This window comes from Melospiza georgiana, chromosome 5, assembly GCF_028018845.1.
Source record: "Melospiza georgiana isolate bMelGeo1 chromosome 5, bMelGeo1.pri, whole genome shotgun sequence".
NCBI lineage: Eukaryota > Metazoa > Chordata > Aves > Passeriformes > Passerellidae > Melospiza > Melospiza georgiana.
In genome coordinates this window covers 20,905,507-20,956,277 of record NC_080434.1, presented here as the reverse complement: position 1 = coordinate 20,956,277, position 50,771 = coordinate 20,905,507, and the positions used below count along the sequence as shown (strand labels likewise).

Here is a 50,771-nt window from a genome sequence, read left to right as displayed (position 1 = left end):
AAAGTCTAGGCTTTTCCTGAAGCTGTTCCACAACATCTGGCAGCATTTATGTTGGTCAGCTCTGCCAATTGGGAAACCTCTTTGTTACAATGGCTTGATAGCACCTTGTGCCCTTGTAGCTCCTTTCATCTTGGTGTCTCTCCTAGTGCCTTGTTCATCCAGATTTCAAACAAGCATAACTGTTGGAATATGCCTGTCATCACCAGGGAAGAAGGAAGAAGAGGTAAGAAGAAAGGCAGGAAGTGCTGTTGTATGGACACCTTTAGCAAGAGACAGCAGCTCTCAGGAGGATGAGAGCTCATAATTGGCGATAGTGGCAGAGGGGAGAAAACTACAGACTTGCATGTCTTGACATTCCTTCAGATAGAGGGAAGCCAGGAGTGCAACACAGTTTCATCTCCATTCTCATTGCTAAGACTTCTCACAGACTAGCAACCACCACTTTGACTCCAAAAGAATTTCATCTTCTCCAACAGAGCTACAAATTACTTGTTTCAAGTAAGGCAGCACCACTGTAATTTATACTTCTTACATCAATTTTCATTTCAATTCCAAAACATGATCTATGTTTTACATCATGCAGTGACAGCAGAGGATTAAGTGGAAGATGGCATTTCCCCTTTCCCTGGGAGCCAGAATACCTCCCTAGAGAATATGCTCTGAGCTGCCTCCTTCTCCAAGATCTGCTACCACGTCACTGACCTGCGGCCATACTTGGTAAAATCTTTCTTGGGCTTGCACAGATACAAGGTTCTTGCAGACGGTCGAGCTGTCATAGCACCAGGTGTGAGGCTCCATATCGTCTCTTGGTTTCCCCATACAAGCCTAGCATGAACAGCAAAGTTGTCAACTTTTAGTCACAGGCACAAGTGTGAAATGTGTTTGCTGGGGCTATCCTTCCCTGCCTAGGATGGAACAGACACACACACCCCTCCACCCTATGGCTCCCCACACCTGCAAAGTGCCACTAGCACCCCCTGAGCATTCTCTTTCTGTGGCTCTGAATTTCCCAACACTGTCCTGATGGTTGTTGTCAACTAAAAGGAAAAGATTCTTAAAGTGATAGGTTTTAGTTACCAGTGGATATGCAGAAAGGGTCCTTTCATTACATCTCTGAAACCCCTGGAGGAGTTTCATCACTGAATTTCTTTTGCCTCACCATTACCACCCAACTATACCACAGGTATGACAGTGAAAATAGTAACAACTTTACAGTCAGGGTGTGCCATGGAAAGAGGGTGAGGTTTTACAGAGGGTTAGTGGTTACTCTCCTGTGCCCAGGGCAAATTTGGAGTTGCTCATCCCTCACTGAGAGGCCATGATGGGAGAGGGTACAGGGTAGTTGGGACAGGGAACAGCAGGGCAATGGGTTTGTGGAGCCTTTATCCAAGACCCATACAGATAATGGAGAAGAGATGTTATCAAGAGACTGTTGCCCTGGCTTGTCAAGCTGTAGTTTGATCACATCACATCACATCACACAGACAGCAACTCTGTTCCTAAAGCTGGGCTGTATCCTCCAGGACAGAGCATCCTGGCTCCCATGCTCTGGTCACCTTGCACCACACACCATCCTACCCCACAACATCTCAGCTGGGCAGCTCAGATCAGATGGGGCAACAAAGGCAAGGCTCGGGTTTTGACTGAGAACTTGAAAGAGCAAACTGAAGGCAGCCCAGGGTTTTGACTGAGAACTTGAAAGAGCAAACTGAAGGCAGCCCTTTAAGTATGGAACATCTCAGTCTGCTTTACTAGGGGCAGAGGGGAAAGGAGTAGCAAGACAATGGCCAAGGGTCTGCTCTGGCTGAGTCCCATCAGTCCCCAGCCCCTGAGCAAGTCGGTTTGAACATCTACTTACGTGGGACTGCTGGCTTGGCAGAAGACTGGCTTGGGGTCTGCAAGTACCTCTATCCTGCCAAAGTTACAGAAAAGGACAAACATGCCATTAACCATACAGTTAAACCAACAAAGCAAAAAAGGAGCTACTGCTGTACTCAAAGCCATACAAACCCTCTCAAAGCCCTGTGCTTTTGCCTCCATTTCCTTGAGAGAGTGTGTTTAAGGACCTCTCTCTTCAAGTACTTTCCACCCATTTAATCTGGCAAACTCACCAGCCCATGAATTGTTGTGTTTCTCTTGGACTGCAGAGACACAAATTTGCAATTCTGCCTCCACTGATGGCTGGAGAGTGGGAAGGAACTTTTCTGGTCAATAACATACCCTAAAACAGGTACAAGAAGGATGATCTCCCAGCCTATGGGAGCCCAGATGAACAAACACCTGTTATCACCATGTCATGGTTTACTAAAAGGCACCATGGAGATAGCACTATGTTTCCACATGGCGTTAGGAGCACATTTTATTTCAGTCCATTTAGCACAGAGGTCCTAGATGCTGTATAGACACAGGAACGTACATAGTCTCTGCCCTAGGAACAGCTCTGGAAATGTTTTTACTGAATATACAACAGACCAAAACCTTTCATGAAGATCAGGTATCACTTCTGAGGCTCGAAGTCCCAGTACTTTATGAGCATTGGTACAGAGAGGAGAACAAGATAATCCAGTGCCACAAGTGTGTTACACAACTCCTTGATGTCACAGACCAAGCCCATACCCACCCACTGGGGCTACAGATGCCTACCCACAGCCAGCTGGTGAACAACCACACTGTGCAGGCAGCTGTGGAAGTGCTCCACCATGGAAAAAACACAGAAGGTGGAAGCCTGAGGCATTGCTTCCCTGCCCCATACCACCTCGCAATGCAACAGCGTGGCCCTAGAGAAGAGCAAGGACACCAGCAGAGAGAGATACTTGCCAACAGAAAACAATCTGTGCTGTGGGGACACACCTGTGGTTTCTCTGATGGGGCTTATACTGCTAGTAAGATGCCAAGCCCTGGCAAATGCTTGTGAGAGAGCTCAGCAGCAGAGATCCCTGAAATGGCAGGCTGCTCTTACAGCATCGTCACTGCATGAGATGCCTGTCACGCCTAACTTGGGCCACAGAGCTGCAAACACAGCTCCTGCTGAGATCCCACAGAGGCAGCTGCCTGTAGGACTTTGGCTCCCTGCCACCAGTTCAAGACAGGACACGATCAGGAAGGCAGACGTCATTTCAGGAGCCAAAACCCAGTTTAAGCTCTTTAGTCCCAAGTGGGTCCCCAGAGGGTTTTCCTTGCAAGGGGGTGAAGGATTAGCACACAGAGGTTCCCCCCAGCCTAGCTGTGTTGCAGAGCTGGCACTACCTCTGCAAGCAGGCTCATTGGGTTCCTCAGCTGCTGGCACAGATCCAGCACACAGCCACAGCCAAATCTAGCACAACATAGTGCACATGGCCCTAGTGCCCCACAGTGCTGTGCAAAGCTTGCATCATGATCCAGCCAAGGAATGAGGCACACATACCTTCAGATCAGGTCTCTCAACTCACTTGGCAATCTTTTTTTGTTCTTTTTCCAATTACAAAAAGAAAGATTACATTTATTGTGGCAAAAGCTCTAGATAGACAGGCGTCCTCACTCAGGATGTACCTTCAGCAGCTCTGCAACTTGAAGGGGTTAAACCACCTCACTGACAAGACAGCCCTGGTGGAGCCTTTGTTGTTTGGGCCTGCTCCTGCTTCCCAGCAAGGCCTTGCTTCAGCCAGACACAGAAACACCTCCCCTGCATTGTCTGAGTATTCACACACTCATTGCTTAAGGGAGATCAACTCCTTTTGAGATCAATTCCTTGTAAAGCAAAGAGTCACAGCTTCCATTTTAAAGGGGCAGGATGGTTGGATGTTTTTCAGAAGCTGAGGCAAGGGCAAAACTGGACATAATTTCCCCTCAAGTGTTTATCACAGTGTCATCCTCTACACTGACTCACTGCTTGGTGTAAATCCCCCACTGAGCCCTCTCAAGAGACACAGGGCACTGGCCTGAACACCCAGCCAGGAGGGGACGGCTTCTTACCTGCTGCGCGGGTACACCCACATGCAAGGTGTGTAATCTGACACTGCAAAGACAAGAACAGGTGAGTTTAAAAGCCTGATAACACCTAGAGCCTGGGCTGCCTGCCCTTTAGCATGCAATAATCATATGGCAGATGAAGGTTGTGCATCTCCTCAGGACAGCTGCTCAGCAGATGTTCGTACTGCTTTTCCCTGGTACCTTCCTCTCCAGTGGCTGCTCCTCACGGGGGGATGCTGGCAGCCCCCAAGGCTGCAGGACAGAGCACCCCAAGCACCAGTGGTCACCAACCCGCAGGCTCCCACCTGACTCTACAGCCACCCCTTATGACTGCCTCCAGCAGCTTCCCGGGGAGGTTTCCAGAGCCTCGGGGAAATAGCAGCTGCATTAAACTGGGACCAGGCGCCAGTATAAAACAACCAGGGGGTGTGGGATAGGGGATGACAGGAAAACCAGCCATGTGCCCTGACGGCAGCGATGGCCATGAACGGGGGCCGGCACCCCGCAGTCCCGCCGCTGTGGCCGAGGCCTGCCGGCGCCAGCCAGCCCACCGCGACCGGGAGCCCTCCCTGCCCGAGCCCACCGGGGCCGCCCCCGCCCGCGGGTCCCGGGCCGCTGGGGCCCCACGCACCGTGCACGCCGCACGGACCGCCCAGGCACCCGGTCGCCCCCATGGCCGCCTCCAGGCTGCTGGGGGCCCACCGATCGTGCAGGCACTGGGCCGCCTCCATGGCCGACCCCGGGCTGCCCGGGCCCCAAGCACCGTGCAGGCACCCGGCCTCCTCCATGGCCGCCCCGCCCCGCCCAACGGCTCCGCCCGCCCCGCCCGGCCCGGCCCGGGCACGGCCTGTGCCCACAAGGGGTGACAAGGGCCCTGTCATGCTGGCCGGCCCAGGGTGCCTCCCGCACCCGAACATCTTGTTCCCCAGCTGGAAGAGAGCAGCCCGGAGCCGTGTTTAGGGTGGAATTTTCTGCTTTATGCATCTGTTACAAAGGACAAAACCGTAAAAGCCTCGTACAATAGATGCGTGTGCAAAACAGGTCCTTTACAGGACTGCTCCTGGGTCATGTCCTTTGAGTATAACACTGGGAAAGTGACACTCCTGAGCAGCTTGTCACCTCCCTCACCTGCTGTGCTAACAGAAACCAAGAAACAACAGGGTTTTCACAAATAAGACTACTTGCTTGAGGACATCTTGGACTAAGCTTAAATAAGCTGCTCAACCTGATGGACAAGTCTCCCACCTTTGCTGCCAATTTAACTTAAAAGCATCCAGTCACTACCTCAAATTACACCATTTTGGTTTTTTGCCTGTAGGCAAAGAAACAATATATTACTGCTTTAATTTTCTTGTTCTTACCCACTAAAGAAGGAGTAACCAACTCAATTTCCAGAGATTACCAATTTGCTACTCCCATAACAACTGGGACGAACACAACAAGAACTGTCACTGTCAAAAACACTAGTTGCAGCACTTTAAATTTCTGACACTGTCAAGAAGTGAGGTCTCACTTTTAACAGAACACCACTGTTAAAAGTGTTCTGTAAAACCTGTGAAGTAAACATATTTCACTTTAACCTGAGACATCAAGCCATGTTAAATTCACTGGATGCAACTTTCTTCCACGGAAATCAGTGCTTGATTCCCAACTGACGTGAAGTTATCTAGCCCATCTAAGCTATATTTTCCCTTAAATCTGCTGCCTAAGAGACAGACTATTTTTCTCCTACAAAAATGCTAAAAATAGACTACTTCTCAAACGTATTTTCAAACCACTATAAATTAAGATTTTCTTACCAACTAGATACCACTTTCAGAGGAATTCCACACCCACCAGGAAAGCATATCTGCTAATTTCAGCTGCCACACTGCAAACTGACCATATACTAACATGTGCTCTCCCTCAGCAGCAAACACCTGTTTATTTTAAGAAAAGAGCCGTCACTGTGCTTCCAAAACCAGCTGCCCTATCAGCTCCTTGGCATCCTGCATGCTGGAGGAGATCTCAGAGCCATCTTCTGCCACATGGGTACCAATCAAGAACATCTTCCTCTCGTCCCCAATATCAGACAGAGCCAGAGCATCGTGAATATCAGTGATGCAATATGCACCTTCGAGGTCCTGTTACACAAAAATAAAACAACCTTGTTAGTTGCAAGAAGTAGTGGCACATTCCTACTTTGACCCTTTGCTTTTGTCCAGGAGGGAAAGAGTCTCAAAGGCTCTGGGGCACCATTCTTTTGTACCTTTTATGAGGTCACTTCCCATGTCCTAAAATGCCTTTGGGAAAAGAGTTAATTTCTAACCTAACTTCTTCCTGAATATGGGTACTGTTGTTTCTATTTCTACACCAATTCCACTGTTTCTGATACCTATGTAAGACCACCTGCACAAGGCAGACAAAAGCACTGGTGGCCCAAGACCCCAGGTGCCCAGCAAAGAGTTACAAGAATAGGGCAAATATACAACAGTCATGCCCTGCCTGCCTCCTCAGCCATCAGTGTTTCTGATGCACTTGAGGCTGATGAAGCCCAAGCCTGCACTTGTGTTCAAGAGTAACAGAGATGACGACTAGTAATGGGCCTCAGTTACGAGAAATTTAGGAGATAACAACGTAGAGCATACTGAGCATGCAACCTTCATAAAAGAGAATCTGTGATTAAAACCCTTGGGCTCTTCTGTCATCTGATTGTACCCAGAGGTCCAATTCTTTTCCAGGTACACCACCACTTACTTCCACAAAGATCTTAGGAGGAAGCACTGTCTTGTGAGGAAAGCTGCTCTTTCTCTCAGATTTCAGAAGCAGCCTTAGGAGCAACCAACCAGACAGTCTGAAGGCAAACAACAGTGCTTCACTCTTTAGCTGCTCCTAGGTGAAGTGGTACTTCTAGGCAGATACTCAGAACAGAAACCTAACTTCACATCTAACTGTGGTCTTCCCTGAAGCTCCCAAACCCTGCAACTGTACAGCAGTTTCCACCCACAGCTCTGATTGCATCTTCACCAAGCACAGGACCTGCATCTTGCAGATCCAAAACAACCTCAGATTATTTTGTTTTGTGGTCAACAGGTGTGTCAGAAAGACTCCCAGCCGTGTGCTCTCCTTAAAGGCATGAAGCCTCTTTTGAAAGGCTTTGTTGCTGTTTCCAAAATTGCTGCCAGCCCAAGCTGTGGCAGCAGCAGGGAACTCTTACCTGCTTGTTGGCCAGAACTACCACAGGCAGGGTGGAGTTGTTCTGGATTAGCTGATGAAGCAGCTGTTTCGCCACAGGCAGTCGGGCATGATCGGCCGAGTCCACGACATAGACCAGCAACAGCACTTTGGGCAAGTACATGTTCCAGTATGAGCGCAGAGATTCACTGCCCCCGACTGGAAGAGAAGACAGCAGCACAGGATTCACCAAGTAATTCAACAGCACTGCTCTCAGAGGTGCAGACAGCAGGCCCTGGGCTGAAAACCCAAGGTATTTAGATTACCAAAACCTCAAAGTATTTGAGCTACTGTACATGAGACTGAAAACAGCTTTATTTTCCCCAGTCAGGTCCCATGAAGGCATATGTGTATGCTCTGGGGGAAAAAAAAATCTTCCCATTTTAAGCTCTTATTTTGAGAGGATTCTGGGTTCAGCTTCTTTACAGTTGTTTTCTGCCTTGTTGGTTCTTGATCTCAAGCAAGTAAGAGAGTAGAAAACAGTTCAGTGTCCACAAACACCAAATGTCCCCATACAGGCTATCTCCCAATGCCCATCTCGTTTTAAGACAAAGCAGGTGTACAATTTCCAAAGGAGAAATTTAGCTCTGAGGTGTGGAGGGCTCTCATTGTATTTGTATGACACTTAAGAACTAGCTCAAAACTCCCACAGTTTTGTCAATAACCAAAGGTGCTTAAGGAAGAGACAAAAATCTAGTCCCAGCAGACTCTTCAGGCAACCGTCTGAAGTATCTTCACACAACATCCATTTCTCCATGAGCTCTTCTCTGCTGGATACAGAGGAAAGCAGTTCACCTTCAAAACTAGGTCTTAAAATAATTATCTGGTGAAACTGTAGGCAGCAAGGTGTTTGAGATTGTTGCTCCCATCTGGGGACAAAGAATTCAGTAGGTTGTTGAGTTTAATAGAAGGAATTACTATCAGTATATTAAGTATTTCAGATTTGTTTTCAGGTCTCTAGGTGGTCTTCAGGCACATTGCAGGACCACTCACTCAAAGAGTACTGAGGTGCTCAAAGGCATGTGTGAGTCTTTCAAAAGCAGCAAGTTTACAAAGCAATAATATCTGGGGTTCCCTATCACAGGAGCTCTTTTTAAAACTGTCAGACTATACAGCCATCTTTTATTGCCCTCTTTGACTGTTCTGTGTCAAAACAATTTTGCTTTCACTTAAGTCAAAAGGGCTCAGTAGTTTCAAGAATATGGAAAGGGAAGTAACATTTCCCACTAGAGCATGCCTGCCTCTTCAAGTGGCCCAATGTACCTGGAAGCAGAACTGCAAGTCTGCCACTGTGGAAAGGAGCCAGAGGGCTGTGACTGACATGTAATGTTTGGGACAGAAGCCTGATTCTGTACTGTGATACTGCAGGGGCTCAGCACTGCTCCCTTTTTTAAGTGTATTCATGCACAGCATAACCCAGGGGTCAGCAACCTCACAGAGAACATTTTTTCTCCCAAACTTGTAGGAACTCAGGAGAAGGCAGGAGCTCCTACCACCTGCAGAGGACAAGATACCATCCAGTTATCTGCATGTTGGTACAAAGAAAAAGAACAGTTTTCCACCTTTCTAAGCCAGCAAAATAAAACCCCTGCTGTTTGCTGATCACCTCGTGCCGTGTGATCACAGCACAGGCTGCTAACCCCTGGACTAGGCAATGGTACAGACTGGATAAGTAACCAGATTAGAGAGCCATGCATGGATTTACCTGGCTGAAACTGGCCTGAGACATTGCATTTCCCATGGGTCAGATCGCAGCCATCACATCTCAGGCACTACCAACCTGGACCAGAGAGGGAAGGACGACTCAGAAACAACAGGTTCTGCTGTGGTGTGTGTAGTGCTGGGCCCAGACCATCCCCAGGCAGGAGAAGAGACACTGTGTGTTTCTCTGGGCTCAGACAGGCAAAGCACACCCCTGTAGGAGACACCCTCTTACATACCAGCTGAGGGGCACAGATGGCAAGCATCCCTCTAAAGACCATTTCCCCAAACCACTGCAGAGACTCCTGTGGTAGTAAGATTGGGAATGAAACTTTGTCTAAGCAGCCTCATCCCCACACCCCAAAAACTTACCTGGGAACAGTACAACTCCTTCAGACCTGCTAAAGGTACAGAGGCATCTATGGACTAGCTGCCAACTGAGCCAGTTGAGCACTGGTACAGCACAGTGCAGCAACAGCAGGAATCAATGAGCAGCTCCTGCCTCCACAGAAGGCAAGCACTGATGAGGCTGGATGTCAGCTTCTCTGTACCAGGGAGTGACCTCACCCCAGTGCCTCCACCTTTCCCATCAGCCAGCTGCACCTCAAAACAGCTGTGATGCACCAAAGGCATCACAGGAGATGCCCTCTGCAGGCACAGACAATGACCAAAAATCAGAGCTAACAACAGTACAGAAATTTTAACAAAATGCTACAGACATTCAGAAGACTGTTTAAAGACTAGAAAATACCACTTCTGAGGCTTTTGAACAGAAAGGGCACAAAGTTTTTCTCTTCCCCCTCTCTTCTTTCACTTATTATTTATTCCTCTGTAACTCTTCCCCTTTGCCAGGCAGGAGCACCAAGGAGAAGCAGTACAAGAGCTATGGACCATAACACAGGGCTTACTGGGGAAACCTCTTCTGGTTTCACCCAATCAGGCTTATTACCCATCTCTCTCTGGGAGTAGAATTCCCAGGATGTCAGGGTTGAATGAAAACTGATCTCTAACACCATTGTGTCTTCTCCTTCAAAGAGGCTGAGTAGGAAAGCAGAATCTCCAAGGGGAAAATAATCACAGCTTCACATTATCGAAGCAGGCATCTGGGGACGTTGAGCTAATAAAATAGGTGCCTGAGCCCTACGACACAAAACAGGAACTTATAATCAATACTGAAACAGGTTCACTCACTCTCCAGAAACTCCATCTGGGACTCTTCGGTGTTGATGCAGATGGCATTGAAGCCCTCGGTGGGAGCCATGCTGCGCTTGACGTGGTTAGTTGCCAGGGAGTGGAGAATGCTCGTCTTCCCAGCCCCATCCAGGCCCAGCACCAGGATCTGCTTACCGTGTCCTTTACCCTGCAAAGCGAGGGTAACACACTTACCCGGGCAGCCGGGGCAAGAGCAAAGCTTAGCAGGCAGGGCTGGGGGAAAGAAGGGGACTGAACAAGGGGCCTGGAGGGCACGGCAAAAGCCCCCTCGCGGTGAGGAAGCTGAAGATGCCCGCGGGGCCCCGGCGGCACAAGTGCCCGGCCGCAGCGATGGGGGATCCCTGGGACACCGGCCGGCCCCGGGGGCAGGGAAGCGGGGCAGGAAAGCGGGGAGAGCGGCCCCGGCCCGGCCACCGCCCCGCCGCGGCTCCGGGCGCCGCCGGGGCCGAGGTCGCGGTGGCCCGAGACGGGCGGAGCGGCGCAGCCACGCCGGGAGGCCCCGGGCGGCCCAGCGGGCGTTCCCCGAGCCCGCGGCCTCGCCCGCCGCCCCGACGCGTCCCCGGTACCTGATCGGCGGCGGCAGCGGCGGCTGCAGAGCGTGCGGACAGCGAGACCGCGCTCCGCCGGCGGGCCCAGGCCCGGAACACCGCGACCGTGCCGCCCGCCACCGCCAGCGCCGTCCCGCAGAGCGCAGCGGCCCGCAGGCGGGGGTCCATCGCCGCTCCGGCCGCGGGCACCGCTCCGGCCGCGGGCACCGGACACCGCGCACCCGCACCGCGCACGGAGAGCGCCCCCGCAGCCCCGCCGCCAGCCGGGCTCCCAGCGCCGGCCTGGGAACCCGCGAATGGCGGTGAGACAGAGAACGAGCCCTGCCGCGGGCGGTTCTCGCTGGTACGGGAAGGCCACGGGTTCCGCACACCTGCTGCTGCACCCCCCGCTCCCACCCCCGCCGGATTTGCTCCCAGCTTGTTCTGCTTGCGCGCCCAGCTCCGGCGCAGCAGTCAGGACACTGGCCAGGTAGCCGGGACAGGGCTCCGGCAATGTCACGAGTCAGCCTTTCCATCAGGCCAGAGCTTGTGCTAGGTTTCACCAGAGAAGACACCTGAAGAACAGAGTTGCGTTCTCCTCCGGTATCTCCCCTCCAAACACGGGACTGCTGCAGGACAGTGGTCTCTCTACTGTAGCCACATCAGCTGCTATCTAAGTGGGGGCACATCACCCAGCGAAGTAATTTAAAACAACATTCTTTGTTCAGCACTCAGTTGGCAGCAAGTGCCTGCCAGCCATTCATCTCAGCCCCCTTCTCAGATACTCCCACTGTACAGGCAAGGTAAAAAAAAATGGATTCTACATAGTTGATTTTTACTGCCAGGAGACTCAGGAGTTGTTTTTTTCTTAAGCTGCAGTAACATGTCCCTTACTCCCTACCTTTTAAGGCCTTTGCTTTAAATTCTTTCTGAGACAGAAGCTTTTGCCTTTTGGGCTGACATCTAACAACCCTCTCCAAGGCACATTTCTACCCACTGACAGTCGTCTCTGGAAAAATGTTTTGGCTACATTCAGATCAAACCAGAATTTTCAAGACCTGTGTTGAGAGATAGTAGTTTAGCCTGAGTAAGTTTTCAGCAGCATGAGATACATAGTTATAATTCTGTATGATTTAGTATGCTGTTTGCTTAGCTTTACTTGCTCAGGATGAGTAGCTGGATTTGCTGAAGCCTCAGGCTGCAAACCATGAATTTATACCTCCATAGCTGAAATTAGTTTTCCTAGTAATTTTCCCTAGTAGCTGGCATATTGTTTTGTCTTTAGTACAAGAAAAATATTGATAGCACACTGTTGTTTTTGTTGTTGATAAATGTGTTTATCCTAACTCCTGGGCTTTTTTTGGTTCCCCTGCTCTGCTAGCGAGCAGGTGCATCAGAAGATAAGGAGACAACTGTCAGCAAAGCTGCAACTTCACAAGAACCATCAACAGCCTTCCTGCACCGACACAGAGAAACACCTGAGTAAGGAGTTAAAGATCCAGATCAAAAATAACCATTGGGCCAAGAGGCATGCAAGTTGCATGCAGGATGGGCACTTAGTCTCAAAGGTATCATTTCTTGAGTTCTTTTGTTCTGGGTCCCTCTCCAGAGTCACTGAGCTTAAGCTGACCTGCTGCTGTACCACTCCATTTTCATAAACCCAGCACCTAAGACTTGTAGGAATGTAGGGTCAAGGCCAAAGGAGAAGGAAGCACACTTCAGACAACCACACACTCTGCTCACCTTTGTTTTGCCAAGCCCTTTAGAATAAGGCAGCTGGCTTGCAGAAAGTGGGACGCTGAATCTGCTGCCGTACACTTCACCATGCTATCTCCTAACAGTCTAGCTATCCCCCTTCAGCCTATCTTATCCTGTATTATAAAGCCCAGATGTCTTCTAAGATGCTTTGTGCCTTTGCTCTTTGGTGGTCAATGACTGACTGACATAAAAGACAGTGCTTGCATCACGCACAGATAAATCTGCTAAAGGCCTAAACTGACATATGCAAGAGGAGCATGAAACTACATTTTAAGAAATTCTTCATTATCTCACATCTGTTAAATGTGTGGCAACACAGAAACATTTATTCTTAGGGGCTTTGTTTGACTTTGATGGCAACAACCAAAGTCACAGTGAGGGCAAATGTGAGGAAGAGAACATGGTGAGCAGACAGATCATGGCATCTATACCAGCCCATCTCCCCACAGACCACTGACAGGCAGGACAGAGATCCAGATTCCAAGAGTCTTTCGCCAGCACTTGCTTTTGACCTTTATTCTGCAACCAGCATCACGTATTGAAGGAGGGACTTTACCCATCCTGCTTTTTACCACCCTCCTTTAGCCCCTTTCTTCTTTTTCTGCTGCTGCTTCTTCTTGGTGGCTGGAGCACCCGCGGGTTTTTGGTGCCTGGGAGGGATGACGTTACTCGCAGCCGATACAGCTGCCCCGCTGCCGGGCCGAGGGGAGGTAGGTGGGCTGCTGGCAGTTCTACTGGCGTCCCTGCAGGAAGGCAAGAGAAAAAGACACCATGTGGGTTCACAACCACCTGCAAGACATGGTACTAGTGCAGGGAGCTGACAGTGGAAACCAGCAGCTGCCCCATTAGGTAGCAAGCATTATGTATGAGAGGGCACTCATGCAAGGAGAGGCTTCAACATACAGAAGGAGCTGGTGGAGGATGGGAACATGTCTCAAAGGGCAGCAATCACCTTCTAACTGATGTTCACTAGATGGTGTAAGTCACTGACAATGAAAGCAAGGCTAACTTTTTAATAGATGTGTGACAGCACATGCAACATGCAAGAAGCCTTTCAGGTCCCACTCCTAGGCAGTGCAAATCCAGCATCCTTCCTCTCAGATGCTAGTTAAGACACCATCTTGCTGTCAGGCTTCATACATAATGGTAATTCTTGATTCCAGTTCAAATAATCAGTGTCAGCTTAGAAGGAAGTACAGTGTTTTCTCAAATCATGGCTAATGGTTCTACAGCTGCCAAAAGACTTGAAAGCAAATTGCTCAAGAGAAAGCATGCAAAATTAATCTCATTGCCAAAGGAGAAGTGCATTAAAAGACTATGAGAATTTTATTTGCACCTTGGCTCCTTCAAGCATGCCTATCCTATCACACTGGTTTTCAGGAACCTATAGAGATCTCCAGGGAGAGCAGCTGGTAGCAGGTTCAAGTGGCAAAGGACGATGTCACTTGTGCTACCCGCAGTTGATATGGTGACACAGCTGCAGCAGAGCAGCACAAACACAGCCCTCCCAGTTGCCCAGGAGTGAATCCCCCCATTGATCCTTGCAAAATGGGTACTTACAGTTCAGAGCCAGTTGTGGTTGAACCCTGAGTCCCCTTGCCAACTTGATCCTTCTTCTTGCCCTTCTTCCGTCCACGGTAGTAGGACCGCTCTCGCATTGGAAGCCACCGCTCAGGGTCGGGAGTCACCTTGGGGTCGTAGTTCTTGGGCAGCTTTCCTGCAGAACATCCAGTACCAGGAAATGAGACTGAGGTCAGCACAGCAGAGGCATCGCCAAGGGACACGCTTGGGATGTCAGTAGCAATGGCATGGCAGCACAAAGAGACCAGCAACTACATCACCCTATCAGGGTGTTGCTCTCACTCCTGAGGAAAAATGCCCCAACCAAACAGGCTATCATAAAGATCCATGTTTCCAGAGACACAGTCCTAGCAAGGGCTCTAGCTCCTAGGGACCTGTAGGCTAGCTATTTGGAGAAAGAATCTGGAGAACTCTCTGGAGCTGTGCTGTTTAAACAGCTAGGAAATACAACTTACCCTTCTTTTTTTTCTTCTTTTTCTTCACTTCCCCTTGTCTGAAAGGAAAACAAGACATTGTGACATAGCAGAGACAGAGCAGACAAATCAACTAAAAACTAGCTCTGGAAGAAGCTAAACCATTCCCTTGGTCTGCTGCTACATAAAGCTCCTTGCAGTCAAATAACAGGCTCCCTTTCCACCAGCTTGCCTTCTACAGCAATACCTTTACCACACCAGGTATGGCTCCTGAACTACCCCAAAGAAGGATGCACCAGAGCTACAGCAATAAAATTAAATAAAAAAATATAGCAGCCTGCTTTACCCTTGCTCCTTCTGCTGGTTCTCTCCAGTGAGCTTGGCAGCTTTCTTCCGAACGTAGGTTGCTCCATGGGAGTTCTCCAGCGCATCAACATCTACTTTCAGTGACATGGTGTCTGAGGAAGGCAAGTGTTTGCTAAGACTGCAGGGAAGAGTTCAGGGATGCAAACCAGCGAGCATAAAAACCCATGTTCTTCCAGAAAGCAAGAGGCAATCTCAGCTTAAATAAATTCTGTCAGTTAACAATACAGACAGCAGACAAGCCTATGGGGCTATTTCCATCTCTCTCACTAGCTTCTTACACAAGTTGGGATGAGCTGCTTAATCGCCAGCTGCCTCATTTTTCCCCTCTTTAATACAGGGAACAGCTTCCTGTGAAAGCAGCTCAGGTGACAAAAGCAGTATGTGAATGAGACAGTAGGTAAGCAAGAGCTTTGCCATATTGTATCAGTCCTGCATTACTACCGCAGGTTAAAGATCCCGACAGAAAAGATGCAGGTGCTCTTGTTTTTGGTTCCACCTTGTCTTATTAACTCTCAAAGCGGAGGAGGCCAAAGATTAAAGGGTCCTGAGATATCACAGTAACGAAGCCAATTAGAGAAATAATGTAGCTCAGACAACTTGACCTGGATATGTAGCTGTTCCAGAGAGGTTCCTTGCCTTTTTTTGGGTGAGAGTGGGTCTGAAGTCCCACACAGCTGAAAAACCAAGGAAGGAATACCCAAACACCTCTTTCACCACCATTAAAAGGATACACTTTAGCTTTTTCAGGGTCAACCAGGGAATAGGCAGAGATGAGCTGTGCCAGAGTATGCACATCTTTTGGGTTTTGCCTTTTGAGAGGAAAAAAAGAAAACAAAACAAAAGGACCAAGTTACCAATGTTACTCATCTCAAAGACCAGTAACACCACACAGTGCTTGCTGCTGCAGCACTGTTGCTATCTGTGGGGACAGGCATGTTAGTATGTGGTCTCCTCCAGAGCACACCACCAAACGTCACTGGTGTGGATTAAGGGAGGTACAGACAATTTCACAGTATCATGAAGCAGGCAATAGAAGAGGAAAAAACCAGTAGCAAAGGCAAGTTAACACTCCCCCCAGTAAAAGATCCCAGTAAGTGCACAACTGAAACTAAAACCTAGACATCCATGTTTATGTAGCACTAGAAAAAACTCCATTCCAGTCCCCAAAGAAATGTTCACTGCACACAGAGGCTTCTGGGTAAGTCTACCAGGGAGCACCAACTATAGATCAAATTAATTATCTCCCCTTCCTTCAAAATACAGCCTTGCATTGAAGCCCCAGTGCAAAGGCAACTCTACAGGACAGCTACTAGTCAGTCAAAATTGTCAGACATTGCCCACCACCAGACCGCTTGCAGACGACTCTGGGCAGAGACCTGCTGCTCAGCAACCACCCAACTCACTTCCAGAGCTCCTCCAAGTCGCTGATTGCTTCCTTCTTCCTGCCATGCTTCAGTTTGAAGTTGGCAGCTTCCCTTATCAGTGACAAATGGACAGGAGACTTTGGCTGAAAGACACAGCAGCCATGATTAGTTCCTTCCTATCACAGTGTGGAGCCCAGCTGTAGCTGGCTTTAATGCACCTGAGGCTTGGCCAAGGAGAACTGAGTTAACATCCTGTCATGCAGAAAGCAGACCACCTTTGCACTCTGGGAAGTGAAGCAGAACTGATGAGACAAGGCAGCTTGCTGCTCCACCATATTTTCCTACCAGGGAGAAGTCCTGATTGCTACATTTAGGCATCCATTGATGCCACCTTCCTAATCTGACAGGAGCTGCTGCTCCCTCTTCATAACACATATAAAATAATATGTTATTGATAAATGCTCACAAAACAGGAGCTCATATGTCTCCAGATCCCCAACTGGATAACTGTTGGGGCTATGCATCAACAGGAAAAGCTGAATTGGACTTGCTAGAAAGTGCAGGACAGGTTCTTGCACATAACTCCTCTGATCTGACTTGCCTGGTGCTGCTGATACCACTGGATAGCCTGTGTGAAGACTTCAATTGCACTGTCAATATCCTCTTCGTGACTGTACATTGTCACCAACGCAGACACCTGCAAATATTCAAGAGCAGTAAATAGCAGATCTTCATGCAAATTATCTACAGCCAGAGTCTCAGCAGTTAAACAATGGGATTTCCCAAAAGCAGAGTCAATGTGAGCTTTCTGCTCTGTCCCTAAAAACCAGCTGGGGTAACAGGCAGGATACCCAGGGCACATCTTCCTACCCAAGTCACTCCCAAAGGAACATCCCAGCATCTTCTTCCTATGGTACAAGCCTAAGATTGCATTCATAGAAGGAACCATCGTGTCTTGGCACTTTATATGCTTATCACAGAACTCAGTTTCATTAGAAAACCTTTTTCATCCCCCATTCTCTACCTCAAGAGCTATGAAAAAAGAAATCAGCACTGAAGAGATTATAAGGATACTGTCCATTTGCTGACATCCCAGTTACAAGTAGAGGTGACCCAGGGCAAGGAGCTGTCATTGTTAACTGCCCCTATAAATTATTTTGATCATTCACACTTACAATTGGAACAGATCCAACTCTCAGCTCCTGTTCAAGATGCTTATGCTGAACATGTGAGCACTTACAAGGCCATCAGGCTTTTCTGAATAGCAGGTGTGGATAAGCATGCAGATCAGGGTGATGCTGCAGGGAGGGAACACAGCACTTTCCCCCTAAGGCCTGCTGTCCTAAAGCTGCTTCTAAAACATCCTAACAGTACCTACCAGCAACCAGCAGTTGCTCCAGTCATGTTATGCAAGTAAATCCAGGCAACATGCAGGACTGAGAGATTACCAGGGAGTCAGAACATAGGCAGAGAGCATCCCTCTGACAGGCAGAGTACTTCTGTGACTATGTTCAGGCTACCTGAAGCAAGTTATAATACCACCTTTGTCCAAGACCAGGAAAATGGCCTCAGAATCCTTGCAGACACTCAAGTCAAGTGGCAGCCACAGGGAAGAGGCAAAAAGGAGCAAGCAGTGGAAAGCTCTCCTGCAAGGGAAAAACCTTACACAGCTCAGATGGAGTTTTGCTTACCATACCAGGCTTGTGCTGCAGTTCTTCTATGCTCCTTAGGATCATGCAGGCTTTGGTGACACTGCCTAGAAAAGAGACAAGGAAGAACACACTCTGAATGGCATCACAACACCTGATCCCACCAGTGAACTTCAAGCCAAAGGTAAACAATGGGGACAGAACAATTCCCCTTCTCACATCTCCCCCATTGCAGGAGTTAAGGACAGAACTCCACACAATGGACCCTTCTCTTGTCACATCATGCAAGGGTTCAGGAGCAAGCTTTGGCTACCAGGGAGTTCTCTTCAAGCTCAAGTCTGTGCTGCCTGACTGCATAGAGGAATGGTACCATTATGGAGCCTCACACTGCTCCCAAAATTATCCAGCCCCAGAGGAGATTCAGCATTTCACAGAGACTGTGGGCACTTCTGTCAGCAATATGAGGAGCCTATGTATCCAGACATTAGCTATCAACATTATCCTGCCATAGCTAAATATATGTATTACCTGACTGAAAGTACCTCTACTCTGCACCCCTGTCATAACAGTGACTGCAGCACAGCTTGCCCTGAAGTCTGGTTTTCTTACCCCTTGTACCCTTGTCAAGTGCAGACACTTCCCAACAAAGGAGGACACTAGATACCTTGAGCAATTTTTAGCTGGGCCATCGTCAGCTTGATCTCAGCTGCATTGGCAGGGTGCTGGTCTGCAAAGTCCTGAGAGTCAGAAGAAACAACAATTCAACTTGTGTGTGGGCACCAGGCTGCTGCTTTGGTGAATCATATGTCATGCTCAGTCACAGCAAGCTGGCAAGAGCCAAAGAAAGCTTTCCAGCACAAGCAGGTTTCAGCACACAGCAGAGAAGGACCACCAAGTGTGCCCTTTCAGATTTCTGGCCCAGGCCACTCAATCCAAAGAAGGGTGTTGCAAACTGCTTGTAAGCAGAGCTGCAAAGCCTACTGCTTACCCTAGAAGTCTACTACAGCTTCATAAGCATAAAAATCAGAGGTGTAAGGGAACTATTTCCCTTTAAAAGCAGAATTGTTCAATTGGGTGTGAAGGCTTTCCAGCAGCATTAAACCAAATCAAAATAAGGAGTCAAGATAACCCTGGAAATTTAAACCAAACAAAACAAACTAAGGGAAAACAGCACAGGAAAACACAACACACAGGTTTAGATGGTGCTTGGCCAACTTTCTCTTAACCTACCTGCAGAAGCCCTACGGCCTTTGCATGCTGCTTCTCACGGCACAGCTGGGCTGCCTGGATGAGCACAGGGAGCAGGTGCTCGGGGCTCTGGGACTGCAGGCTTGCTGACAGCTTGCGGCACTGGTCTGCCTGCAGGGGAAAGAGGAAAGAGAGAGCTCACTTTTCTCACCTCTGCGAGCACCTTACACAGGGCCAAGAAACCAACAGAATCTAAGAAGAGATACTAGTGGTGATGCCCCTGAAATGAGTACACAGAACCAAGAGGTCCTTTTAGTGCCCCTTCAGACACATTTAAGAATCCCCACATCACTTTTATCTTCTGGGTATCTCCACACCATCCTCACTACAGCAATACCTAAGACAGTTGTGCTTATAGGGATGATTTTATTTTTCTACTCACTTATGTGCCTAAACCTAGAGGTCCTATTTTCTGAAACAGAACAGCTGCATCTTTGTTTTTTCCCAGTCAAACTCATGTGGATTTAATCCATAGCTACTTACTGCAGATCAGTTTCCCCTACCTGGTTTGTGTACATTGCAAGCAAAGCCTTGTTGAATTCAATTGCCTGGAGCTGCTTCTTGGAGAGTTTATGCTCAACTCCTTCTGCATTGGTCAGCTTCACCTTTTTCTTTGAATCAAAGACATTTTGGTCCTGTGGAAATCACACATCATGAGAAGATTTCACTACATTCCTTGAAGAAGAAAAGGTCCCTGGGTCTGCAATTTAACTACAGTTTAAGAAAACATCTTTACTGATTATCTTCCTTCTCTCCACAGAAGCAGAGAAGCAAGCTGACTAACCACAATGAAAGTGGCAAGGTAATTCTATACCTTGTTAATTGTGATGATATTATTTGCAATGACAGCAAGGAGTCCTACATCTGTTGGCCTGCAGATAAGAAAAGTAGAAAGCATTCTGTTACTGAACAGCAGTCTCTCACAGATGGAAGGCTGAGCATTTGTTTTTTTAAAAAAACCCCTTACTTCAACTTGATTATTTGATTGTAGAGCTGTAGAGCATCCTCTGTACGTCCCTGCAGTTGCATGATATAAGCCATCTGACCATGAATAATAGCCAGTTCAGCCTCAATGTCTTCTTCTGTCACATCCTGAATGAAAATCAAAGCAAAAAGTTAAAAGCTGTTATCTCACCTCTCTTCCAGCTTCAGCATTCTGCTGGCAAACATCTGTGAGCATTCCTGGGCAGTATTAGCAGCAAAATATCCCAGCAACTACAGATGAAAGTTGTACCCACAGCACAAAGAGAAGCATATTTGAATTAAACTAGGAGAAAAGAAAGCTTCACCTACTCTAGCTAGAATCTGAAGATTACCTTAACTTGTACATTCAATCTGCCATTCTGCAACGATTGGTTACAAATTCCCTGTTTGTCACCACCCACTCAGCACGTTCATCCCTAGCAGGGGTAGGTCACAGGGAGGTTTCAGACAACCTGCACTAGAACTCTGCAAGGAGCACAGCAGCAAACAGCCTGTGGTGTCAGCTGCCCGCCTGCAACAGCCATGATGGCTGCCCCAGCCTCACAAGCTGGTACCAGCAGAGCAGCCCTGGCTCTGCTCTGGCTCTCTGCACTTTGGGACTGCACCCTCGCTGCCCCTGCTGCAAAGCAAACACTCTCCAGAACCACATCAGGAACTCACCGAGTCCTCTGACAGTGACTGGCGGCACAGCTCTACAAGGAAAAACATTGAAAAACACAATTTAGAAGGCTTTAGGGTGAAAAAAACCAGGCAAGAAGCATGAGGCAACATAGAACCTTTCCATGTATCCCTGCAACTCCTGCAGCACTACAAGGGCACAGCAGATTACCAGGTTGATGATGGATGGGACTAAGCATGAGAGAGCAGACTATGTGAAGCAGAAGAACAATCAAAGGCACAGAAGATACTGTCCCTCCCAGACACTAATTTTCTCTCCTGACCAAAATTACTTAGACCTAGCTCCTGATTTTTCCCATAAGGATCAGCTGCAACTGCTCACCAGTTACGCAGTGCAAGCCTGCAATATTCAGCTTACAACACCCTTTATGGGGCAGCAGTTCTGTAAGTTTTTCAGTACCCACACTAGTCACTTCTTCACTTTTTCACACTTCACCACAGTATCACTTGTTTGTCCTCCACAGGATTACTATCAAAGGACATAGGCTCAAATTACACATGCTTATCAGTTGTATGGGACACTTTCAAAACTGGGACAGAACTGACCTATTTATCTGTAAGAGCAATTAGATCAGACAGAACTAGTCCTTCCTAGTTCTCTCCCCAGATTTTTTAAACATGCAAAATCCCCCTTTAACTCCATTGAAAAAAAAATCCTCTTTGCTAAAAAGCTCATTTACTGGCTTATACTAATTCATACCATGAAGTACCTTGAACTTTTATAGCATGTACTTAAATACATACTCATACCAACAAAATTTCATCTCATGTTTATGAGATTACATTCACATCTACTTCCTGCTTCAAAAAAATGCACAAAGTTATTGAATACAAATCAGGGGGCTGTAGGAGAGCCAGGACATGCTGCATGGCAGAGGAACACGTGTCCAAAAACACCAGCTTCACAACAAATCCCGCTGCTGATCAGTTTCTAAATTCTCAAAACCTCTTTTCCTCTGATTTGTGCATCAGAGTGCAAATAACTGCTTCTACTACACAAAGCTTCCCTCTCACCTCACCAGGCTTTTACCTTCTGCTTTCTGTAGTTTTTTCATTGCTTCATTCAGCTTTCCTTGCCCAATCAATGCACATGCACTGTTATAACACAGCTCGTAGGTAGCTTCTCGAAGGCCTAAATCCTCCTAGCATGAAAAATAAATATAACATTGCATAAACACCAACAGATTTAACAGGCAACACACACAAACCAGAGTTTTCCTGTACATTCAAACTAACCCTTGAAATACATTTAAGAAGCAAATTTGACAGGGCAAGTAAGTTGCAGCACAAAGGATCTTTCCTCACACTGCACAAAGTCAGAGGCTGACAAGGCAGCAGGGAAACTCCAGCCTGAACCTGGGGACTACTTAGGCTTGTGCAAAAGGGCAACCAAGAACTGCTGCTCTAGAAAATTAGAAAGTGAATCCACAGCACTGAACAGGAAGCTGAGCATGCTGTGTGCACCTCCAAGGACAAGGATTTCTAAACAAATGTGAACATTACAGTCTTCATTGTTCATTAACAAAAATATTCCCAAGCATGGCTGGGTGATCATAAGAACTAGCTTTAACCCTGAGCAAAAGGGTAATGAGAAAAGTGCTAGTCACCACGGGTGTTCTGCTAATACAGGTTCAGAAAGATCTACTTCCTGCTCTGCTGTGACATCTAAAGTACAGGCTCTCTAAAGATCAAAGGTGAAGTGTAATTCATAAATAATAACAGCATTTATTCCTCCATACAGGAAAAACCACTACATGATCTTCAACATACTCAGAAATCTTTACGAGACAGGAACACCTTTCTGTCCTGTTCAGTATCCACAATTCCAGTACAATTTGTATCTCTATTCCTTGGCTCTCACTCTAACACCCAAAGACATACATACTCACTTACTGGCACCACCTTCTCCCATGTGCTTTGTGCTGCCACAACAGCAGAGAGGTTGGTTTTTCTCTCCTCCTCATACTCATCCTGGGAGTTGCGGATGAGATCCCTGTACGCAGCCAGACAATCATCGTAACGCTCCAGCCTGTACAACTGAGAAAGGAGAGGGATTAGCCCTCAGAACAGGATTTTCCTGTGCATGCCGGTAACTACAGCCTCCTTCCTCCCTCCCCATGGACTGGGGGCAGTAGAGCATCATATGTTTTAAGCTGAACATTACTAACATTTGCATCTACCTTTAAGGGCAAGCTATATAGACTACACTTGCAAGGACTCAAGCAATGACACCAGATACCTGCACAAAAATGACACAGCTCCTACTCCTAAAACAGCTTCTTTAAAAGCAGCAGTTTACTCAGTTTTGTCCTCAAACAGCCTTCTTCCAAATTAGATCGCCTCTCTAAGAAAGAAATTAAATGAATGGTCTTTCATGCAGCTGAGAGAAGACAGCCAATTCTTCACAAAACTGTTCTGATCAACCAGGAAAAAAAGAAGAGGAAAAAGCATAACTTCTTTTTCGCATCACTTTTAATGACTGAGACATCAGGTCCCACAAACCATTCCTGAACAGGTATCTAATGCAAACGGATGGCTGAACCACAAACAAATCCCATCAGATCTCTTCCTTCCTCAACTAGGTGGCTAATACCAGGCCAGACCCAGGAAGGGAGCAGAAGTCACAAATGTATTGCTTTGGTTCTGTGGGAATAAGATGACAACACTGCCTCCAGGACGAGGCAACTGAAGCTTCACAGAAGTCTGAGCAGTTGGAACCATACCTGTCCTTACCTTCAAGCCAGAGAAGGAAATTCTGTCCCCATACCTGTCCCCCATTAGAGGAGGGACAAGGCATCCAGCATATGAAACTCCCACCAGGAAGAAAAGCTTGTAATTACCACTTGTCCATAAAGCTCCTTCAGTTTGTCTGTCTGCTGACTGGCACTCTGAATGGTCTTGAGAGCACTTTCAATACGGTTCAACCTGTATTCACAGTAGGCCTTCTCAAAGGCAATAACATCACTGCAAGGACAAGACAAAGGCTGACAGCCAGCACTAGAGTTTCCATTCAACAGCATTCATTCACATATAACCAGCCCTAATTAGGGACAGATTGCTACATAACCAAAAATCCAAACACACGATCCCAGATTACTGGATTATGTGTCTGTTCAGCACTGAAAGTATCTCCTATCTTCTTGGTGTTCAACAGAGAAAGCATATCAAAACTTCATCCAAAAACAAAAGGTTCCTTTTTAATGGCAGTTCCACACACATGGTATTCCAAATCCTCTCTGCTCCAGGCCGCCTACTAATTATGCTAATCAAATGCTAAAAGGTAAAACAATAGCAAACTTCATTCCCTGACATTTTCTTAAGGGAAAGGCATTACATTGCAACGAAACATTGTTGCTGCAAACTTCTAAAGACAATTGACTCACAAAGAGAAAGGAAAAATATAAAACACAGTCCACTTACAGGCTGATACCAAGACAAAGGTAACATTAACATATTTTGAAATATGATTGCAGCAGAACTGCAGCAAAAGGGTTTGCTTTTGCAAACATAAATTGGCTTCAAAGCAAGCTCACACCAGGAGGGAAGCACTCTCAAAGAATCTGAGCCTTGAAAGCTATGTTCCACCTAACCCCTGAGTTACCATTTAAGACAAAGGAAAATAATCAGCAAGTCCTTTAGTTCATGCATGGGGCCACTTATTATTAGCTTTACTCTGCCTATTTCAAATGATCTCAATTCAACTGATTATTAAGGAAGTTTGAAAATTAATGGCATTTAGAATTAAATCAAAGCAGCCTCAGTGCAGGACAGGAAAACTTCAAGACTGACCAAGAACCACCATTCTCCTTGCTCTGCAGGACACAGACATACAGTAGAATGAGCTGAAAGAAGTTATAGGAAGAACTCTGAAACCAGTTGAATATAAAAAAAAAATGCTTCTCCCTACCATATAATAAAATAATAGGCTAAAATATTTGAATTAAGCCCCTTTTGTCCCAGGAAAGAAGAAACTGGTGAAGAGGGTAATTACATGTTATTCAGATGCAAACAAAAAACAAAGGTATGTTTCATGACATTGATTATTTCAACACGCCTTTCTCGGAACTTCCTTAAAAAGCACAGCATCTGAAACACAAGTTTTGCTGCCAGCCACTTCTTGGGTAGCACTTTTCATCCTTGTCATTGCACAAAGAGCATCCTTATGAGGAACAAAATTAGAATCTTAAGGACACAAATGAGAAGCTTGATTTGTTCTCAAACACAATTTGTCTCCAGGGTCCTGGTTTTGAGAGGATGCACAAAGGGCTTGCACCACCCCAAAAGCTGAGGCAGCTCCTTCAGGCTGGCAAAGCAAAGGACACCAAGGAGCTGTATGATGACACAGCCAAGCAAAGCCAACAGCTTGCTGCCACCAACAAAGGCTTCTCCCTTCTCACTTCCCTCCCAGAGAGATCTGTCCCCTTCCCTTGTACCAGCCACGCTACCCAGCCACATCTACAAGCAGAACCAGCATGTGAAGGTGGCTGAAAACTCATGGAGAATCCCTTCAACAGTAACAGCAAGGTGTTAGACTGCCTCAAACTCGACCAGACCCTGTCTCAACTCCTCCCATAAATAAGTATGTCACCAACCCCAATGTCTCTGAGCATATCCTGCTCTTTATTTTGCTGCCTTATTAGTCCTCTCCACTGAAGCTGCAGCAGCTTCTCAAGGACTCAGGAGTTTTGTAAAGCACAGCATGACACAACTCACCTGGTTAACACTTTAGTGTGGGTATTGATTACACCAAGGGCTTCCTTGAAGTTCCCATTCTGGATAAGACACACTACTTTACACTGAAGTGCTGTCACGTCGTCTTTGTTGATCTGCAGTACTGGAGGACAAACCAGTTTCAACACAGTGATCCAACTCAAACACAGCCAGGCTTTGTAAGAGACTCACATTATTAGAGCTGCAAAAACCCATCCTAGAGAGTGGCCACATCAACTTAAAGCATCCTGGAGCGGCCTGCTTTGGCTGGGATCATGAAACAAACCCCAGCAGGATAAAAGAATCCAATACAGACTCTGAACTTACCAGAAGCATGCACTGTGCTAACATGTCTGGAAGAGAGCTGCACCAAAGAGGCTACACAGGCCTGGGCAGACCTTTCCTTGACATTTCACTTCAGGCAAAGACCACAGTGCCAAGGCCCCAGTGCCACGTAAAGCACACTCAGGAAGGAAAACATGTGGTACAGAAGAACGGTGTGGCTCTTGACAGGGAGTCACTTTACATGCTAAAACTTTCTGCCAGTGGATGACAGTGAATGAGAACTAGAAGAGAGGCATGAATTTTCCTATTTGATTTTTTTCAGGGATGCCAGCTTTTCCAGGACAGGAGATGAATCCCTACTGCCTACCAGCAGCAAAGACAGAACTTACAGCAACAACGCGCCTGCTACTGCAATCCCGTTTTGGATGCCTAGCCACCAAAACAACACATCTCAACGCGAACCCTCCGTTTCGAGCAAGTTGTAGTTAGTCCATATGCACACCACCCCTCTTCCAGTTCCCGGGGGAAAAGCCCTCCTTCCTCCAATGACCAAAACGGAAGGAAAACCCACGAGTAACTCCGAGGGCTTAACCCACAGCAAGGGATGCGTGCTGCAACACAAGGACCCGACGGTCACGGCACAGCAGCGGAGCCTGGGCCCCGGCCGCCCCTCTTCCCCCTAGCCCAACACAGTAAGATCCTCGCAGCCTTTGCCCGCGGCCCCGCTCCCGGCACGAACCCTACGGACGGACAGCACCGCTCCCCGCCGCACCGCACCGACCCGACCCTCCGCAAGGCCAGCGCGCCCGGGCAGAGACCCCAGACCCGCGGCGCGGGGAACGGCGCTGCCGCCGCACTCACTCTTATTGACGGACTTGAGTGCGCGGGCGAAGTCGCCGTTCTGGCCGCAGCGATTCACCTCGCTCCACAGCCCCGCCGCTGCCGCCGCCCCCGCGGCCGCCGCCATCTTGGCACCGGGAGCAGACACACGTCGCGGGGGCGGCGCCGCGCCGGAAGCGGAAGAGCCGAGCGGGGCCCCGCCCCCAGCAGGCGCTTGTGCCCTTCCGGCAGCTCCGCCCTGCCCGGTACCGGCGCTGGGCCGGTGCGCTGTGAGCCCCTCAGGGCCCGCCCTGCCCGGTACCGGCGCTGGGCCGGTGCGCTGTGAGCCCCTCAGGGCCCGCCCTGCCCGGTATCGGCGCGGTGCGCTGTGAGCCCCTCAGGGCCCGCCCTGCCCGGTACCCGCGCTGGGCCGTTGCGCTGTGAGCCCCTCAGGGCCCGCCCTGCCCGGTACCGGCGCGGTGCGCTGTGAGCGCCTCAGGGCCCGCCCTGCCCGGTACCGGTGCGCTGTGAGCCCCTCAGGGCCCGCCCTGCCCTGCCCGGCACCGGCGCTGGGCCGGTGCGCTGTGAGCGCCTCAGGGCCCGCCCTGCCCGGTACCGGCGCTGGGGCGGTGCGCTGTGAGCCCCTCAGGGCCCGCCCTGCCCGGTACCGGTGCGCTGTGAGCCCCTCAGGGCCCGCCCTGCCCGGCACCGGCGCTGGGCCGGTGCGCTGTGAGCGCCTCAGGGCCCGCCCTGCCCGGTACCGGCGCTGGGCCGGTGCGCTGTGAGCGCCTCAGGGCCCGCAGGTTCCCGGTGCTGCCGGCAGGGGGGTAACGGGGCCAGCCGGGCTCCGCACCCGGGCAGCCCTGGCGGTGTGCACAGGCTGGAACGAGAGGCTGGAGCAGCGCTGCAGGAAGGGAGCTGGGGGTGCTGGTCCAGGGCATTGAATGTGGGGCACTGAGCCCTGGCAGCCAGGAGGGCCAGCCCTGTCCTGGGGGGCAGCAGGCACAGCCAGGCAAGGGAGGGGATTGTCCTGCTCTGCTCTGAGCTGGGGCAGCCTCACCTCCAGGGCTGGGGGCAGCTCTGGGTGCCACATCAGACAGGCCCTGAGCTGTTGGAGAGTGTCCGGAGAACAGTGACGGGCCCTGAGAGGAAGCTGTATGAAGAGCGATGAAGGCCACTTGGTGTGTTCAGCCTGGAGGAGAGAGGGAGACCTCACTGTGGTCTTGAACATCCTCAAGAGAGGAAGAGGAGGGGCAAGTACCGACGTCTTCACTCTGGTGACAAGTGACAGGACTCAAGGAAACGGAATGGAGCTCAGCCAGGGAAGGTCCAGGCTAAATTTCAGGAACAGGTTCTTCATCCAGATGGTGGTCAGGCACTGGAACAGCTCCCCAGGGAAGGGGTCACAGCACCAAGCCTGACAGAGCTCAGGAAGCCTTTGGACAATGCACTCAGGCACAGGGTGTGACTTTGGGGATTGTCCTGCACAGGGACTGGTGCTGGACTCAGTCATCCTGATGGGTCTCTTCCAGCCCAGCACTTTCAGTGATTCTACTGATTTAATTTGCTTTCATGAAAAAGCTCTGTAGATGTAGCACCTTAGTTATTGCCAAATAACTCCACTCCCCTTTTCATGTTTTGACCAAAGCGAGTGTGTGTGTGGAGAAAGGGCGACTGATCATCCTAAAAGGATTTTCCAACTCCCGTTACTTTCTTCTGCTAGAAGACTGGCATCAGTCATCAGCTTTCAAATTTCAGAAATGTCATGATCACAAATATCACAAAGGCTGTGTAGTTTTTAAAATAAAAATTGCAGAGTTATAAATACATCTGAGGGTTAAGGTGGCCATCACTTTGTATAACACCACCCACATTACAGGATTTGGCTTTCAAACAGAAACTGAAGGAAACACTGCAATGTGACACAACAAAGTCAACTCAGTGCAACTTGGACACTGGACCCTCTCTTTATAAATCAGTCCCGGGTAAAAACCACAAATACTCGCTCTGAAGGACTAGTGAGCAGTCTGGTGTCATCTCTTCCACAGGAGTAACAACCACATTAAATAAAGGAAAAAGAACAATTAATACTTTAAACAAAATACTCTTTTTATTAGAGTATTTTTGATTAAACATACAGAACTCAAGACTGCTATTTAAAATTCGTATCGCTCAAAGTTTTTCCCTCTAAAGGATGGTAACACAATCTCAGTGCATATTATATGGAAGGATCATACCTCTCAAGTGTCCTGCTCATGAATCAGAGCAATACTGCATGTACTTGGTGTGCAAGCAAGGAGGGGGTGCTGTAATGCAATTAACAGACAAAAAATGCACCACCAATACAGAGTCAGCTCCATGACCAGTGATCCAGAGAGTAGAATCATGTGGCTTCAGGAATGAAGAACACAGTTCCTGACCATGAAAAAGGAATAGGTAACAGATCATATGTGTACAAGTCCTAGGCACTCCTCCTCCATAAGGACTGCAGGGAACTGCAATTTTAGCTGCTGGTTTGGAAGATTTTTTTGAAGCATCCATTCTCTTGGGGTGTGGGTGCAGAAATCTTGCTGAAAAAGGGAAAGAAACGTGATCCTCCAGCCCTTATGCAGCTCCAAACGCCACCATCAGGCAGCCTGGTGAAGCACTTGGTCACACTTGAAATACGTCTGCTCTGGAGCCTTGGCACCTGCTTGTTCCTCTGCTCCACACACAGGACATGAACAAAGCAGAGTGTGGAGGGAGCCACAGCCCAGCTGCCCCCACCTGCCAGTATCAGCTCCTGGAGCACACCCCATGACTATCAGACTTTGTATACTCATATACATTTATGAACACACACACACATATATATACATATATATATATATGTATGCAGACTTCCTACTTGGTTTCCATCTGTGCACAAACACTACAGCCAAGACCTGCAGTTCTCTGTCTTTTCATACTGTTGAGCAAAACCTAAGCTTTCAATTACACATAGTTAAGTTTCATAGACTTATTTTTAAAGAATTGAAAAATACAGTTTAGAAGTAAGTTTGGTCAAGGTCATCACTGCACACGTACAGGCAAACCTGGTTAAGTGGTACTCATCAACTGTGCTGTGATGGAATGTGCAATGGCAGATTTCCTCAAATGAAAAATCTGGACATTTGAGAGGTATGCAGAAAACTTGTCTTAAATACTTGAAGCTACATGTGCAATCTTACAGAACACAAGCTACAGTTACAGACATAACAGTAAATCTTATTAACCAACAGTGCATAAGAACTTAAAAACAGTCAGTGAAATCAGTTCAGCCAGTGACTTCCAAAAAAGTCGTGCCTCAGCTGCATTGAGGGGGAAAAAAAAAGGGGGGGGGCAGGAAAACTCAGGCAAGTTTAACATAGTTTTAATCTACATTTTAAAAGCTGGTTTATTATATATTTATATATATATATATGCTATGTATAAAATAAATTAAAAAGGGAGAGGAGCAAATAGCTTTGTATATGCTTCAAATTAACACAGACCAGTAGTTCCATAAATGAACATTTTACCATTTTTGTGGTAAAAAGTTGACATAAAAGTTCAAAACCATACAATGCTTATAAATAGAAAGAGTTCAAAAGATACCTTTTTTTAAAAAAATGGAATTTAAACATCATTTTCTCTTCCCCTACAATACACTTCAGTTTTCTATATCAGCATCAATACATTTACAGAGTATTTGAATGTCACATCCACAGAACTGATAACAAAGCAGGTAAAAGAGCCAGTGGTGTTAAAATTTAGGACTTCTCTCCCAAATAACTCTACCTGCTCCTCAGCCTTCTCCTGAAATGAAGGCTATCAACATTCATCACCCAGTCTGAGGTATGGGCAGAAGAAAATCTGCAACTGGTACTCTCCAACCCACCTTGCCTCTGCTAAAATATAGCAACAATCTATTGATCTGGTAATTGGCAATGGTGGTGGACAATCTCTTACTTCCATTCAGCTTGTATATAATTTAATCCTGGCATTTGAAAAAGAAATGAAACATTGTATTAATTCATAACTTAAAAAACAAACAAAAAAACCCCACCAACAAAGAAAAACCCCACAAAAACCCCCAACTTTAAATCTCTGAAACTATGTTTAAATGTTGTTCCTGGTTTAAAGCTTCACATAAAACATTGGACAGAAGGATGACAATTTTAAACCAAGAGAGCACCTAAAAACATACCATAGGTAAAAATGAAATCAATCATCTCTCCACTTCATAAAAACGTAGAAACCCTGTCAGCAACAGTAGTACACTCAGAACGAACAACGTCAAAAGGAGCATCTAGAATACTCAAGAGGCTTGCTATGCTACTTCTCTTTATTGCCCATTCTCTCATTTGTATGGATGGCCACCGCATGACAAGATGCCTGTGGATAGTTCTCTGGTCTTCCTTTCACCACTGCTGCCAGCTGAAGTCGTCATTGCTGCCAAAGACCAAGAAGAATCCTAGGATGGTGGCAAAGATGACTGTATTCCCCGTGAGAACGAGGGCACACGCGCCCCAGTAAATCTGTGAACAGGGGAATTCAGTTAGACACGTCTGGAGCTGAGCACTAACAAGACAAAAGGCAACATCTTACTATCCCATTCTCAACAAAGTTCAGTAACACATCCATGATGCAAGACACAACACCTCATTATTTGTGGTGACACCAAGCAGGTTTACCCAAAGTTACTTGAGAAATTCACAGCCAGCCAAGCAGCACTGCAAGTTTCTTCTAGCTGTACTCAAGGCATTGGCTAGCTACAGGCACAACTGGTTTGCTATGCAAAGTAAGGCTAGACAACAGCATCAAACACATCTGCAGCCCTGCTATGCTGTAAGACTCTTTAAAACAGGTATTTAAGGTCTTCAAAACGCCAGCAGATAACCCAGTAACAAAAAAGGAGGTGAATGTTTTCACAGGAGAGTAAGGGGATTACTCAAAGGATGTGAGGCATTCCAACTGTCCATCTGAGCTGTTCTTGTCTGAAGACATTTATGAAAGTGCACTCCATGTTCTTTAACTTGGTAGTGCTTTCTGACATTGACACAAACAAAGTGAACTTGTAAAGAATTTTAGTGAAAAGCTGTATATTGGGAAATATGTAATGGGAACTTGGAAGTTTAAGGAAATTATGCCAATATCACTTACAATATCATTTACAGTGAGTATAAAAATACTTTTTTTTTGTTTATTCATGCTGCTTTAGCTCAACTATTCCACAAATTGTCTTCAAAGTATTCTTTACACTTCTATATTTGGTTACTTCCCTGTTAAGTTTTCACAGTATTTTCTGTCTCATTTTCTCTGCATTGCATTGTTAGGCTTTATTCCATGACCACATGAAGCAAATGGGAATCACAAATGTTCTGCCATGCTCCCATTTCAGTATTGATTTTTTTGCCAAAAAAAAATCTTATTCTGGTTCCAAAAGCACATAATTGTAAGAGTTATTTAGTGCATGAAAGCTTTACCTTCAATAAACAACCAAACACAAAGTTTTCTAGAAAAAAATAAAAAGACAATCACAGGTTGAAATACTACTAACCAGTTCTGCTCTTGCAAACACTATGGGCAGCCCAAATGCTGAGACCACAATGCCTGTTGTAAGGAATATGGCCAGCTCCTTGCAGGCATTACTTGTAGCATCTGTGTCATCTACCAATCTTCTTGCTATGCAGTACGGGATAGGAGAAAGGATGTAAAAAAACAGAACAAACAGTGGCCAGTACTGGCTGAAATAGAAAGGAGAAAAAAAGTTTTACTTAACTGGATTTACTTCCTGCTCCTCCTAAAATCCATGCAAGGCATTTTTCCCATCCAGCATTCCCATTTAGGACAGACAGACAAGCCCAGAGAAGGCAAATCCTTTGTCATTAATCCTACAGACCATGTGCCTGAGTGGCTTCGGCTGACCTCAATGGCAGCAGAGCTCACTAACAGGATATTCACAAAGCAGGACTGCACTAAGCAAGCCTAAATCTAATGCCACCTTACAAGGTGAGCTTAACTCCAAGTTTATCCTGTCAGTTGTACTTAGGGGATACCCTTGCAGCCCCCAGAATAGACTTCTCAGGCACACCTTCTCAGGCAGGTGCACATGGTTTCAATAAAACTTTACTGCGTTGTCTGAAGGGCAACTGTATAAGGGTCTCCTTCCCAAGGGTTTGTGTCACTAGCACTGGCTTCATAACAAAAGAAAACTGGCCTAGGAATTCTAGTCATATATGTAGAAACTGCAATTCACAACCCATAACAGGTCTATCAACAAAATATTTAGTATTTATTCAACAGTGAATAAGTCAATTTAAAATCTTTTCTGTAAAGTCAGCATTCACTTGCAAAGAGTCAAAGCCATAGGCCTTACTATCTGAGCACTTGGTCTGCTACTTTGTATCTCCTGAAAACCAAGAGATAGGAATCGATGTCGGGAAAGTACAGACAGCAGCTGCAATTACTCCAGACGCTATATTACAAGTGTGGGACACAGCCAAGGATCCAGCTGAGAGTCAGTGACACCCCACCTGCCCCTAGGCAGCCACAGAAAATGCAATCCTTCCCTGGATAACTCGCTGCCCACCTCGGGAGACGCTGCTGTCTGAGGGTCACCCACAGACAGTCAGGGCAATGCATCCTTTCACAGTCTGCAGCCAGGCCTGGCACTTTAACTTTTGCTGCCATTACTTTTTAGGATTGATTAAATCCTGGACGGTCTTTCTTTTTGTTCCCACCCCAACCTTTTGAAACAAAAGACAAAAAAACCCAAAACAAAATAAAACAAAAAAACCCTCAAAACCTGAGGTCCCTCCTACACAGAGAGAACTTATCCCCGTTATGGAAGCGGGACTCCCGTGAAGTTCCAGCCACACAAACAGAAGCAGGAGAACAGAAAGAGAGAGCACGGTACTTGTATTGGGGCAGGGCGCATCCGAGCATCAAGAACATCAGTCCGACCGCTCCCCCAAAGGACAGGCTGATCAGCGCTACAACGAGAACAAACCCAGGCAACGTGAAGGGAGCCCCGCAGCGCGCACGGCACCCACCGCCGCCCGCAGACCAACGCGGGCTCGGCTCAGCGCAGCCCCGGCCGCCCGGGGGCACTCGGGGTCCCGCGGGGGCTCACGGCCCCTCCCGCCCGAGGGCCCGGCCCAGCCTGGCCCCTCCCCGCGCGGGGCGCGCGCTCCCGCCGTTCCCGGCCCCGCCCCGCCCCGCGCGCACCTTTGATTCCCGCCATGGCGCCGCCCGTCCCGCCAGCCGCGCGGCACCGGAGAGGCGCGCGCCGGGAACCGGAAACGCCTCGCGGAAGCGGAAGCCGTAGGGGCAAGGGGCGGGCACGGCCCCGTGACGCTCCTACGTGGCACGCGCGCAGGCCCCGCGGCGGCAGCCCCGCCCCCTAACGGAGCGCCACACCCTCGCCGCCCATTGGCCCCACGGCTCGGTGGGGGCGGGGCTTCTCCCCGAGCCCCGCGCGTTCCGTTGCGGGCGCCGCCCCCGGGGCTGACGGTGACAGCGGCCGGTGCCGCCATGGCGGGGCTCGCTCCGCGCCTGCTCCTCCTGCTCTGCGCCGCCGTGGGACCCGCGCTGGGCTGGGACCGACCGGGTGAGACCCGCGGGGATCGGGGTCTCGGCGCGGCCTCAGCCGCCCCTGCCGCTTCTGCCGGCGCCTCGGCGGCTCCTCGAGGCCCGGCACTGCGCGGTGCTGCCGGTTTAGCGGCGGCCGGCACGGGGGAGGAAGGGCTGGTGGGGTTTGGGCTCCCTCCAAACCAGCTTGCGTGGGAGCAGTGATCCCGCGCCGCGTCAGCGGTGGCAGCCCGGAGCCGCCTCGGGAGGAATGGGGAACTCTGCCGTGTTTGCCTCTGGTGCGAGTTACATCCCGTACGGACGCGGGCGTACTTCGGCCTCCATCGGCAGCCCTCTCCTGAGAGCCGGCCCTCGCAGCCACGGGGAGGGCACCTGCACAAGCGCTGACAAGCAGCAGGAGGAAGTTTTTCACGGGAAGGGTGATCAAACATTGGAATGGGCTGCCCAGGATGGTGGTGGAGTCACCCGTCCCTGGAGGTGTTTAGGGAAAAACCGGACGTGGCGCCCTGTGCCGTGGTCTGGCTGACATGATAGAGTTCTTTTATCGAGGTTGGAGCCGGTGATCGCTGAGGGCTTTCCCAGCCTGATGCATTCTGTGGTTCCTTGTGCTGGCTGTTTCAGGGAAGGTTCTGCTGCGGGATGTTGAGGCGCTCACCCTGCACAGAGGGCAGTACACAACATCCCGGCGGACAGCCTCGGTCCCTCAGCTGCAGTGCACGGGGGGCTCTGCCGGGTGTTCCCGGGTCCCTGAGGTTGTGCAGTGCTACAACAAAGGATGGGATGGCTACGATGTACAGGTAACTGTTTAAAACTTGCTAAACTGTCTAAGAAATCGCTTTCCCCCAAGCTGGGAAGTTCTGAAGGAGCGAAGAGTAGTGAGCTAGGGTGTCAGTTCAGGTGGTTTTTGTTAGATGAATTCTTGCACTAAAAACTTAACCTAAATACTTTTAGGTTTCGATTTTCCAGAACTACTGTAGTTATATGTTTCATATAGCTTTGAAGGAGCTAATGTAAAAGCACGGCATAGCAAACCTTTGTTGGTTTAAATAAAATGGTGCTCAAGTTTATAAAATCAAACTCTTGCAAACCCCGGAGGATACTTTTGAATTATTATTGCTGTGTGAATTTCCATTTTTTGTTATTCTTAATATTTTGATTCAGCTTTACGTTTTAAAAACTAAATTTCAGACTTGCCTGACTTTCACTTTCACCTTAGGATGTGAGTGCTAGTCAGTAAATAGTCTTGACTCTGAGCTGTTAAAAAGGCCTCTGTCAATAGATTACCAGGAATCAAGGCTGAAAGTATTTGCTAAAACTGATACAGTATTGTGAAAGAACAATTAAAATTGGCAGTTGGTACTGCTGTACTGAATTACTAATTTAGAGACAACTACTTTCTTTTTTCCTCTCCAAAATCCAAGTCACGTGCCATTAGAGATCCCTTTGTTTGAATACCTCAAGGGAATGTGAGCCTGAAGATCCACCTTTGTTCAATCAGAGAATCCCCAGTATAATTGTTAAATGTTGCATATGGATGCCTAATGATGTCTGTCCCAGCTTCTTTTGATTTCTGCACAGACACAAACAGACACAATGGTGCACTGGATCTCAGGCTCACGTGTTATGTTTTTGTAGCTGCCATTGAGTTTGCACAGGACAGGCATTTGTTATGTAGCTGTTGCACAGAGCACAGCACATTTTTTAGAAGTATTGCTGTATCTCAGGAAGGGATATTTGAAAAACGTATTCAGTGAAGAAAAAAATAAATATTCCAGAGTAATTCTCTGCAATTCTTCAGTGTTCTGAAAGGTAAGATCTCTTTTAAGTTTTAGGATTTAAAATTCATTTAAACACCAAATTCCTACTCCTTTTCAAAATAGGAGCACATAGACATTTCTTACCTATGGCCCATAGATGATTTGTTAGCAATTACAGCTTTATTTCAGGGTATATGTGGGCAAGCAGATGGGTGTTTTCATCTTTGGGGCAGTATGTTTTACTTTGTGTTGTGTTTGTTTTTTCAGTGGCAGTGCAAAGCAGACCTGGAAAACGCCTACCGTTTTGGACAAATGGAAGTGAGCTGTGAGGGCTACGATTACCCGGATGATCCTTACATACTGAGAGGCTCCTGTAGTTTGCTGTTCAAGCTAGAGCTGACTGCAGAAGGTGCAAGGAAAGCAAAGAACTCTGGAAGCTTTGGCTCTAGCTATTTCCAGTCAAGCAAAGATTATTCTGATTCTGGTTCTGGAGCAATTGTTGTAATTGTTCTTCTCGTTCTTGCTTTTGGAGTTTACAAGTTCTTCCTCAGCAACCGGCAGTCTCAGCAGAGTTCTGGGGGCAGTGATGGCTTCTCTCAGCCCTTCTGGCAGAGTCAGCAGGCACCTCCTCCTCCTGGTTTTAAGTCCACCTTCACAGGTAGGGCTCTGAGCCATTTACAGTATTCAAAGAGCAAGCAGGATTGTCCTGTTTTATCTGTGGTAAGGGAAGGTGGGATAGAGTTAAAACCGCAGCATTTGCAGGCAGCTGCTGAATTGGCTGCAGAGCCTACGGCCAGCTTTGTATTCTGTTGTTCAAAGGAGGAAATAAGGGCTTGGCTTTCCACAGGCTTTCAGGGCAGGCTGCCCTCTGAACCTTTGCAAAGCTACCTCCCCATGCTCTGCAAGCATTCTTTTCATCACCTGTGAAATAGCAGGATTGTGACGGGGAGAATAATTGTCATAGGTAATCTGGAAAAGAGAATGTTCTTACACAGCCAGAAACAAAGCCATGCCAAAGGAGCACTCTGAAACTTTACAGAACAGCCTTTCAGCCCTGGTTTCATTGACAAAGCAGTTGATGGGGTTGAGTATCATGTACCAGTCCTCTGTTTAACAGGGCTGAAAGATTTGGTTCCCAGAGCAGAGAACAGTGTCTGTGAACTGTCATTAGAGGGTACAGCATCTGACTCTCATGTGGGGCCTTTCATCTGAAGGTGAAAATTACAAAAGCAGTGACAAGGCTGCTGCTGGGAAAAGAGGCAACTTTTCTTTTCCCAGAAAACTGGTGTCTTCTGTCACATAGCAAGTGGTGTTCCTTAGGCCCTCATAGTGTCTTGGGGAAATAAACATTACTCATCTGGTGTCTGACAACTCAGTTAACCCTGTAAACATGCAAGCTGCTCACAGCACTGGAATTTAAATTACATTCTCACAAGTTACATAATTTCTTTCTTACTTTTTTTTTTTTTCTTATTAATAGAGAAGGGGTTTTGGCAAGGAAATATGTAGCAAGGATTAGGTTTATTAGTCAAAAGTTGGTATTTTAGTAATATAAAAACAGCTTGGCCAACAGAGGGTGCAGTGTAATTCTTTTGGATACCCTTGTGCAGGGCGTGCAGAGCAGAAACTTTCACCTGTACCTGCACGAGAAAATTACAGGGAATCTGCTTCTGTTGGCTTTGCAAATTGGTTTGCATGTGGTTACATCAGACTGTCTGTCTGTGCTGCGTGGGCATCAGTGGCCGTGTGTGGGCATGGCACTGGCTGCCCTGTGGTGGTCAGCAGGAGCCCTGGCCATGACACACAGCTCTGTCACACTGGGCACGGGCGAAACAATGAAGGGTTATTTTCATTTTTTTCTCTTCAGTTCCATGTCAGTGAATTGCCCCAATGCATTTTTCTTTGCAGGAGTCACAAATATAGCAAGGGCAGGGCCTTGAGAATGTTTTCTTGAGGATTGCTGAAAACTTAGACACTTAAAATACTCATTGGGAACCATATAATGCTTAGCTTGTGATGTTTTTAATAAGGCATGTCAATGATTTGTCTTTGGATTTCAGGCAAAGTAAGGAGGAAAACAAATGTGGAGCCAGATTAAAAATACTAAATGTTAGGCTACTTCATGCATTCAGTGTCTGCCTTACATTGTGGGAGCAGAGCAAAAGCACATCTCTGAATGTGTATGACCATGTGTTCCAGGAATGTATTAGTCTTTGGAAACCTGGACAGAAACAAAAAGCAATGTTGTTCACATACTGCTGTTAATATTTAATTTGCCTCACTTTAAATCCCCTTAACATGCAGAATGTGTCCTGTGGAACTTGTTTAGCTAGACTATCTTAATTAAATTCTGCTTTCTCTCGGTTAGTCGTTGTCATGATTCTTAATGTTTACTCTAGATATTTCAAGAAAATTACTCAGTTTTGAGTCAGTGTTCAGTCATGGTGCTTTTGAGCAAATGAGTTGGTTGATCTCTGATTAACATTGTTTTTGCAGCAAATTAGGTAATTTTTTGTTGTTGTTGTTCCAAATCAGCATAATTTAGTAGTATATCATCCCAATGAGAGTTTATATTTTTCCCCACACATTCTAAATGAAATTCAATATCAAATCCAGTCTGGACTGAAACTGATTATTTCAATATTGTTTTATCTTCTATGACTTCAAACAACCCATATCAGTTTGAAGACAAACCAGGCCCTCTGATTTTTACCTATGTCATCTCTGGCCCAGTTGTTCAGGTGGGCATGTTTTAGGGAGTCCCTAATATTATCTTCAGTTTTTTTTATACTTCCTTATGTGTTAAACCCATGGTTGAGCTTATTCTTGCATCCATGATTTTTGCTAGACCAGAAAAATTATTCTGCTTTGGGTTTGTATTTTCTCTTTTTCTTTCTTAATGGAAAACATTCATTCTGGCTCAGAACCTCATGTTATGTGCAGGTCACATGTCAGAAAATTTGTGACTCTCCTTCCCCCACAACCTACTTGATATGCTTGCAGTTTCATCAAGGTATTTGTCAAGCTTGGCGACTCATGCATAATGAAAACTTAGCAATGTGGTTGCAGTGAGCTTGGTTTTTGATAACAAGTGCCAGACTAGGATTACCAGGAACAATACCAGTAATGTCAGCCTTACACTGGGCCACTGTGACTCAAACTGTGCAGCTGTGCTCAGTGAGATTAGGAGCTCTGTGTCTTTGTGGTTTGCTCACTCTGCACTGTTACCTACTTGATTTGTGTTCCTGCATTTGCTTCTGGCCTGCTCGGTGACCTTCAGCAGATTATTCTTTCTTAGTTTCTTTTTCTATTTTTACTCTAACTTTTCTGTTTATAGATCAGCAGGCAGGCACTCTTTCCATGTTTTGCAAACATCAGGGTTGTGAGATGAAGTGGAAGCAGATTTTTAACATAAAACTCTTTACAGTAGTGTTGGTTTATGTGGGGTATCCTGCTTTCTGAAATGTTAGGCCTTTCAAGTTAAGCTTGATCGAAAATCTGCTGAAATCAGGACCAGTTTGTTGTCTAATTTTCCATTATCTTTAACAGGAGAGAATTTTGTTGCAACAGCTGGCTTGAGGATTAGTCTGTTACTAACTTATGCTTCCTATTTTCATTTTGTTTAAGATGACAACAGCTTTGGAACTCATTCTTATCATGGAACCAGTTCAGGACCGGGATTTTGGACTGGATTAGGAGCAGGAGGCTTGCTAGGCTACTTAGCAGGCAGTCACAGGTAAAATATGCATACAATCAGATTTTAAGCATTTAAGCTTTCAGAGGTATGCCATGTACTATATTGACATTGTTTCTAAGATTTAAAAGTGTAATTCAAGTTACAAAATCCTACCACTAGAAGAATTTTGAGCAGCTGTTTGCAGCTTCAGGACCAGAGACATTTCAAACATGTTTCTGAGGCAGAATTGGAAAGACTGAAGCACTTCATTCTGCTTCCTCTGACCTGGCATGATGGCCTCCAAATTTAAATTGAGCATTTAATTTATCTGCAGAATGCCTTAAAACACACATAGTCATATTAAGCATATAATCTTCTCTATGTGGATCTCTTGTATCAGTGTCATCTTTCCTAAAATAAGTCTGGATGACCATATTTGGTATAGGCTTTTAGACATTCAGAATGCATCATTTTTAGATTAACAGTTTAAAGAGAGCAGTTGCTGCCATTTTAGGCTTCACTGGAGAAAATACGAGATTCCTGCAGGGAATCTTCAGATCCTAAGCAGTTTTCTCTATTTATCAAATGACTTGCCTATGTATTGAGTCTATTCCTGTAGAAATGTAACAGATTAGAGAGTAAGATGTTTCCACAGGAGTGCTAAGCATCTGTGTGGTAAAGTTGTGGGCTATTTTTAATAACAGAAGCCTTATATTAATTCTGCTAAGAATTTTTCTAAGGTATAATGTGTTAAAGTTTCTATTGGCCTGGTATTTCTTAAGGCTTAAATACATGACTCTTGTGTTGAGGCATTCTGTTTATGTAGTATCTCCATATAGGTTATTTCCCTGATTTCTGTACACATCCCCATTTCAGTGGGCACAAATATTGTTCAAGATTAGAGATCTAACTGAATAAGTCCAAATACATAAACAAGCTTCCTGACTTTGAGCTTCTTTTTCTTTAAAACGGTCTTCAGTCCACTATTGTTTAGTTTGGTTTTTAGGCTTTTGAAATTATGTGCTGCAAAATGCTGGTGCCAGGAAGTGTGAGAGAGCTGTTTGTAAATTTCAAGAGCAGGAAATTCCATATCCATGGAAGCAAGTAATTTTAAGTGAGTGAGTCAAAGACCATGATATGTTAGTGTTACTGATATGACCTTTTCAAAAGAGTTAACAAAAGGCTGTTTTCTCTTGCCAAACATGGCTGGGATGTAGGTGATGTCAAAAAGCATTTAAACTTCAGATTTCAAACTTCTTTCTTGTCTGATGGAATTTAAAATTTCAGAAAGAAAAATTTGCAGTTGTTAGAATTCCTTAGTCTGAAGAATAAAGCTACAGATTATGAAAGTCTACAGATTATGAAATCACAGCACTGGATGTCCTTGCTCTCAATGTGTTAAATACATACATTAAATATGAATATTTCTAGCTTTGAAATAATTGCTTATTGCACCTTTGGAGGTGCAGTTCTCTTGTTTGGAATGGTGTTTTCTTAATTTTTCTGAAGGGCACTCATGAATCCTTCTGTTCTGTTTCATGGCAGAGCGCAGCCGCGGTCCCCGTATCACAGTATGTGGACAGATCCCACAGCTGTACCTCCTATGTATGGGCACTCAAGGAATTCCACAGAAGGCAGCAGCTCAGGAACAAGAACTGCTTCTGGTAAGGCAAAGCACCTTTTAAGTTCCTGAAGCTCAAGGGACTTTGACCTATGAAAAACATGCAGATGTTAGTTGCAGTTCGAGGAGCATCCTTGTTTTATTTTACCAGTTGGTGTAGATGGCATGTAACAATGTCCCTTCCTTCCATTCTGTATGGAAGTAGGGCAGCATTGTGGGGCATGAAATTCCCCACAGCCCTGTGGTGGGCATGGCACCATCAGCATTGGGCTTGTCTTCACTGGCAAGGTGCATTAGTTTAAGGCTTTCCTTTCTGATGAGCACTACGTGTACTTTTCTCTAGCAAACATGCACAGACATGTTCTCTGTAGAATGCAGGTTGTCTAATCTGCAAGAGCAGAATAGTTTCCAGGCCAGTCAGCCCACAGTTGCTTGCTGTTCTCCTTCATGTGGATATGTTTACCTCATCTCCCTTGCTACCTTTAGCATTTTTAGAACTAAAGAGTTCAATGGAAAGGCCATGGTGGAGCTGATTTTTTTTTTTTTATTTTATTTTGCAGGCTTTGGGGGCACGAAGCGAAGATGAAATCCTTTACATTATTACATCAGAGTGATTGAACTAAATCTTGTTGTGTACTTGTGCTTCTTTTAATAGTAGTATACTTCAAAAATGCATATGAGGTATGGAGGATTAGGCAAAGAATTCCTCACTTTCTCTGTGGACTCTCACTGCTATTTAAGGTATGACAGGTGCTGGAACATCCACTATTTCAGATCATCATCTCCTACAGAAAAAGCTCATCCAGGTTAAGAAGAATGATGTTACAGTGACCGTGTATCTGTCTGTACTTGAGGCCCCAGTGATAGCCTTACCAGATTTTCAAAGCTTGTACCTTACTACTCATGTTCTGGGCTTCATTTCATTTGGTCCAGAATTTCTGATAATATTTTTCGTCTTTTCTGGTAGTCCAGCACCTACCTGATATGTAAGGAGTGCTGTTCTTGGAAGCTATTTTTGTTTGCCTTTGCAGAATTAATGTGAACTTCACTGTAAGTGCAGTCAGCCACTCAGATAAGTGTGGGAGTTCTTCCTCAGTGGACAAGAGCTAAACTGTGTATGAAGAGATTAACATTAGTATGTTTGTATCTGTGCTATGTGACTGTTGGAGCAAAAATGTGGAGATTCATGGATTCTCCATGTTATAGAGTTTATCCAGGGTGACTCTGCAAACCTGGGGAACTTTGTAAGTTATTGGGGGTAAATAAATAAGTAACCTGGAAATCTTGACCTTTTTCTCGAAGACTGAGGTAATTTAAATTCAGGTGATTACAGATGTTTTGCCTGCATTGAGGCCACAGATTTGCCTTTTAATGGTGGATGTTGGCAATGAAATGAAAACTTATCATGTGAATGGTGTGTCCTGCTAGATCACCTGTCCAGGGCACAGTAAAAAAGGTGTTCATTGCAAAAGGGAAGGGGATGTTCTTACTGCAGAGATGATAGAATCCCTGGGACACAGCAGGCTAAGCTACTGAGCTTACTAAGCTACTAAGATACTAAGCTAAGAAAGGAAGTTGGATGTCTAACAGCATGTAACTTCCCCAAATGTGCTTTTTAAAAACAAAGTGCTGTCGGAGAGTGGGAAGCAGAGAGGCCTTGCTTTGTTCTGTGATGATGTTTTGGTGCCTCTGTGAAGTGTTGTACAGTTCTTGGGTGACTTATTCTCTCCTGGAAGAGGCATTGCTGGATAAAAGCAGAGAAATTTCTCAGGAGAGGGGAAGAGTGAAGAATGGGGTGCTTGATCACCAGCTCCTGTGCAGAGCCCATCCTAGCAGAGTGTAGAAGTGTTTGTGTGGGCACAGCTCATGTATGCTGGCAGCAGCCAGAGAAGCCTTGTCTTTCAGCCTTGGGAAAATACTGTGTTGGGAATTGATAGCAGCTGTTACAGCAAAAGCAAGGCACTGTTCAGCTGATACAGGTTGCAGCTCCACAAGGAGATGAAATAGGTCTGGTTAGTCTGAGAAAGTGACTTCAGCAGAACTCAGGGAAAAGCAGCCATGTCCATTCATGAGTATAGAAGGAATTAGTTCATATGTTAACACCCAAGTTCAGCATATGATTTAAGCAACCAAAAGAGAGAAATTCAAAAAAGAAAAGAAAAAAATACACAAGCAAACCAAACCAGCAAATCTCAGAAATCTTTATGAAGTCAACAGCCAGAAAAAGTGCTTCATGAAAAAGTTCTTGTACTAAAAGTGTTAACAATTTCATTTGATAATTCAGAATAACTTGAGGGTGAAATGGTGGTTTGCTTCTCAGAGCTTCCTGAGGGTTGGGGAAAAATAACTGTGAACCTAAAAAGGGAAATGACAAAGACCTTACTCATGGCCTCCTAGAAAGCTCTGCCTTTTATGAAAAGTCCATGGTAAATCTCTTATCTTTATAACAAACTGTAGCAGAAGAATATATTTTAAATATGGAGTTCTTACTCATTTCTAAGTAAATTCAGGTTAAGCTTGTCACACTCAATATTTGCTTTGCCAACTAATTGCATAACAGTGAAACTGGATTTTTTCTAACTGGGTAGTTGGAAGCTGAAGTTTGCCCCTAAATTACAGTGTGGTATGAAATGTTTTAGACAATGTTTTCATCTGTGTTTATGTATTTATAATTTCTGCATGAAATGTGCAAAATAAATCTGACACATAAATCTACTATAGCTTCTGAATCTGTTTGGATATGTTTGCCCTTCTCTCTGATAAAGGAATGAAAGAAGTGAATAAGGAGTATTTTTGTCTTTAAATCACTGTCTTGAGGCCTGCAGGGATGGCATTGTTTATTTTCTCAGAGTTCTCTGTCTCATCATCTACTTCCTGGGTAAATATTATCATCCTTTACCCCCAGATGCAAAGTGGGTAAGCTGTATGTTGTTTCAATAAAATAAACCAATACTGGGAATAGAGTTACTGTATTGATTATGTTTTCAGTAACAAAATACTGAATCCCGTAAGGGATTGAAGGCTTTCTTGTACATCAGGGCTTGGGATCTGAGTCTGCAGAAAAGCTCTGTTATGTCAGAATGTTCCTGGTTTTACATGGTGGTGAGCTGAACCCTTCAAAAGAATTTATGATCACTGCTGCTGTTCTGGTTGTGGGCAGAGCAGAACTCAACACAGGGATAGCCTAAGCTGATGTATTGGCTTCTTACACAGGATGTGTCACTGCTGAACACACATGGTCTACACAGAGAGTTCAATGTCTTGGCAGTTGTAACCTGGGGTTAAATGGGGGCCTGCCAGTTCTGCTGTCAGTGTTTCCTTCATCAAATGCTGCTGGTGCTCCTGAGTGAAAAGAACTCGTGGAAGGCAGCTTAGAGCTCCTACTTCTGAGACCTTGAGCTTCCTTCCTGAGCATCAGATCTGGAAGGTCCAAGTCTCCCTTCTGCTCCTGGGCAGGGCTCTGGCAGCATCTTCTCAGCGGCTTCATAGTTGCAAGGCATGTGTAAATGCTCAAACTGTTAAATGCTGTTGTAGATAGCTGCAATTCAGTTTGGTACCTGGGACCAGAACTGCTTGTACTCTGACAATGCTTCCATCCTCACACAAAGCTAAAACTCATTACAGAAACGAAACTCCTGGTTTTACAGCTGACTTCCCATGAAGCATGTGATGAAAAAAATAGATGGATAGAGATAAGCTTTCTCTGTGCTGCTCTGTCTTGTGACTCAGCTGCCAGGTCAGGTCTTGGCTCAGTTCTGCTGAGTCTCATGCTGTGCACCTTGCTCTTTTCCCTGGGTGCCATGTGTCTGCTTCACTTAGCACCAAGGCAAGATGGTAGCTGGTTTGTTTGAAAAATAAAATTCTTCCATGGTCATCACTTTACATCACTGACTTCCAAAAAGAGAATTAAGCCAGGTGGTATGATTTCCAGGACTAGGAGTTGTTGCACAGAGAATTGCTGAAGTAAAGTAGCAAGCAATACCTACCTGCCTGCACAGCTGTCTAAAAGCTGAAAATGTTGAAAATGCAGCGCTTGCACATAGAATGTTGTCCACTTAGCACTGATTAAAACTGATGTATTTTTTCTTCCTTACTAAAGCAGATTTGTATTCTTAATATTGTGAGAATCCCTATCAACCAGTGATTGTGGTACAGAAATAGCCCAGCTGCCTGAGAACGAAGGCATATGAGCAAATCCACAAAAACATTAAAGTCTCACAGCAATGCAATCTGTACCAGCAGACAATGCTGTTGTGTCCTGCTGTGTCTATTGAAACATAATGTCAGGTCCCTCCTTCTCCTTCTGTACCTGCTGGGGTTGAGTGCTGTGTGGGAGCAGCTCCTTATCACTCTGCATATTTTGTGGAGCCTTCTTCTGTAGCCAGGTCTTTTGCTTTCCTAATATTGTGTGTAGCTGCAGTAGTATTCACTTTCTGATGCTTCTTTTTCTATTGCAGCTGTGATTTGCCAATGCTAATGAAAATAATCAGCAGACTCCCTTTATGTGGCCTATGTATATTATCTCCTGCTCTCTTCCATTTTGTGGTTCCCTCTGTTCTGGCTGGGGGTCATTGTTTCTTTAGCAAGGAAAGGCTGAGCAGTTGTAAAAAGTGCATTGAGCTGGGAATGGATGGAGTAGATAGTGATGAAGTCAAGGGAGCCAAATGTCAGGCTGTGAATTGACCTGTGTGGGCAGTATGTCTGGAAAGGTATTGTTTTAGCTTTCTGTCAGAGAAGCATTTTTGTCAAAGGTACAGAATGGCAGCTGGTGATTGGAGCAGATCAGAGCTGGTGAGCTGGCAGCAAGGAGAAGACCTGAAAACATTCTCTCCATCCTAACTTAGGAATGATGTTGCACCAGGAAGCTGGCCTAGGATGTGCTAGCTCAGCCACTCCACAGTCATGCCATTGCAGATCCTGTGGGTAGATGTATGTTTGAAGATACCAGGTGCTTCTGAAAATGCCAAGCAGAAGAAAGGTGACTTGGCCCTGCATCCATGTTTCTTTCCTTCTGCAGCATGGCTTAGAATGAACAGAGAAGGCCAAACGTGGAAAGAGCAGCAAGCAACTATGACAAAGGGTAGCAAGTAGGCCAAAGCAAAGCTTGCAGGTGAAGCCTGTGTCCTAGTGGGTCCTGCCTGCTCACTTCTCACACAATAGCAGGAAATAGTAGGCAGTCCTAACAGCTGTTGTATCAGGATTATTTTACTGAGTTTTCCTGCATCCCTAAAGTTAAGTCCTACAGGCAATTACCAGTAGTATGGATTGACATCTTTTGCTCTGAGGGCCATCTGAGCCATTCCATAATTCAGACTTCAAACTACCCACTGTGAAATTTGGAGGAGACAAATCACTGCCTGCTTAAAGACCAGAGTCTCTGAACTACTGCATAGGGAACTTTTCCTCATTTCCTGCATTTGCCCTGACTTCCCTGGCATCAAGACTTAGGCAGTCTTTGCTGTGCAGCTTTATTTAGATGCCATTGTGTGGGATCCTCTGAGACTTGGCCTTGAGATCATTGCCCTGACATCATTGTTTCTGTAAGCCTTCTTCTCTGTGCCTCCTGTGTCCTTGTAATCAGTGTGTGGGGATGTCTTTATTGAGGCAGCACTGGAATTACCAGCAATCCAGAATACCTTTTGCTGCTGCTGCCTAGTTATTCATCTCCCAGTCAGCTCCTGTGGTCATTTTCATGTCATTTGGCAGCTGCAAACATATCACATCTGCTTTAATGGACAGACAACAAATACAGTTGGGGGAAAAATGTGCACTGAATGTAGATAAAATGTTGAGTTGGAACAATTTTGCAGAGCTAACCTTCATCATGGGATTACTTTATGAACATCCATCCTTCTCCAGGAGCTGGATGAGGACTTTATTATGTGGATTTAAATAATGCCAGCAGTGTCTTCTGCACTGCAAGAGTAGAAGACTTAGAACTGTAACAGGTTTTGTGTGCAACAAAGTCAGACCTGTTCAGAGCTTTTTGTAGTTTGATGCACAGCTTGCAAAGAATTGGTAGCTGTAAAAAGTGAGGTTAGGTCAGCATAGAAATTCATGTGACTTTAGCATAGACAGAAACAAACTGATCTGTGCTATTTCTGAAACTGAGGTAAAAACAAGCTCCAATCAGTCTGAAGCAGCTCACAAGGTTGTTCCTGTCTTTGCTTTGAGCTGAGATCCTGTTCAGCACAAGTTGTCATCTGCTGCTGACAACTACTGCCAGCACTGAAGTCCTCCTTCCCTTAGGTGGGCAAACCCTCTGTCCTCATTCTGACTATTAAAAATAGCCAGGGCCCCTGGGTCATAGTGCAGTGTGATTCTGAATTGGCAGGCTTGCGTGGTTAATTCTACATTAACGGGTGGAAGGATTTATTTCCTTTTTAACAAGGAGCTGGAGATTAGGCTGTAACTAAGTGAATGTGTATAGAGCTGAAACAGAGCAAGCATAAGGGATGAGAGGAAGACCACTCTTGACTTGGGTAATCCAGTTTCACCTAGGATACTAATACATTCCCTTTAGCCCAGCTGATGCAGCTGCTAAAGAGAAAGTTAGTGTTTGGGCAGATACTGACTTTTAAATTGCAGAGCTGCTTTGGACATAACTGAGAAACAGAGCTCTCTGCAGCAGCTGAGAGAGAGAATCACAGTGTGAACCATCCTCCAAGGGCATTCAGCCTGGGAAGAGGAGGGGGGAACAGGAAGTCCCACACAGAAACTAGTGAGTGTTTCTAGCTGAACCTGCTACCGAGGCATCTGTGCCTCTCCAGTCTTTGTTTGCTTAAGCACCTGAGAGGCCTCATGGAACCATGAGTGCTACCACTTAGCCTCAGCTTGGCATACTTCCAAGCAAAGAGGCTGTGGGTGAGGGAAGATTGTTTGCTGACCTTTGGACAGCATGTCAGGAGAGGCCCAGGAAGACAGCTGAGCTACAGGAATTTGTCATGCCCTGGAATGCCAAATAAATGAAGGGTATGGAACAGTCAGCAGCAGAGACCTTTAGGAGGAGATGTAGAATGCCCTGGTGGAGCCAGTCAGCACACTGGAGGGTGTGCTTGTACACAGTGGCTGCAGCAGGCTGGGGCAGCTGCATCCCATGGTCTGCATGTGGCTTATGAAGGCTGCGTTGGTTCAGCTGCTGGAGCAGTGCTGGCCATTCTTTTGCTCTCCCTCCAAATGCACGGCCCAACCATGCATTTTCACAATCTTGCCAGCTCAGAGATCACGTGCGCTTTGAAACGCAGGCAATCTGGTTTATGAAACTTTGTACCACAGCACATTATAAAGGCCAAAACTAAAGATGAAAGGATTGGGTGATTTTACATAAAAACAGTACATCAGCTACTGAGCCATTACATGACATCTTGCTGAAAAATCCCTAGAACTTGAATTCCAGAAGCAGAAGGTGTTAACAGCTTCCATCAGAATCAGGGTACTGGGATAGGCAGAGCTTTCCTCCAAGGCAGTATGGCAGCTCTTACATCATTATCTATGAGGATAAGGATCTACTTATCCTAGGCACAGCCTCCCAGCACGGAAAGGTAATACCATCTGAAAAACACTTTGCCCTTTGACTGGAAGAGGAAAAGGATGGATCACACTGGGCAGTGTTCCACCCCCAGTAAGACACAATCCCCTTCCAGCCGGTCCCCCAGGCAAAGGACTGTGGACAAGGATCAGTCTGCAAGGATGGATGGGAGGTGGGTTTTCTGGTTCCTTTCTTACCTTGGGGGAAGAGGTTTATTAGCTTAAGATGAGCTGCGGATACTTGAAGGAAAAGAGTGAAAAGGGAGACATTAATAATGGGAGTCAAAGGTGAAGGGCAGCTGTTAATGACAGCCTTTGTTTTGTTTGTTTTCTGGGTTTTTTTCTGGCTTCCCGTTTAGAAAAAAATGGGGACAATAGGAGAATCATTTTCTCTGCATAGAGCACTACATTTTCCGTATTTAAAGGAAATAAGGTTTGGCCTTGCTTAAACCTGAGCTTTAGCTAGTGTTGTACTGAGTGATGTGACTGCACCAGTGAAACCTCTCTTGAAACTGTGCTGCAACCCCATAACTTACTTTGAGAACAGAAGGGCAAGAAACACCCTTGGGTGGTTTTTCAAGACAATAAGTGGGTGTCCTGCCTGGTGCAGCTTTCCTAGCATGGAAAGCCACAGCACAGCCAAGTGTTGAGCGTTTGAAAAAGCATATGCAACTGCAGGGGAGTGCACAGAGAGTGTGCTTGGGAAAATGCTTATACACTTCACTGATTCTTAGGGATTATTTCAGGCTAGTGAAACGATGTTTCTGTTGACTGAACAATTACTGGAGGCAAAGTGGAAAGGTTTATATGTTTATTTAGGCAATGTTTTCAACTTTTCCCCTCAGAACAGTTGCACTGATGCAAACAGCAAAGGTTGGAGAGCTGGGCTGGAGAGAATGCTGGAAGTTTTTAAAGTCTTTTTTAAGATTTATTGCATGATTTAAAGTACCCTCCCCTTGCTACTGTAGAGTCCTGAACCCCTTTTCCAGTTCCTGGTACTGGAGGGGTACAGAGCAACAAAGGGCTCAATTAAGAAAGGGGTTAACATCCCACATTGGGTTTGGCTGATGACATTTCCAAGCCAATGGGCATAGGAAGCCTGGAGAGAAGCAGGAGCAAGAGGACTGTGGCTTAAATGCAAAGGTGTTTAGGAAAGATAGGTGGGATTTCTGAACCTGAGGTGAATAAGACAGAGATTCCCAGCAGGATTTATTGAGAATGAACATGCAGCACAGAGTTTGACTGAGAAGAACCCAAGGGTCTGAGAATGTGGTCAGCTGAGCCCCACTACACAACCACATGTTCCTTCTAAAGGGGGCCTTACTCCTCCCTTGCTCTTCCTCTCACCCAGAAATTGTACATTACATCTTCTCTCCTCCCCACATAATCCCTGGTGTTGTCAATTAGCCAGTGGCAAAGCACAGAGGGCTGTTGCCTAAGAAACAGTTGCTCATCCAGGGAGATGTTGTAAAACACCAGGCACACCATTCCCTATCCTGTCATCACCCAAGACAAAAAATGTGCATGTCCAAATCCAGTTACACCAGTGCTCCCATACCAGAAGAGCTTTTAAAAACAGTTTTATGAGTTGTTGCAGCTGGATGTCTGTTTAGGCTGTGGCACTGTAATTCCAGGCACAACATTACCCTCCCCTCCCAAACAGTTACTTGGGCAACTTTAGTTTTAGAAGCCAGGAATTGCTGCAGAGGATGAAGTGCTGTGTGCCTAGCCCTGACACCCAGCTGCACAGCTTTCAGCTGCAAACTTGAGATCACGTTTTCCACAGCACTTGGTACCTACTGCCTCTCCCTTCCAAGGACTGAAATCATGTGGTACCAACCACATAAATGGGAACTGTGCAAAGTCTGATGGCACAAAATTAACTGTTCAGAGCATCTTGAAACAAACAGGACCTGACAGGATGTGTTTTGTGCCAGGTTTGTGATTTGAGTCAGATGGCTGTGGTGGATTAGATCTGGCAGTGGCAGCCTGAACACTGGGTTTACTGCTTGGTAAAATCCCAGCCACAGCAGTTGGAAACAGTCTTATGTTAGAACCTAAAGATGTTTTGAAAAGGCTGTGTTAAAATAGGTACAAATATTAAGGCTGATTGCTTGTAGAGAAATACCCTGTGAGTAAAA

General features: G+C 46.3%; 4 protein-coding genes across 6 annotated transcripts; 1 reads left to right on the top strand and 3 right to left on the bottom strand.

Annotated features, from left to right (window-relative positions):
* Positions 1-4,909: 4,909 nt before the first annotated feature.
* On the bottom strand, positions 4,910-10,790 carry ARL9 (ADP ribosylation factor like GTPase 9). Of its 3 annotated transcripts, XM_058024060.1 has the most exons (5): positions 10,641-10,790; positions 10,054-10,222; positions 8,942-9,076; positions 7,145-7,320; positions 4,910-6,071 (listed from the first exon to the last, which is right to left on the bottom strand). In XM_058024060.1, exons 1-5 carry the CDS (start codon positions 10,788-10,790, stop codon positions 5,892-5,894), a joined length of 810 nt encoding a protein of 269 aa, XP_057880043.1. In that variant the 3' UTR covers positions 4,910-5,891. The 3 variants fall into 3 exon arrangements, with proteins under 3 accessions (XP_057880043.1, XP_057880041.1, XP_057880042.1); XM_058024058.1 differs by lacking the exon at positions 8,942-9,076; XM_058024059.1 differs by lacking the exons at positions 8,942-9,076; positions 10,054-10,222; positions 10,641-10,790 and adding an exon at positions 8,867-8,941.
* Positions 10,791-12,846: 2,056 nt separating this feature from the next.
* On the bottom strand, positions 12,847-26,639 carry SRP72 (signal recognition particle 72). The gene is made up of 19 exons (XM_058024057.1): positions 26,499-26,639; positions 25,356-25,476; positions 23,483-23,606; positions 22,536-22,679; positions 21,673-21,784; positions 20,625-20,656; positions 19,948-20,072; positions 19,795-19,852; positions 19,484-19,615; positions 18,963-19,091; positions 18,397-18,469; positions 17,775-17,839; positions 16,685-16,780; positions 16,123-16,226; positions 15,451-15,528; positions 14,700-14,837; positions 14,396-14,433; positions 13,920-14,076; positions 12,847-13,102 (listed from the first exon to the last, which is right to left on the bottom strand). The coding sequence occupies exons 1-19, from the start codon at positions 26,602-26,604 to the stop codon at positions 12,928-12,930; spliced, it is 2,007 nt and encodes a 668-aa protein (XP_057880040.1). The 5' UTR covers positions 26,605-26,639; the 3' UTR covers positions 12,847-12,927.
* A 3,166-nt stretch (positions 26,640-29,805) lies between these two features.
* LEPROTL1 (leptin receptor overlapping transcript like 1) lies at positions 29,806-33,762 on the bottom strand. Its single transcript, XM_058024211.1, has 4 exons — positions 33,687-33,762; positions 33,376-33,451; positions 32,017-32,203; positions 29,806-30,994 (listed from the first exon to the last, which is right to left on the bottom strand). The coding sequence occupies exons 1-4, from the start codon at positions 33,700-33,702 to the stop codon at positions 30,878-30,880; spliced, it is 396 nt and encodes a 131-aa protein (XP_057880194.1). The 5' UTR covers positions 33,703-33,762; the 3' UTR covers positions 29,806-30,877.
* Positions 33,763-33,922: 160 nt separating this feature from the next.
* Positions 33,923-43,818, top strand: SARAF (store-operated calcium entry associated regulatory factor). The gene is made up of 6 exons (XM_058024887.1): positions 33,923-34,068; positions 34,671-34,846; positions 36,074-36,464; positions 39,434-39,542; positions 41,028-41,146; positions 41,664-43,818. Exons 1-6 carry the CDS (start codon positions 33,993-33,995, stop codon positions 41,687-41,689), a joined length of 897 nt encoding a protein of 298 aa, XP_057880870.1. The 5' UTR covers positions 33,923-33,992; the 3' UTR covers positions 41,690-43,818.
* The last annotated feature ends 6,953 nt before the right edge of the window (positions 43,819-50,771 follow it).

Excerpts from the sequence above, each read along its gene's own strand:
- LEPROTL1 (XM_058024211.1), bottom strand. Across the intron at positions 32,204-33,375 it reads TGCGCCCTGCCCCAATACAA|CCAGTACTGGCCACTGTTTG; the intron begins GTACCGTGCTCT and ends TTTCTATTTCAG. Across the intron at positions 30,995-32,016 it reads TGTTTGCAAGAGCAGAACTG|ATTTACTGGGGCGCGTGTGC; the intron begins GTTAGTAGTATT and ends CCCTGTTCACAG.
- SARAF (XM_058024887.1), top strand. The coding sequence starts at position 33,993 with ATGGCGGGGCTCGCTCCGCGCCTGCTCCTCCTGCTCTGCGCCGCCGTG. Across the intron at positions 34,069-34,670 it reads GCTGGGCTGGGACCGACCGG|GGAAGGTTCTGCTGCGGGAT; the intron begins GTGAGACCCGCG and ends TGGCTGTTTCAG. Across the intron at positions 41,147-41,663 it reads AGGAACAAGAACTGCTTCTG|GCTTTGGGGGCACGAAGCGA; the intron begins GTAAGGCAAAGC and ends TTTATTTTGCAG.
- ARL9 (XM_058024060.1), bottom strand. The coding sequence starts at position 10,790 with ATGGACCCCCGCCTGCGGGCCGCTGCGCTCTGCGGGACGGCGCTGGCG. Across the intron at positions 10,223-10,640 it reads CCGCTGCCGCCGCCGATCAG|GGTAAAGGACACGGTAAGCA; the intron begins GTACCGGGGACG and ends CTCGCTTTGCAG. Across the intron at positions 7,321-8,941 it reads TCCTTCCCTCTCTGGTCCAG|TCGGGGGCAGTGAATCTCTG; the intron begins GTTGGTAGTGCC and ends CTTCTCTTCCAG.
- SRP72 (XM_058024057.1), bottom strand. The coding sequence starts at position 26,604 with ATGGCGGCGGCCGCGGGGGCGGCGGCAGCGGCGGGGCTGTGGAGCGAG. Across the intron at positions 19,616-19,794 it reads ATATCATCACAATTAACAAG|GACCAAAATGTCTTTGATTC; the intron begins GTATAGAATTAC and ends TGATTTCCACAG. Across the intron at positions 16,227-16,684 it reads AGTGGTATCAGCAGCACCAG|CCAAAGTCTCCTGTCCATTT; the intron begins GCAAGTCAGATC and ends TGTGTCTTTCAG.